Raw genomic sequence first — 72089 nt, 5'->3', positions numbered from 1 at the left:
AACAATATCAGGGCGGCCTTCCCGCCTTCATCCAGTGTCTTCCTAAGCTCCTCGCTAGCAGTGATGAAGGCAATTTCGGTTCCGTGGCCCTCTCTAAACCCGAATTGTGAGTGACCGAGCAAATTATTGGAGGAGATGAAGGCCGAAAGCTGGATGTTAAGCAATTTCTCCAGAACCTTAGAGCAAAACGGGATTCTGGAGATTGGTCGATAATTACTGGGGTCAGCTGGGTCGAGATGAGGTTTTTTCAGCAATGGTAGTACGGATGCTGTCTTCCATGCTTCAGGAAACTTCCCGTGAAGTATAATCTCGGAGAATAGTTCACTTAATTGTTCACTGAGGATTTCTGGAAAAAAGGTGGAAAATTCTTGGGGGACACAGATCAGATGGTGCCCCAGATTTTGCGCCTATTATGGTTTCAGTGATCTGTTCTCTGGTTGGGAGGGAAAAGGAGAAACCAGGTGAACTTGGGGCAGGGTTGCTCCTACGAGGGGGTGGTTCATTGGAGAGATTGGAAAAAGTTCTGTAGACCAGCTCCACCTTATCAGTGAAAGCCTGGCCTAGCACGTTGCAAAAATCTGGGTTGTTATCAGATTTAGTTTTGGCCGGCAGTTTTGCTAATTTTCTGACAGTAGCAAAAAGCTCTTTACTTGAGTTTTTAGAAGCTAAGATTTTCGTGGTGTAATAGTTACTTTTTTCTTCTGTAATTAATTTTTTATAGGTGGCTAGTACCTGTGCGTACTCCTTTTTCAAATCTTTACTATAATTTTGTCTCCATTGTTTTTCTGTTCTCCTACAGAGGTGTTTTTGTTTCCTTAGTTTATCTGAAAACCAAGGCTCGGAAGGTTTATTCCTTCTTGAGACAGTGGTTTTTAGAGGAGCTGTAGTATTGGTTGCATTGGTAATCCAAGAGGTTATATTCTGTACTGCCAGATCGATTTTGCCCAAAAACTCGTTAAGTGTGTGTTGCTGACAAGTTGGTCCCTGTCTTCAACTGAGATGCGGCCTTGATGGTAAATATAATGGCCCTATGGTCTGACCACACCACTGATGAGACCACCAGCATTTTGATGTCAGGGTTGGAGGTGAAAAGGCCGTCTAGTGTATGTCCAGCGACATGAGTACTCTCTTTGACCATTTGTTCCAATCCCAAGCCTGACATGGTGTCGAGAAGTTCAGCGTTCTTAGCGTCCAGAACGTTCTCTAAGTGGTGATTAAAATCGCCTAGTACGGTATAATCTGCATAATTAATGCTAGCTTCTAGATAAGGAGTAAGTTTGTCCACCAGAGGGGCCTGAGCTTTGGGTGGATAGTAGATTAGTAGGCCAGGGTTGGAAGCTTCTGGAAGGTCCCTGGCAGTTCCAGCCTCAACTTTCACTGTGGGGGAAGTGGTAGAGCACCTTGTCACTTCAAACACTAGACGGTCAACCCACCTCAGCCAGGCGGCACAAGCAGACAGAAATGGCGTCCATCTTAAAAGTGACATTTTACTAAGGTGCATTTCTACAATGGTGGAAATCAAGGTGCGTACGCCATTGCACAACATTTATTATTTTCAGTTCAGACACACCATGTCAGTAAAAAGGCTAGGGGAAAAGCGAAAAATTTTAGGACAAAAAGGGTCAAGTCCAACACCACCGAAACTGTGACTACTGACCTGCCATTGCAGCCTTAGTGAGTTGGTGCTAGCACCACTTACAACAGATATAAGTTTCCTTATATCTAAGGTTACTACACTTAAAACCTAGAAGTCACCCCTAGGGGAGGCTCTTCAGTCCTGAGGGCAGGGTGCTTGGTTACAAGTGTGAGGGTATCCCTGCATGAGCAGGGCACCTTTAAAAACCCCAAAGTCGATTCTCCAGGCTTTTTTTGTGCAGTCAGCCATTTAATGCATATAGTGGACATCAAGTCCATTACGAGCTGTCTAACTATATATTGGCTGCAACGAAACCAGTCATGTTTGGAATCGGTGTTGGGGCGGGATTCCAACGTGTTTGATACCAGAGTTGGATGTAGGAACCCATGTTCTGGGGGCTCCCCTAGGGTTCCCCCCTAAATTCCCGGTACCAGCCTTTCAGGGTCTATCAGCAAGCTCGTGCGGCTGCCAACCACAGACATATTTCTGCCCTCCTCCGGCCGCTGAGCTGAGCTTGAGCAGGGGAAGGCAGAACAATAGGTGTTCTGCCATGGGAAGGTGTGACCACCTCCCAGACAGGACTTGGTGTATTGGGCACGGGTGGGGGTGCTTGCCAGCACCACCAGACTGCTTTTAAGGGCACATTTGGTGCCCTCCTTTGCATACTCTAGTTTGAGCCAGTTCAGTGAGCCCTTGGCTCCCGCTCTGGTGCGAAACTGGACAAAAGTCATGGGAGTATCCTCCCCTCTGTCCAGCCCCTCCTCTCAGAGGGATCCTTGAATCATCCCAACTCTTTCCCTTGGGCACTTATGGGCTTACCTGTGAGTGGCTTTTCAGATTCGTCGTGGTGGGACAAGATCAAACTCAAAACCATTTCAACTTCAACCGTCTGGGCACCTTGAGTTTCCCTGGACTTTGCCTTGAACGACTCTGCTCCAAGGAAGAATCCTGCTGCTCCTGGTCTCGCTGCCCTGCAAGTCTTCTTTGTCATCTGGGCCTGTACTTCTTCCTGGTTCCTCTCCAGGCCAGTGGGCATCAAAGACCCCTGAAGGAATCTCCCTTGGAGTTAAGGCGTCACTCCCCTGCATCTGCATGCACGGCAACGAAGCAAACCGGTCTGCTGCTCCTGACGTCCCATGGACTCCGAAAGGCTCGGCAACACAGGTGGTGGTTCTGCTAGTCCCTTGAGTCCTGACCTGTCTGCTCGGAAAATTTGAGGCCAGTATCCCTTGTCTGAACCTCTGGAACAGAACCCCTGTGTACCATGTTGACTTGAGGTTGCCAAGGCTCGTTGACTGTGTCCTCCAGAGATCTTCAGGCTACAAGAAGCTCCAGCGTCCCCTCCTACCAAGATCTTCATCCTCAACGCACCCTCTTCGTCGTGGGCCTGCATCTTTGGTGAGATGCTCGAGGTCCTCTTGCGACTCCTGTGCCTTCAGCCTGTGGGTCCCCTTGAGGGTTGTCTTTGGCTACAGTGGGCTCCCCTGCTTGCTCGGGCCTGCTCTGAGAATCCTGCCCTTGGTGATTCCTGTCTACCTTGCTGGTCCCAACGCTGCACCTTTTTCCTTTTACTACGTTTGTTGCTGCTGCCAAGGCTTGTTGATTCTCCCGCTGTACATTGACTCCCCATGGTTCTGGACTCCCGACGTTGGACAGCTCGTGAATGGCTCCTGGTCTTCCATTACGTCGCCTGGTCCTCACAGCTGCAGCGACAAGGTCACTGTCCTCATTCCTGCATCTTCCGTTATCAGTGGTCATTGGTCTTCCGTGCCTCCTGGTCACTTCCGTGTGGCATAGACACTGTTCCCTTTGCTTGCAGGTTCTTCTCTTCCAGAATCTATCCTTGGATTCCACCGAGCTCTTCCATCTTCATCGCCAGCGACATATTTCCTGAAGTCCTCCATTGTGGTCTATGGCTGTTTCTGACATCACTTTGAACCTATGCCCCTGGCTTCCCTGGTGTAGGTATCCTGGTTCCCGTGCTAGCCACAGGTGGGGTGACTCTCCAACCTTCTGTCTTCCACGTGGTGTTCTCAGGTTACACTGGGAAGGGTCCTTCTTCTTGAAAACTGCAGTCACTACTTTCCCACTGACTTGCATTGAGTACGCTGCTGTGTTTCCACTCTGCAAACAGCCTCCCAGGGGTTCCTTGGTACTTACCTCCGGTGGGTCCTTGGACCAGAAGACTCAGAAGAGCTGGGGATACAAGTCCCAATTTTGGTCGTAGTTCGCATTCCACTTATTTAGTATATGGTTTGGTCTCCCCCTAGAGATTACTGCGTATTGGTGCTTACCTGTTTACAATTGAAATATTGTGTGTTGATACCTCCAGGTAGGAGATATAGCAATGTGTTAGTTCGTGTGTATAATAATAATACTTATTTTTATAACTATACTGTGTGGTTCTTTTTTGTTTAACCTACACTATATGATTAGTTCTGGTAAAACAAGCTGTATAACACTCCTTCGAGTCTAAGCCTGAAGTCTGCTCTCCACAGCTGCCACTTAGAGAGCTTTCTATGGTTGTCTAAGACCACTAAAATCACTATAAGGGTCAATCAATCGGGGAGTTGTAAGCGCGAGCCTCAAGGCACTGGGGGGGGGGGGCACGTAGATCCGTTAAGCCGAAGAGCCAGGTCTTGAGGGTCCCCCTGAAGGTGTTCAGGTTGGGGGTGAGTCGGATTTCTGCTGTTAGCTCGTTCCAGGTTTTGGCTGTGATGTGGGAGAACGATCTTCCGCCTGCTTAGGCTCTGTGGATGCGAGGGGTTTCGGCCAGTGCAAGGTTGGCAGACCGGAGGTTTCTTTTGGGTACGTGGAAGTTTATTCTGTTGAGGTATTTCGGTCCGTTGTTGTGCAGGCATATGTAGGCGTGGGTGAGGATCTTAAAGGTGATTTGTTTCTCCACAGACAGCCGGTGGAGTCTCCGCAGGTGTTGGCTGACGTGTTTGTTGCGGGTGATATCGAGGACGAGTCCGGCTGTGGTATACTGTATGGTCTGAAGTTTGCGTAGAAGGGACTTGTTGATGCCGGCGTAGAGTGCATTTCCATAGTCCAGTGACAGCATTGACTTATCTGTTCATGGTGAGCGATGAGTCGAGTATGATGCTGAGGTTTTTGGTGTGGTCCGAAGGGGGTTGGTAGGCCACCAGATGTCATCCCATGCTGAGGGGGTGGTGACGAGGACTTCTGTCTTATCCGTGTTTTAGGCAGCTGTTGGTCATTCAGACTGCAACGTCTTGCATTCCTTTCTGGAAGTTCAGTTTTGCAGTGGGTGGGTCTCTGGAGAGGGAGAGGATGAGCTGGGTGTTGTTGGTGTAGGAAACGATGGTGAGGCCGTGTTGTCGGACGATGGCTGCGAGGGAGGCCATGTAAATGTTGAAGAGGGTTGGGCTCAGCGATGACCCCTGGGGGACTCCGTAGCAGTGGCGGTGCATCCATTGAGGGCGTTGGGGCGTTGCCCCACTAGCCATGGACGACAGTCACGCTGAGGCAGGATTAAAAATGTAAATATTCATATTCTAATTAAATCTGAGCGTGACTGAGTGAGCACGCACTCACAAACTTCTCTGCGGCAAGTCGACAACCCTAGCTCAATTACCGGGACAAGGCTGATATCGCGGAAGGTGTGGGGGCGGGGCTGTGGCACTGTGGCAGTGATTGACAGCACAGTAGCAGTCTGCAGAAACAGCGCAGCTGCAATCTGCGCATGTCAATGTATGGAGACTCATTTTTTGGACTTGCCCGCGCATGCGCTCATGGTACAGTCACTTCCCCTCCCTCCCCAACAGCGACTCATACGGCGAGGGACCCGGACCCCCGGGGTCTCATAGGGCAGGCACTAACCCTGCTCTCAGCCAATCCTGGCGCAGTGGTGCTGCTAATGCAGTGCCAGGATTGGCTGAGATTCCATCGCGCAGCCTGGTGCATTTCAAACAACTGCACTCGAGTCTCTGAGGCGGCGGTATGGCGCATGATCCGGTCCGGGGTGTGGAGACCGGAGCAAGGTACGTTTTCTTTATTTTATTACCCTTGCCGGCCCCTGCGCAACACTCCTGTCCCCCCCCTCAGCTCTCACCCGCCCGTCCTGCCGGCCGTAACTGCTTGCTTCAGGAGGTGTCGAAATTACATTTGTGCACCAACGTCATGTTACTCTCTACACACTCCATGGGCTGAAACCTTTCTGTTGGCTATTTCGTCGAAATAGCCAACAGAAAGGTTTCAGCCCATGGAGTGTGTAGAGAGTAACACGACGTTGGTGCACAAATGGCCCAGGGGTTCACCCAGTCGCGCCAGCTTCGCCGGCGCTTTGTGCAAAGTGATTTTAAACACCGGCTGGCCTTGGTTTTTAATTCAAAGTGCAAGCAGCTGCTGCCCTTCAGGGGAATTCTGTTATGGTGCTACAGACTTGCTCATAACACAATCATGCAACAACACGCCAGGCAACGCTTTGCGTGCTAGGATTTGTATTTCTTTATTTTATGGGTATTATTTCTAAGATACAAACCGTGGGGCATATTACCAACAACTAGCGATAATTTTTGTCTCTAACTTGTTTAGAGACAAAAATTATCGCCGCACATCGGCGATTTTTATCGCAGATAAACCTTGCTATTAGCAAGGTTTATCGCAAATGCGATAAAAAACGGCCGCAATGCATGAATATCGCTGAAAAGTCAGCGAGATTCATGCATTATCGAGCAAATGCTCTTAGCCATGTTATCCACCTCCCATTGGATAACATGGTGAAGAACTGCTCAGGGCAGGTGTTAGCTTTTGGAGATATTCGCGCTTAGCGCGAATATCTCCAAAAGTTGGTAATAGGAGATAGCGATGTTAGCGACTGTTTCCAGTCGCTAACATCTTGGCACGCCCACTTTGCATGTCATTAGTGATAAATATCACTGACATGCAAAGCGGGGCCCAAGATGGTCGCTATCTCCTATTAGCTGTCACTAACTGGTGTTAGCGACAGCTTGGTAATAGGGAGATAACTTTATCTCCGCTTTCTTGGCTTTTAAAGCCAAAAAAGCGGAGATAAACCCCCTTGATAATATGCCCCCTAGTGCTGTAGGACAACCAAGCGCTACACAAGCATCAGGAAATGACGATAATGTGATGAGACAGGGACATGACAATCAGTAGGTTTCCAAAGTTGCATCATAAATACGTGACCCTGTAAGTCCCAAAACGCAAAGTGATGCTGGCTAAGACGCCATGGGGCCAGATAGCATCTATTTTCAGAGACCTGCGAAGACATTTTTGGAAGCGCTTCTTGCTGTTTGAAGCTATGTGAGCAGAAGGGGTCAGACACAGTTCCTGCAAAGCGTTTCCATCTGAGAGGATGTGGTGTGGGTCACTGGGGATGTGGGCAAGGCGGGTGTTGCATTGCCCATAATGTTCATTCTTAAGGCCGTTCTCCAACTCCAATCAAATGCTTAAACCGGGTGGAAGACTTAATGGTGCTTGTGTTATGTAAACTGATCACACAGAAACAGAAAACAAAACAACGGGGGCTGGAAGGAGTGAAGAATAGGTAGCAACATAATACAAGGGCCAGGGATTGAATTAACAAATCTGCGCTAATCACACTTAGGCCAGGCCTGGGAACCTCACTCAGGCTTCTCTGCACGTCGAGCGGCGTGCGGTGGAAAAGGCTGGCATTGGCTGTCCCGTAGCAATCAGTACTGTTTCGGCCTGGTTGATTTATATGTACAAGAGAAAGTGTCATACGAGTGCTAACAAGATATACATAAAGTTGTGCAATATGTTCTGCGTGACTGAAAAATAAATAGGTGTGAAAAGTAACAGTCTGTACCGCACTACGTAGCAATTAACAGCAAGTGCTAGTTTTAATTTTCTGTATGCAATGCATGACGTTTTAAGTATGACAGTTTACGGTGTAGTGACCATGATTAATTATAAGACCTAAGATCTTTAAACGAAGGGTTTCTTGTCAATGAAAGTTTCCACCTGCCAATGTACATAATCCTGTACTACGGAGTTTCCACCTGCCAATGTACATAATCCTGTACTACGGTTTGCACCTCGAAATCAAAGTGTAAGCAGAACGAGCAGGTTTAGCTTTACTGCTGCTGACGAAGCCCTAGTAAGGAGGAAGTGTTTGTTTCCAATGACTACATTTCCCAGAACGCCTGGCTTTGAAAACAACAGCACACAGAGTTCCAAATACCTCTCCCCATCTTTAGGTCTGCGAAAGTGCTGAAAACTAGTAGCATCTGTGACTTAGTGGACTGCTCTCATGACCACCCCATGGCCGTGCAGCTGCCAGGAACTTAATCATTGAATCCCTTGTGAAACCAATAGTTGTGCAAAATTTTAACGGATAAGGGACACCATTAAATGGCAGACCTAATGGCTTTGCTAGTGCTTGATTTTGTAATGGGCTTATGTTGTTAGGTGCTATATTTTGATGTGGAGACAGAAAACACAACCACACGGGGCCTTCAAGCACAAAGACCACACTGCAACGCATGCAATATACTCTATGTATTAGGACCCCCGCGCAGGCCCAGGAATGGAGTTGTTTAAATGCATGTATGAGTGGATTGATCGTTGTGTGTTTGAATACAAGGAACCCTCTGTAGGTTCTTCCGGCTCACTCGCTCGCTGTGGCGCATTAGGACAATAATTTTACGCCCTACCACTTTCAAATGTCACCAGCCGCCACTGCTCCGCAGGTGATCTCCGTTGGGGCGGAGAGGAAGGGTGTTAGTCTGATCCTTTGGCTTTTTCCGGCGAGGAACGATCAGATCCAGTCGAGGGCGGTCCCTCGTATGCCAGCTTCGTGTAGCCTGGTTACTAGAGTGGGATGAAAGACGGTGTTGAAAGCTGTGGACAGGTCGAGGAGGATGAGGGCTGCTGAGTAGCCTTGGTAGAGGAGGGTGCATATGTCCGTGGCGCGGAGAGAAGGGTGGTTTTGGTGCTGTGGTTGCTCTGGAATCCGGATTGGGATGGGTTGTCTGGATTGGTATATGGTGCACAATTATTTAAGTGAAGCACCTTGCATTAAGCCAGCTTCCTACATTCGCTCCGAAACGTCTGGTGGCGGTGAGCTGCCACGAAACCTGGGCTTCTGTTGTTGTTGTTTAGATTTATCCCAAGATTTCTTAGGAAAAACCGGATAACCTTACATTTCAGGAGGATGTTTGCCCATAGATTGCACAGATGGTCTGGACCCCAAATTATTATGTACCAAAGATGTATAAACATCAGAAATATTTACAGGCAACTCATGCTTGCAGTCAGCTGTGGCTACAGCAGTAGGTCGCTGGTGTATAATCAAGGATGCTGCTTCACTTTTAACATTAGAAAGAATAATTTCGGAGACTATGGGAAAATTGCCCACTACCTTCATCCCCAAATCTAGGGCAGGATCTGCCCCATGTTCTTTCTGTGCATGTTTTAGAACATTTGGAAGAATGCTCATTGAGGGGGTGCCATAACAAAGTGTATACACTGTGGCGAACACCGTCCCCCATGTAGTCAGCCAAGTGGGGGACCAGACTAGTAGGCAAACACATAGTAAAGATCCTCTGCTTTTCTACAGGACCCGTGAGGGGAAAAACAGCATCAAGCTGATCAATTTTTTTGAGCAATCCAAAATGCAAAGTCTTTATGATTGAGGGGTCGTTTACCCATAACGGAGTTCATAATAACTGGGATAATTACAAGGCCTCCACTTTGTGGGGCCTGCACTGGAGGTGCAGGACCTGGTGGAGCCGCCAAACATTCGCGGGCAATTAACTGAATCAAACGTCTATATAAATGGACTACTTGAGCGTACTCAGTTCAAAAGAGAGAGACCCCTTAGAACCAGGGGAATAGGGTACTTATCAACAGTGAAGTAGAGTTATCCCTTGGCAAAATTCATTCATTAAGCCCACATGTTAATTATGAACATTCAACATCAAACAAGATAAAACAACAAGTCAATATATAAAAAACAAGTTACAAATTTATTGTTCTGTTAAAAACAAAAAGAAATCACATATTAAAACATATGGCAATACCATATCACAAGTAATAAAAAAAGGGGGGGGGGGAAAGGGGAAACCTTTTTCCTTTGCAGTATAGGATCAAGCACAACAAAATTTATCAATAAAAAATGGCAGTTTTAAAAAAACAAATTAACAGTACCACATGACTGGTCAGATTATACTAAAACACAACAGAGAGACACATGAAGACAATACAGTTTTGTCATTGGCAATAAAGCACATCAAGTATTTAAATCTCAGACTGCCAATCTTAGGCACATATACTTTTTGTACTGTTCAGAATTGGCACGGTTACTCAATTGTGCAGGTTATATAGCGTCGACGCGTTTCGATGGCTTATTTCATTTTCTTGCCATCTTTTTCAAGACTGTTTTTTTTTTTTTTTAAAGTCTCTCTTTGTCAGCGGCACTGGATGGTTGCCTTAAACTTTGAAAGGTCCTGCGAGCAAACATATCACTGTCAGTATTTATTTTCTATGTTTTTGATTTAGACATTAATTACAAAACAGCCTCATAACATCATTGAATTTTATCCATTTCAAATGTTACACATTTTATTCGTGCCCATTTCGAGGTCTGTAGTGATAACTCCACAGTCGTGATCGTTATTCTTAGAAAACACATACAATTCTATAGCGCCGACATTAATCTTATCATGTCCAGTCGTCTTAGCACCTACATTTGTCCAATATTATCATGTGTGCTTATGCTTTTCATCTTAGGTATGCTCCCTCCCCTCGGGCCTGGTCCTTCCCCATGGGATTTCACTTGTTGGCAGACAACCGGGAGTTTAACATAGTCACCCTTTTTCTAACAACTTATAACCAAAAAGGTGCGATATAACCATAGCAGTTGTTACCTTTTATTTCATATTTAACAAAGGACTTTTCTGGATATCCCGCCTCAGCATGGTGAAATACGGGGCTATTCTGAAAGACAATGAATTATCTTTACACTTTGCTCTTTAAGCAGGCCGATGCCTGTTTATTGCGACTACTAATTTTAGCCCTATTTATTACCTTCGTTACTGCTGTCGGATTTCTTATTGTTTTTTCTTGTCCCAAGGTGGTAAGCTTTTACATCCAGGATACACACGGGATATCTAAAACTAGATTTAGTATTTGTATTTTTATCATGCATCTACAGCTTGATAACTCGTATCATATGAGCTTTTCAAACATTATATTTAGTTTGCACAGTATGTCTTACTAATTCCATGCCCGGGTTTACCTGTTTTTTATTGGTGTTTCCTTATAGTGTATCTGCTTAAAATCACGAACTAGTCACGATTGCTTGGTTTAAAGCCCCCGCTGTTTTATGTCTTTGTTTGTTTCTGAAAGCAAATGACAAGCATTGTATAGTTACAAAGGCTGGTCTTTCTAGATTGATTTTGTATTTTTTCTATAGCGTCTATTGCATCACCCACCTTCCTCCTTAGATTACAGCGTCTTAATGGGGTGGATACTGTGCTGCATCAAGTCTTGTTTTGTCGTATCTATGGGGTTAAAGAATATATGGGGGCTAAAGTTAGTTTGCATACTTGCAAACCTTCTGTGATGGGTAATATTGTTAGTCGCACCCCGGGGGCTACATCGATCTCCCACCTCTTACCTTGCGCGTGTTACCGCCACAGCTTCTCCACCCCGACCAGCGTTTTTCTCTGATTCTTCAAACTGTCCGGCGAAATTTCAAATAACCCGCTCTGTTCACCTCTGTTTTTATATCCCTTCAATTAGTATAATTTTTTACAGCTGGTCTACCTCGCTAGCGGGCGGGTATTGTTATCATTCCGTTTCCGCTTCCTATCTGTCATATGCGTTCCATGCCTCGTTATCGTGTTAGTCACGGAACCACTCCTCTCCCATGCCCGCTATTGTTTGCATGAATTGGCCTCGTTTTGGAATCCTGTCTCATCTCTTTATGTTTTGCATTAAGGAGACATGCTGTATTATTTCTGTAACCGTGACAATATTGCAATATTATCGTCGATGTACTATTAAAAAGTACAGTCGATCTTTTAAGGCTACATGCCGGGTAAATATTTATTTATTTCTTTACGCATGTGAGAGCTGACCTAATATGTATTCTCAGTTCTAGGTAACCATTTCAATAGTACCCTATTGCCGGTATCTCGCAGATATAGATTTATATACCGTCCACTGCTTTAAAAGTTGACCACTTGGATTTGCTCAGTTATTGGCTACTATTTTCATCCAATCTTCTTTTGAATTCAACCCTTTGTCTACTGTATCTAAAAAACACATGTACCATTGTTCTCGTGTTTTTCTTAGGGCATCTACATTCCCTCCTCTTCTACTGACAGTTATTCTTTCTAAAATGCACCATGTGAACTCGTTGCAGCCATGGTTTTCCTTCTGATAATGGTATGATAGGGGTGCATTCTCTTTTTTCTTTTTCTTTTTTTTTTTTTACATCAGCCACAGTGGCATAATGTGGATACAGAGTAAAACCTGCCATAACAGGCCATTTGGCGCTGTCAAGACTTAAGGAGCCCATACGAGCAGACGCAAGAGGATGGGGAAGCGCGCCATTAAACCAAATCTGATGCTCCCAGGCAGTGAGAGGAAGCTCAATGATCGCGTAGGGGTAATAAGCTGCAGGAACATTAGCTACTATATAAGAATGGAAAGTATTATCATTCGCTTCAACACCAGGGAACGTAATCCAGGAGTAAAAAAAACCTTGAAGCGGTATGCAGGATCCGCTTCGACCACAAAAACGTTGAAAGATCCCACATTGGGGGACACTATTCTGTTACAAGTTTTGAATAACCGTAGCTCAACAATGAGCCAGAATCGCAACCGTTTGCCCCATATGGAAACGTAATGGATTTAAACAGCAGCATACAGATGGGTTATAACCTTTTAAAATTCAAGCTTGAAAAATCTGCAGCAAGAGGAAGTATTTACAAATTGAGGAGGTAGAGTCCCCGCACCATGGACATCTCCGGACAGCGGTGCAAGGGTATTGTGGATGAGCACAAGTGCTACTGAGGGGTCCCGCAAATAAATACCAGACCAATTGCTGGTGGTGCCATGTTGCAGCGATCCTGCGGAATCACAGATGCTTTTATGCTTGGAACCTTAAAACCGTAGTCGGCAGGGACTGAGTTATCCTACCACCTTTGTACCCATTAGCCTGGGACCAACTAGCTATAGTGTCTCACTTGCCCTCCTACTCACTCCCAGAGAAACAAGTGCTTAGATACCCCAGAATACAATACTCCTGACCCTCCCAGGAATTGCGGTGACAGGACACACCCTTTCTCTCTCACACTCATACTTGTCCACAACAAGATCTGACAGAGACGTGAGAAAAGATTAAAATATACATTTTAACTATTGTGCTCTAGTATGCAGTATAAGTGCCACAATAAGTAAGAAGATGCCTAACACAATGACGGTCAGCATAGTAAGTAATCCATAAATCCTACTTCACTCTAATCTAAGACAATTTACGCCACTGCAAGTCGCTGTTCTATGCCATTGCACTCTACCCTGCACAACTACACTCTCCACTCTGAAACATTCTACTCTAGGCCACTGCTCTCTACGCCACTAAGCACCCCTCTATGCCACTGCACAGCCAACCATTCTACCACTCTACACCATTGCACTCTATGTCCCTCTGTTCCACTCTGCACTAATGTGCTCTAGGCCACAGCACTCTATGACACTTTACTCTGCAAAACTGCACGCTCCGCTGCTGCATGCTGTGCCACTCTACGCCATTGTGCCCTCTACCACTCCACACCACTCTACGCCACTGCACTCTACTCTGATCCTGCAATTCAACTGCACTCTACCCTATGCCACTGCACTCCACTCTACACCACTTTACAGAATTCCATGCCAATGCACTCATCAATGCTTCATGCAACTCTATGCCCATGCATTCCACACTGCTACACTCTGCATCATTTCACGCCACTCTGATCTATTCTGCACCACTGCAATCTGCATCACTCCCCCTAATATATTCTGCACCCCTTGACTACATGCCACTGCACTCTACATTTTCAGCACTCTACACCTCTGTACTCTACCCTGCACCAGTGCAATCTACCCTGCATCACCCCATGCCACCTCATCTACTGTACGCTGCTGAACTATACTCCTCTCTACACAACTCCCTCTATGCCACCTCATGATGCTCTACACAACTCTGTAAACACCACATCACAGCACTCTACATGACTTCCTCTACACCACTCTGCTCTATGCCACTCCACTCTGCTCTACACACCTCTATGCCACTCCACTCTCCTTTGACAATCTAGGCCACTCCACTCTACGACATTCTACACCACTCTATGCCACTCCGCTCTATGCCACTCACGACAATCTATGCAACTCTATTACGATACTTCCTCCATGACACTCAACTCTACTCCGTCTACAACACAACACACAACTCTACTCCACAACACACAACTCTACTCCACTCTACGACACTGTACTTCTTCCATTACACTCAACTTCATTCTCCCTCTTGGAGTCTGCCGCCTCTAACCAGTGGAGTGGTGTGGCTCACTGGTTAGAGGCGGCAGACCCGTAAGCAGAGAACGGCCCGGGGCCAGGGTTCAATTCCCGACGCGGCAGGGTCGTGGACCAGGGTGAAAACGGACTTGATAATTCTCGCCTCGGTGCCTACTCTAACCAGGGAACACACTCGGCAACTCTAGGCATTAAGCTTGCCTCATCTCTACAACGGCCCCCCACAGACGCCAGGGATGCCTGGTTTCACCCTGGAGATACCCAGAAAGGGACCATCTCACAGGGAAAACCAGGACGGGTTCCCCAGTGGTCTTCAGCGCCAGGATACTCCATGGAGTCGCAGTGCGCTTTACAAGTACACCCACATTTACATTTACACTCTGCTTCCTCCGCGACACTCTGCTTCCTCCACGACACTCTGCTCCCTCCGCGACACTTCACTTCACTTACCTACGGCACTCCATGACACTCTAATTCACTTCTCGCCACGCCACTCTCCTTTACTCCACTAACATTTAGCCATGCTGAACAACAGCCACGCTGGTGTACAACTCGCTACAACATATTGGCAAAACCAATAACTCTGACATAGGCAAGGCCTATTGGCTTTGCCAATGCTTGTCTCCTGCTGATCTACACAAGGACATCGCCTCTCTTGCCCTCTGAACTCCCAGTTGGCTAATTGTGCATATATGTTGTGAATGTGGGTGTTGCTACCAGCAGCCCCTCCCAGAATCTCACAGGATACTCTAATTACCATGTTCACTACTAGTATGTGAAAGGACCTTGGTCCAGAACCTGTTCCCTGATCTCCACATGTTTTTTTTCTCCCTGCCCCTTTCATGTTGCCGATCGGACCAGATCTTTGTACAGGATTAGTTGCTCTGCCGCCCTTGCCTCACTCCTGTGGGGTTGCACTGACCACACTCTTCAGAGCAGATGCTATGGTTGCTTGCACAGTGCCATTTCCGGTGTGTTGCCCCGTGCCAGACCAGGGAGGAGTGCGCAGACTCTGGACTGTCGCTGCTGTTACAATTATTGTTCCTCAGCAGCTAGCTGGTAATCCGTCAGTATATCAATCATGGATGGCTGTGTTACTATTACTGTGGGTTGTGGTCTGTAGCTTCTGTGTGGACTCCTCAGACCTCGCATCAGGGACAGTTCCTTAATGCTCATTTCTAGAGTTCACTGCCTCTTTCTAGTCCTCATTCACCGTGGGTTACGTTGTATTCAGTGGTTAATTTGTAAAAAAACGAAGTGCAACGGACCTCATCAGGAGGCCAAAGCAGCTTGCATTGCCCATTGTCCCCGCCAGCGCAGCTATTGACTGTACCAGCACAACTACTAACCATCTCACTCCTAAAAGTGTGGCAGTACAGACTATTCCAGGCCACTGAAAGCTGTAGGAATGGCAGCAGGTATTTGTAATTTTACATGCATATTAAATAACTGTTGTGCACATTTCAAAAGTAGGAAACAGCGCCCCAAGTGGTCGACTGCCACAACAACCGGAGCCGACTATTAAGGGCTGGTGCACAGCACCTGAAACCACCGGCACAAATTAAGCACTTCCCAAACTAAATTGGCAGTAATCTGCCCGCATGCACAGCCATTTTTTCCCCTCCAGTCGTTGGGGTCAGCAGCATGTTTGCTATGGTTAGATTGGAGCAATCTCTGCCAGAATTACTGCACCAAAACTACCCCCTATTATTTTTCACACACTTTCTAGCCATCCATACCGGAGTATGCTATTGCTTAAGCCAGTGGTTCCCAAACTTTGGACTCCTGATGACCCCCATTTAGTCACCACTGGAAGCCGTGGACCCCCAGCAATTTGTATGATTTAAATTTAAAACATTAAAACAGTGATTTGAACAAAATAAACACACAAATGCACACAAAACAACTACTTGATTTACTAAGGATTTTAGTATTTTCTATTTAAAGAATTTTCTAAAAAGCAAACAATTTAATGGGGAGGGTAGTTCTGTGTCTTCTTTTAAATGGTTGGTTTTATTTTGCAGTACGAGGCACCTGCTACTGCCAGGGCCAGACTGGAAACCCAAAGCAGCCCTGGAAAATGTTTTCAGGCCAGTCCCCATACGGTACACACCAAGTGCAGCAAGTGAGCCTGCCCACTACAAAGGGGGCTCTGGGAGGCTCTCCCCCCAAGAAAATTTAGAAAGCAATGCTGCATTCTACAACACATTTATCATTATATATTGAATTGTATTAGCTTGTAAAAAATAGTAAATATGATGACATTACTATGCACCAGGACACGACAATCTTTGTTGGGGTTCTTCAATGAATCCTTTATCACCCTCAAACAGTGCCTCTCATCTCTCCATAGCCCCTCTCTCACATGTATTTAATTTGTTTTATAGCATCTCTCAGAGTATAGAAAATGTTACATAAGGCAAAGGGGACTACAAGGTGTAGGATTCACATGAATGAAGAAACGATTCACATGTCATTCATACTGGTAGGCATTTTTAAAGAGTGCTTCCTCTGAAGAAGCACAAACTAAGGATTTAGAACATAACACAGTGGTTAGCATTGACTTTAACAATAAAAATGTACGTCCACCCAAATAAACCTTTTTAGCAGCATCAGGATTATGAAAGACGGGGAAAAAACATGTTGCTAAATTGTACCGTGCCGTTTGCAAGCAGCTCTTTGATGACAGTTTATAGATCACTGTGCTAGATTGCAATTGTCACTTATGAACTGCACAGTAACAAAAGAATCTCTGTGACAAAGCAGTAACCCACTGACCTATGCACAGAAAATAGTTTTTTAAAATGCATGGTACACGTTCTTTGCAGTAGCCATATTAGCCCTCTGTGCTACATTAGATAAGTCAAAGATGCCACTGGACAAAACTCTTGACACCTTTATTGTTGCTCAAAAACTGCTAATTAACATATTTGTTCGCAGTGCTTCAACATATGGGCTTTGGCCCTAAATTCTGTACCTGGGTCCGTCTGCTCTATACCAAACCCCTGGCTCACGTGGCTGCCAATGGGCACATCTCAAGGGATTTCCCGCTCGGCCGCGGGACGAGGCAGGGATGTCCGTTGTCCCCCTTACTATTTGCATTGATTTTAGAGCCGTTAGCGATCTGGATTAGATGGGAACCCTCCATCAAAGAATTCCGTTGGTCTAACGTGCGGGAGGATCGCATATCTCTATATGCGGATGATATACTTCTTTATCTAACTTCCCCCAAAAAAATCCATTCTGGAATTGCTAAATGTATGTGAAAAATTCGGAAGAGTGTCAGGTTACAGGATTAATTGGTCCAAATCTGTCCTCGCTGGCCTCCCGCCTGTGCTTCCCGCGAGCTGCCCCTTACGACCTACTACTACGGCGTTCAAATACTTGGGTATATATGTCACGCCGGACCCAGATGAATTCTATACTTTGAATCTGAGGCCACCACTGGACTGTTTCAAACACGACGTGAAGGTGTGGCGGGCTCTCCCCCTTACGCTCCTGGGTAAAATGTTGTCACTCCCACGCTTTCTGTACCTCCTAGAAAATACACCATTTGTGGTTCAGGCATCTTATTTTAAGGCGATAGCTGCGACGGTCTCCGGCCTATTGTGGGATGGAAAACCAGCTCGCATTGCACAAGACAAATTGGTAAAAGACTGGTATGACGGAGGCATAGCACTCCCAAATATCGAACTGTACTATTGGGCGGCCCACCTTAAGCAAATAAATCACTGGCTTCATGCCCCTCAGACTGAGCCGGCATATTTTGCAGACAGACAGTGCTTGGAGTCTAGAGGTCTGATGGGCAATCTCTACAGCCGCCGGACGCCGTCGGACTTAATAGGCCCTACACGTCATACGGTGCCTCTTTGGTATAAAGCACACAGACGCCTTCAATGTTCTGGTGTCATTACCCAAATGACACCATTGTGGGACTCGTGCAGGTTGGGCTCCCTTCGCAACAGTAAGGGGTTCCAGGTTTGGGACAACATAGGCATTTCAGTGGTGGGAGACCTTTGGAAGAAAGGTAAGGTGGTAGACTTCTTCTTACAAACGCAATATGATATGGCACCGATGGAACGATTCAGATACATCCAAATCCAGCATGCGCTGCAAACAGCCATACCGGTGGGTACTGAACTGCAGGAATCCACCCCTCTTGAAGATAGGCTACTGACGGAACATATGACGACTAAAGCAACATCCTTCACATACCGAAAGTTGGTTAACAACCTTCCTGACATGACGTCCAAACTGAAGTTGAACTGGTCTCAAGACGTTGGCACATTTGACGATTCCTAATGGCAGGAGGCCCTTTCCTCCCCTCGGGAAACGGCTATACCCTCCAGGCTCAAACTAGTCCAACTTAAAGTACTACACCAGAACGCCGTTATACAATATAGGGAAGTTGTCTCGTGTATTGTCTGCGTGGGTGTGGGGAAGAGGGGACATTCTACCATACTATATGGAGCTGTGGTCGTGTGGCAATGTACTGGACGGTGGAAATGCGTACCATTTCTCAGACTCTGGCTGTTTCCCTTTTGCCTGATCCCCGGCGCTGTTTACTGAATGTATGGGAGCCTAATGACTTAACACACCGCCAACAGGATTGGGCCATGTTGGGTATGATGGTGGCGAACGCAATATCGCCAAGCTAAGGGGCTCAGATGTGCTGCCTACGCTCAGGAACTGGTGCAGGGACATGGATGATGCAATGGAAGTGGGAAAAGCGGTGTTTGTCCACCGTGGATGCCCTGGGTAATGGGAGAAAATATGGGGTGCCTGGAACAAGTTCAGAGGTTATATATGCGAGCCACCATGACTAGTTGAGGATGAGATCACCTCGGAATCAGGGTTGATACTGTTCTTGTATGAGATACTGTACTGTTGTGTCCGTTTCAGATTGTGTCCTAATATTGGGTGACTGGAATGCTAGATTAGCTTGATTATACCTGCAATGTATATGTTTCATTATGTCGCAAATGTATGCTTTTTTGCCCTACCTGTTCATTTAATAAAAACAACTTAAAAAAACAAACAAAAAAAAACCTGCTAATTATAGAAGGAACTTTACAGTGCTTTTAAAACTGCTGCCTGAGGACCCCCTGGAAATGTGTCACGGACCCTTGGGGGTCCGCGCAGTGCCGTCTCTAGGGCGGTGCGATTGGTGCCACTGCACCGGGCGCTGACTTGGGGTGGGGGTGTAATTTTTGGCGAGTATATTATCATTTTTAAAAGACCTGCTGCTGCGTTCCTGGCATCAATAAAAATGTCAAGATAACTCCGGTGATTAATCGTCTTCCTTGAAAGAGACTGGAGGTTTGTCTAGTGGAAGTTTCGACTCATTTTAAGGTAGCACAGAGGGTTAAAATGCCTGCTGCTAAGGTGTACCATGCAGATCACAAAGTGCACATAATGTAAATAGGTCAGTGAGTTACTGCTTCTGCAAGAGAGATCCTTTTGTTTATAAGTCCAAATCCTTATATAGAACATTGAGCTATTAACTGTCATCAAAGAGCTGCATTCAATCTGCATATGTTAGAGCTACATGTTTTTTTTTGCCAGTCTTTCACTATCCTTATCTCGCCAAAAGGGTTCATTTGGGTAGAAAACAATTCTTAATATTGAAGAAAGAACCCCTAACAATGATGTTATGTTTTATATCCTGAATTGGGCTTTTCCAAAATAAGGACTCAAACTATAATGCCTACCAGTATCGTGGACATGTAACTCCTACACTACGCTTTGTAGTCCTGTCTGATGTAACATTTCCTATACACTGACTTACACACCTATGATTGTCTCTGTGCAATGTGTGTGTGATGTAAAGTGCTCTGGCACCTTACACTGGTATGAGTGGTGCTATAAAACTAAATGTATCTGAGAGACAGTGGTTATGGAGACTAGAGGGTCACTGTTAAAAGATGGTAGTGAGGGAATCCGTTTCAGAGGTGGTCAATGGGGTGCGAGAGGGGGGGCGCCAACAAACATTGACTCACAGAGCGCCACCAGTGTTAAAGCCGGCCCTGGGTCCGCAGACCACAGTTTGGGAAACACTGGCTTAAGCGACCTATAACTAATTTTTACATCAAATTCAGGCTCGCGCAGGCACAAAACATGAGCAGAACTCAACCTCACGCATTGAATGCACACCGTCCATAGAGGCAGCATGACGGACAATCTTTTGTCTGTCAAATTCCCACAGAGTAGCATACTTTACCCGGGGTATGAAGTGGCAGGGCTTTAAGTGGAATGAAAAAACTGGGGGGTCTCAAAGGGGCGTGGCCAATGTAATTAAGGGCATGGCTTTAAAACATGTAAGCTAGAAATCTGTGCTTTGCATTGTGTGCCGCTGACTTGTATTTTGCTGTTTGTCATTGCATCCGAATATGATACAACAAGTAACATCATAACTATAAAAAGTCAAGACTATTGGCTTTGTTAATGGTTGTTAGTTGCAGAAGATAAATAAGCAGCAACTATCGCTTGTATATAATATTGAAAAATCTTCCACTTAAAGCCCTGGTGACACCACGACAATGTTGCTGCTCTTGAGTTTCAAAAAGAGAAGGGAAATCCAGAGAGAAAATGACTCTCTTTAAAGGATTTCCCCTTCCCCTACAAGGCTCACCTGGCATGACGTCATGCTGTAACTTCCCCACTAGTAAGAAGTGAGCAGTGTGAGCACACGCACATCAATGTGCCTTCTGTCACTGCATAGAGACCCGTTTCGAGGCACCCGTTTAATAAACTGCGTGTGCTCAGCACCCGTGAGACCGGTCCACTTAAAGCCCTGGGACGCCGCGCAGTGACAAAACAAGTCAGTGACTTGTTAGTACCGACTCGGGTTCCTGAAGAATGACTGTAAACTTCATTTTGAAGTTCCAGATACCACAGATCTGATTTTATAAATGCAAGTTGTAAGTCAACCACTTTAATTAGGAGCTGCAACAAGAACCTAAAACACCTTCGGTCCTGACGAAAGCCTTTAGATATCACGAGAAGGCTGAAACATGTTGACCCAATAATGCGGTAGACTAGTAACTGGGTCTACAAACGCACCACCTTCATTTTTTATTTTCTCACATCACTGTTCCCCTAATAAATGTTTGTGCTACATAGTGATTTAGGGAATTTTAACTTCACTACACATGAGCACATGCACACCCTCACTTTTTTAAGTCTCTAGACACTACTGGTAAATCAGTTGGTCTACCTCCAGGTGGAGGACAGCATACGTACTATCTAAGAACCCTATGATGATGCTGTAATGTTACACCAAGGCGGAGAAGCAAGATATACCGCCACCGACCTGTGTATGTTTTATGAGGGTTTTTATATGGTCCCAACATCACTAAGACCCTGATTTCACAGGACAAGTGATCCATTCTCCCCCTGATTTTTTTATATAACTACTTAGTGTCGACTGCCAATGGGGAAAATACACACCCAAAGGTTAAAGTGATTCCCCACCAAGCACAATCTTTTTGTTTAAAAAAAAAAAATTATATATATTTTTTAAATATTTTTATTCGACTTTTCATTGCATAACCAAGAACACGCATGTCATCATTTCTTAGCACATCCCATCCCGGAGCCCTCCCACCACCCTCCAACATCCTGGGACCCTTAACATACATATCCGACACCAGCAGTACTAGCACTGTATTGATTCTGCAGCCATATAGGATAAAGTAACAGCCAGCAGTCCATATTCCTTCCACCCTCAAAGCCTCAGCCATCACAATCAAATCAAGGACCTCCATCCAGCCTATGATACCGGCGCCATTTCCCCCACACTAAGCTTTTTGGGGCACCCTCTTGCCTTGTACGTGACCCTCTTGGCAGCCATATACAGGTCCATTCCCCTATGCCACTCTTCCAGCTGTGGGCACTCTGGAGCCCCCCACTTCCTGGCCACATCCCTCTTGGCCACCACCAAGGCCAGTACCGGAAAGATCAGTTGTGGGCTACTCACATCTACTTCATTTGTCATACCCAGGAGGACCAGCTTAGGGTCGGACTGGAGAACTACCTCCGGTACCTCTCCCAATTACCGGAGCACCTCGCCCCAGAAAACCTGTATGTTCGGGCAGGACCAAATGGTATGAAAGAAATCCCCCCTCTCAAAACCACACCTCAGACAGCTGGGGTCCGACGCCCTCCCTATTCTATGTAATCTAGCTCTATCAAAGTATGTTCTATGGAGCACTTTGAACTGTATAAGCCGAAGGCAAGATTTAATTGCCACTTCCCGAGGGTGCATCAAAACCGTCCCCAATCCACCTCATCCATGGTCCCTACCTCTCTCTCCCAGGTTTCCCTAAGCTTCCCCAGCCCGTTAGGCAAATTATTCATTAGGGTCCTATAGGTGAGGGATACCGCCTTATGTGTGATCTGCTCCTGTAGCAAGCGTCCCTCCAACGGAGCATATTCCAGGAGAGGCCCCGTCAGTGCCCTCTCTGCCCTCCAAGCATGTCCTAGCTGCATGTATCGAAAAGACTGCGTGTGGCTAAGTCCATAATACTTTCTCAGTGTGGCAAATGACTGCAACTCCCCACTCCTCAATCACATCTCCCAGTGTCGAGATACCTTTCGCATCCCAGGCCGAAAACCCCTTCAACTTATTCAACTCCTTCAGCCAGGCACACTGCCAAAGAGGAGTTTGTCGCGTCGGTTTACCGTCCCACCCTGTGGCCTTCGTCGCCCTAGCCCAAACCCCCAGGGTGACCCTCGTAGCCGGGAGCAGTCTATCCTTCCCTTTGCCACCATATAAAAGTGTATACAAGTGTGCTTATCCATCGTGTAGCGTTCTAGAGCATATGTAGGGTGAAGGGCCGGGGCATGTATCCATTCGTTTATAGGTGTCAGGTGTTCAGCCCAGTAATATGCTTCTATGTTGGGTAGCGAAATACCCCCATCATACTGGTGCCGCTGTAGGGTAGACATCGCCACCCGAGGCTGCTTCCCCAGTCACAGGAATGCACGTAGTTCCGCCTGTATATCCCGAAAGATCTTTCTCCGGAGAGGGAAATATTCGTTCTGGAGGGCGTATAAGAATCTCGGAAGCGAGATCATCTTAAACATTGCCGCTTGGCCTAGCAGCGTCAGTGGGAGTAGCTTCCACCTCCCCGCATCCTCCGTGAAATTAGTCCATATTCTCTTAATATTTCTGTCGTAGGAGAGGGAGCTATCCTTAGTTATAAAGATCCCTAAATACGTAAAGCCCTCCATAGTCGTCTGGAGTCTCTCTGGGAGGGCTGGACAGCTACCCCCTTCCCTGGGGTCGTAAAGAACTGACTTATGCCAGTTAATCTGGCATCCTGCCAGCGCTCCATATCTGGCCAGTTCCTCAAACAATGCCGGAATTGTGGTGTCCGGGTGTGTAACATACAGAAGGACGTCGTCCGCGTAGAGGGATATTTTCTCGCTTGCATCGCCTGTCTTGTCCACTCGAAATCCCGTTATCAGCTCATTTTAGCGGATCGCACAGGCCATCACTTCTATAGTCAGAGCAAACAATAACGGGGATAGGGGGCATCCCTGTCTTGTGCCCCTTCGGACAGGGAAGAATGACGATAGCGCACCGTTAACCCTAACCCTCGCCCTTGGGTCCGTATAGAGCAGGCTTACCCACTTCCTGAACTTAGGCCCAAACCCAAGTCTAAGCAAAACTCCTTCCAAGAAGGGCCAGTGGACGGAGTCGAACGCCTTTTCTGCATCAAGCGATAAAAAGAGATGGGGGTCTTCCCTATCGCAAACCTCTAGTAACCAATTATGCGTCCGCCTAAGGTTGGACCGAGTCGCCCTGTCAGGAAGAAAGCACGTCTGGTCCAGATGTACTAATCCCGTGATGATTCCCCGAAGGCGAAGAGCCAAAATCGTCGCAAGGAGCTTTACTTCTACGTTCAATAACAAAATAGGTCTATAGGACGCACAGTTTTCCGGTGGTTTACCCTCCTTATAAATGGGGACAATTGTGGCCTGTCGGAGATCCAACTGTAACTCTCCCTCCTCCGTTGCGTCCTCGAACAAACCTTGCAAGTGACGGGCCAGGAGGTTCGCTGTTTTTTTTAAAAATCCCGCCTGGGAAGCCATTGGGGCCCGGGGATTTTCCTACTCTAAGCCTAGACAAAGCTTCCCTGACCACCTCCACCGTGATGTCGGCTTCCAGGTCACACTTAGCCGCATCCTCAAGGCCTGGGAGATCTATGGAGGACATATACTGCAGGGCGTCCTACGTCGTCCCTAGGTCTCTAGCTTCATAGAAGACACCATAGTAAGCCGTGAAAGTTTCAGTTATTTGATCGTCTGTTTGCACCCAGTTCCCTTGGCCATCTTTCACTTTCTCCACCCACCGTGCGTCCCTCTCTTTCCTACTAAGCCAAGCCAACAACCTGCCAGACTGATTTGATATTCGCGTATCGAGGCATGCGCTGCATTACTCTGCTATTTTAAAATAACTTTTAAAATTTCTGTGTTGTACTGCGCGATCGCGCTGATCAATCTAGCGCTAGGTGCATTTTTCGTTCTGCCTGTTCTGGGGGGTCACGCCTAGCTTAGCTCTTACTTGCATTATAAATTGTGTCCCCCTCCCCACTTGAGGGAATTAGACTGCCTTGGGGGCTTCCTGGGCGCTGTGGGAGGTCGCGCTGCGGTGTTTGGAACCGCTATTTTGGGTGAGGGAACCAGGCTGGGCCGAATAGCAGGCACCATCTTGGTTGGGGGCTAGTGGTTGGTCTGCAGGACTCGTGTGCTTACGGCAATTTAAGATGGTGGACACTAAGGCGCGCAGCGTGGGCGCGCAGCGGGTTCGCCGGCGGATCGCCAGAGGATCGCCAGAGGTAAGCCCGTTTGCGCACAGGACGCGCCAGGCGCCGGCAACTCTGCCTGTTTGGAATACCTTGCCCCAATTTACTCTCGTGATGATCTTATACGCCTGAACACCGGTACTTTCTTAAACGGTATGCATAGATCTACTGATAGGCACCCTGATTCCATAACTTGCGGCCTGTTGAATGTGAGATCGCTTATTAAGCACTGTCACGAGATTGCGCTTCTAATAGACACCTATGATCTAGACGCACTCTTCATGACTGAGACCTGGACTACATCGACCTGTGCGGTGGAATTGGGTACAGCCTGACCCCCGGGTTTTAAAATAATACACAACCCTAGAGTAGGGGCTAGAGGAGGCGGCATTGGATTAATCTTCAGAGAGACACTCAACTTCTCTCAGCTTACCATCAAGGCCATTGATGAATGTGAGGTACTTGGCCTCTCCATCAAGGGTACAGGAGGAGTGTTATACACGGGACTGCTATGCTACAGACCCCCAGCGGGGACGATATCAGCTGTGTCTGAGCTTATAGATTTGATCTATGACCTGTCCCACACCCATACCAGGCTGATGGTGCTAGGGGATTTTAATCTTTGGCCTGACGGACCGACAAACTCCGCTTTTTTAGAGCTGGTCCAAGCCTGCCGCAATATTGAGCTTTCATAGCTAGTACTCTCGCAAACCCACTCCAAGGGTCATATCCTTGACCTGATTTTCGCTGATGCAGGTCAAGTGTCTTTGCGGGATGTTATATCTCAAGGTTGGACTGACCACTCTCTTGTCCTTTTCTCCCTTTCTTGTCCTGTTGTCAGGGTGGCTAGGGGTAATGTGGGTGGTGCCAGAATTGGTAGACAATGGTCTAGACTTCTTGCGCTGCCCGCACCCCCTAGCTTGCTGCCGGAAGGCTCTGCATTGGGAGATACGGTGGACAGGAGCTATGAGACGCTTTGCCAACAAATCTCGGCCTCCCTGGACTCTTTGGCGCCGATGCGTAAAATCAGAGCCAGGACCAATCTGGCAATGCCATGGTATTCAGAGGAACTCCGGCAGCTCAAGCTTCAGTGTAGACAAGCTGAGCGTGCTTGGAGAAAACAGTATCTGGAACCATGCAGAGCCCGTTTTAAACAAGCGCTGGCGACCTATAAAGCCCAGATCAAGCTGGCTAAGGCCAGACATTTGGAAGAACTATTGCTGGCCGCGGCAAATAAGTCTCAGACCCTTTTTAAGGTCGTAAAAGATCTGGCTCATCCAGCTTGTACAAAAAACAATATACCTGCCTCCCAAGCTCTCTGCGACTCGTTGGCACAGGCCTTCGAGGATAAGATTGTCACCATCTTAAATAATCTTGCTTTGCCATCTGGTCAGACGGTGCATCATCCAAACTGTGCTAAGATGGTGGAGGAGGGCGCTAAGCTAGCGGAAATGAACATCTAGCCCTTACCATCGTATGAAGACTTTTGTGCATTGGCCGATTGCATATCTTCGGGCTCACCGTCTGACCCGCTTCCACCAAAATTCTGGAAGCTGTGCCGGGAAGAACTTTTTCCACCTCTTTACTCCATCTGCTGCCAGTCCCTCAGCTCGGGACGGGCCCCATACAGGGGGAAAATGGCGGTTGTCTTTCCATTACTAAAGAAGGAAAATTTGGACCCCGCTTGCCCAGCCAACTACAGACCCATCTCTCTGTTGCCATTTCCTATTAAGATTCTTGAGAAATGGGCCACAAAACATCTTTCCAACTTTCTTGAGGTTAACAACTGTTTGGATGTGGCCCAGTTTGGCTTCAGACCAGCGCATGGGACTGAGGTGGCCCTGGTGACCGTTCTTGATGACCTGCGAACGCGGGCCGACCAGGGTCGGGCAGCCTTTTTAGTGCTGCTCGACATGTCGGCCGCGTTCGACACGGTCAGCCATACAATATTGATCAGGAGATTGGCGGAGGCGGGAGTATCCGGGCTGGCCCTTGAATGGCTGATGTCATACCTCGATCATAGACACCAGCAAGTGGCCATCCCACCCTTTAAATCAAACATCAGAAGGGTTGGTCAGGGCGTACCTCAAGGGTCAGCCATTAGCCCCATTCTTTTTAATCTCTACCTCCGCCCCCTGATCATGTTGATTAAATCTTTTGGCATCACGGTTACCAATTACGCTGACGACACCCAGCTCATCTTTTCCCTTGAGGGTAAGGATGGGGTGTCCCCGGAGGCCTTTCATCGCTGTATGAACACCACGGCTGAATGGCTGTGTAAGAACTCCCTGCAGTTCAACAGCGCAAAAACTGAGGTGCTGCATTGCTCCCTGGACCGCATCCCCAGACCACTTCCGCCAGATTTCTGGCCTCCCGATTTTCAGGGCGCTAGCTCGCCCGCAGAGTCGGTCCGTAATTTGGGGGTAGTGTTTAGCACTAACTTGCAGCTTGATGCATCAGTGAATCGAACAGTGGCCACTTGTATGGCGCTGCTCTGCTCGCTGCGTAAGATCTTGCCCCTACTCCCGCCACAGGTAAGACCAGAGGTAGTGCGGAGCATAATCCTAAGTCGCATTGACTATTGCAACGCACTACTCCTGGGAGCTCCGGCTAATTTAGTCGGAAAATTACAGCGGGTGCAGAATTTTGCCGCCAAACTGGCCCTCTCACGCCGCCGCCTGGATTCCTCTACTAAGGCACTGGGACCTCCACTGGTTGCCAGTCTCCCAGAGGATTGATTTTAAAGCATTATGCCTGGTGTTTAGGGCCCTACATGGGCAGGGTCCGCCCCCTTTGCGGGACCTCTTTTCCTGGTACACCCCGCCTAGACTGCTACGTTCAGCCTCTTCTCACCTGGTGGTTGTACCTAAGATCTTGAAGTCCCGGACGGGCGGTCGGTCTTTTAGATTTGCGGCTGCAAGATTGTGGAACTCCCTTCCTTTAGGTTAGAGAGGATTGGAAAATTTTAACTCTTTTAAAAAGACTTTGAAAACTCATCTGTTTCCCAGGGCAATGTAATCGTATCTGCTGTTGTAAAACATCATGTATGTGTAAGTGTCAGGACAGTCTAAGCGCCAGGATGCCCGTTGGGTGACAGAAATCGCGCTATACAAGAATACCTATACATACATACATACATACTTATCTCCAACATCGTATAACCGATGCAGCATCGCCATGGCCTGGGCTTTCGCTTCCCCCGTCACCAGATGTCTGTACCGGCGCTGCACATCTAACAATTGTCGGAGGGTGTCCAGATCTCCCTCTGACTGGTGCAGTTGCACCAGAGCTAGGATCCGTGCTTCCAGCGCACGTGCTTCTTCCTCTGCTTTCCTCCTCTCCCCCGCTACTCTATTTTGGGCCCTGTCTCGCAGCACCGCCTTAAGGGCTTCCCAGAGCATCACTCTGGAGGGAACCGAACCTTCATTTTCTGCGATGTACACCTTCACGTCCACCCTAAGGCCACGTAAAATATCACCATTTTGTAGATCCCATGCCGCTAGACGCCACGTACCATTGCTCGGCTTATCCCGATGCCCCGGGAATTCGGCCAGTAGGGGGGAGTGATCAGATATGCCCCTCGCCAGGTACTCCACCCTGTCAGTAGGCTGCAACATCCCTCTGGCCATAAAAAGGTAGTCAAGGCGAGATTAAACCTTATGGGCCCCCGAAAAGAACGAGAATTCCACAGCCGCCGGGTGTCGCCACCGCCAAACATCTATGAGGCCCAACGTAGTCATCGTCCTCTTGAACAAAGTGCCCGCTGGAGGTCTATCTCTCCCGCCCGTCCTATCTCAGCCAGGGTCCATAACGTCGTTAAAGTCACCTTCCAAAACCTGAACCGTGTCCGAGGTGTTAAGTAGGATATCAGTGATTGCTCTTAATGTACCTGCCTGCAGTTTAGGAGGGGCATAGTCCGAGAGGAACGTTTAGTCCCTCCTCCTCCATCGCCCCCTTACTCCCACGTATGTCCCCTGCGGGTCCACCCAAGTTTGTGAAATGCGGAATGACCGGTGTTTCCTGATCCAGATCGCTACCCCCCCTGGAACCGGAAGTGAAGCCTGCATGCGCCAACGCCCTATATTGTCCTCGAGCAAGGAAGTTACACTTAGTGCCCTGCAGGTGTGTTTCTTGCAGTAGTATCACATCAGCTTTAATTCTCTTACACATAGTTGTGCACTAACCCCCGCTTAATCTTGTTACCCATGCCATTGACATTCTAAGTTAAAACCTTAATCCCTCCTGAGGAGGGGTCCTCCCTCATTGAGTGTGCCATTACCCTATCCTGCATGACTGCGGGAATCATCCAATAAGCGCCACGCAGCGGGCCCACAGGTTCGAAAGTGCCTGAGCGACTTGACATGCAATAAACCGTTCCCCCCCAAAAAAACCTCCCCCATCCCTACAATAACAGCAAACAATTCCCACCCCCCATCCCCGATCCCCCAAACATGGAGCACCTACCCCTCAGTCCCACTCCCCCCACCTCCTCCCCCCTTCAGTCCCACCCCCACCATGTGATCACAGGCAGGACTTTCCAGGAGGAGAGGGTCTGTCACCCACCCTAGATACCCCTCTAGCAAGCCAACCCCAGTGCAACCCTGGGGCGCTGAAACCCCGCCCTTAGCTCTGCGCCGTCACTAGCAACAATGCACTCCAGTAACAAAACCAAAGAGTCAAAACAGGAGAAAACAGGGGGGGGGGGGTGTATGACAACTTGCGTGTTAACCGGCTATGAGCCTGCATCGCCAATGTCCCAAAAGTCCCATCTTCACGAATGTGAGTCCTGGATATCGCCCAGAGAGGCCGTAGCTCCGCCGTCTGTCTTTCTCCATCTCATTAATTGCTAAAACCAGAGGATGCATAGACGGGTCCCTTGTGTCCTCATCACCAGAAGAGTGTCCACCAGTGTCCTCCTCTCCTTCGGATTGCTCATTCTGTGCCAGGCAGCTGAATCTGGAGCCCGACCTGTCGCCCACCACTGGGGAGGACGAGTTCCTCCGTTTCTTCCGAGCTGAGTTGTTTGCTGGATAAGGAGTTGACGGTTGCCTCCTTGTGCCGCGGGACCCCCTGGCTCTCTGCGATCGAGGCAGGCACCACTGGGCACCCTCCGTCAACGTGCCAGGCCCTGACTCCCGCCGGACTTCCCGCTCCCCCCGGATCGGCGCTCCTCAAGCCATTGCCAGGCATCCTCCGGGTGTGTGAAGAAGTGCGTCTTTCCCTGGAACATAACTTTCAATTTCGCTGGGAAGAGGAGCATGTGCTGCAACTGCAGATCTCTTAGCTTTGCCTTCACCTGATCGAACGAGCGGCATTGTTTCTGTACTTACTGGCTGTAGTCCGGGACGATCATGATGGACGCATTCTCCATTCGGATCTCTCCAAGTCTCCTGGACTCTCTCAGGTTCGTGTTTCGATCCGCGAAATCCAAGAAACGCGCTATCACAGGTCTAGGTCGGGCTCCTTCCGGCGGTTTTACCAACAAGGCTCGGTGCACTCTCTCTATAATAAAGCAGCTGGAGACGCGCGCCATAGGGAAGGTCTTTTGAGCCACCTATGTAGAAAGGCCTCCATGTTGTTTCCCTCGATTCCTTCACTAAAGCCCACGAAGCGGAGGTTGTTGCGGCGTGCTCTGTTTTCTGCATCATCCACCTTCCACTGCAGGTGCTTGTGAGAGGCCTGGAGCTCCGCAACATCTTTCCTGAGGCCCTGTATAACATCCTCTGCGTCGCCAAGTCTATTTTCCGCATTGGTCACCCTCTCCGTCAAATTACGGAAGTCCTGACGCAGAAGGGTTACCTCCGCCCCCACCTCACCAATTTTAACTTCAAGGGCCGTTCGTGATGCCTGCATGTCATCCCTAGATGCTTGGATGGCCCCCATCAGCAGAGCCATGTCCGAGCGGGGAGGTTGAGTCTCAGTGTCCGTGTTAGGAGGCCCCGTGGCATACCTGTCCAATGTTCCTTGCCTAAGGGTCCTGGCTGCCACCTCCTTCTTCCCCATCCTGATCGCCCGAGGGCTATTGCCACGTGTGACAAACCTCGCACCACAGCTGTGTCAGACCCCAGCCACCGGGTATTGTGTTCCGCCCGTGTCTCTGCTGTCTTGGGCTCAAGTACCAGGGGTTCAGCCCTCTCCGCACTCACCGATGGTTGCGCTGCACCCCCGGCGCTAGGTGTAGTGCCCCAAGTTATTAAAACATCGGATCGGGCACTTTGGGCGCGTCTCCAGGTCAGTCCGAGTATAGTATGCCACCACTCACCGCCCTCTCAGCCTCCAGGCCGCAGTCCACCTCCAGGGCCTCACCACCAATCGGGCAGCAAACTTCAGTCAGGCACCGCTGTTTTCTGTCCCAGCCAACGGTCCGGTCCCAGTGCCCCGCCAACATCCACGAGGGCTACAGTGCCACAGGGAGCATCGCAGCACCCAGGCCTGCTCCTCCGGCTCAGGCCTCCTTTCCTCTACTGCCTGTCCCAGATATGCTGCAGTCCCCACCGCGGCAGAGGGCTCCCCAGGCTGCCGAGCACCCAGCCACCGATCGAGAGTCTCTGGGGTCCACCTTCCCAGGCTCCGCACCTCGCGCCGAGTTGGCCTCTTCCACCGCAGCCCTTACAGGCGCTCTCCGCCCCTCAAGCCCGGTCTCTGCTTGCCACCACGGCCCCCTTCCCCGCCTCTCCAGGCCGCTGTCCTGCCCCGGGAGCACCCCTTCCTCTCACCGTGGGATCCGGATGCGATGTAGGGCTACAGCCCCTTCCCCTCAGGCTGCCCCACTGACTCACTGCGGGTCCGGGGAAATGCTCTGGCGTCTCTCACGCTCCTCACGGAGCCTCGCAGACCTCTGCCTCTATGCCCCGCCTCCGTTCCGGAGCGCGGATCGCGCCTGGCAGCTCTCCTCTTTGGGCGCCCCTTACTCCATACCGCTGGCGGACCCGATCGCGGGCGGGGGTCTTAGTCCTGGCCACTCGGTCCGTCCGCCGGGGAGACCCACCGCGGATCCGTCTTCAGGGCACCAGCTTTGTCTCACTTGCGGCCGGGCGCCGCCATCTTGATCTCTGTCGCGCCCCGGATCGGGACAATAATCAATCGCCAGGACCTCAGCTAGGGCACCGCACGTCTCCTTCTCCACTCCGTACGTGCCCCAGGTCGTCAGGCCATGCTGGGAGTCAAGGAGCGGAACCATTGGGCACCGTTAGAGTGTCAGATCAGAGTCGGCTCGCCGGAGCTACCGGGAGACTCGACCTAGTCGGCCATGTTGTTGGCCACGCCCCCCACCAAGCACAATGTAGTCATCAATTATGTTGTTTCAGTTGTCATTAATGATTATTTCAATGATGGCATAGAACATTTCATAAGTGATATAATATGTAAGGTCATTAGCAGCACATAGTGATGGCCCAAGGCATAGTTTCTTCAATAAACTATAAGAGGTGAATGTTAGTGGTATTTTGAGCTTACACCTTTATGTTTTTTCACCAAACTATAGCCTCACTTTAATCTTTTTTTGTGTGAATTTTTGCACAGGGCCTTGCTTGTGGCCACACATGGCACTTAACCCCCAGTGAGTGGTGAACCCTTTGCAGCGCATAGACCATTGCCATCCTTGGCATGGGGTTGGGTACCGGGCCCGACCTGTGGCTAGGCTGTTGACCCTTCAACCCCATGGGCATCCAACCGCCACAGGCACCTCACCACCTGTTTCTGTCCAACCCCCATGGAATAAAATACCCAAAGACCCCCTTTTTTTCTTTTCTTCAGTACTTCCACAAATTGTCAAAAAGGCCCTGCTGGGCTCTGGTGTCAATGCTGAATTAAATCCCAGTACCAGAGCAAGTGCCAGAGCCTGGTTCATCAATGCCGGAAGACAATGCACAACGCATAGTGTTTTTTGACTTCAAGTCTGTGACGCTTCAACCTTTGTTCTGACCAAGTCCTGGCCCATTTTAGCTGCAGCTTTTTTAGTAACCCTTTGGATTCCAGCACATTGCCTTTCGTCAATGGAGCGGGAGTTGGGGGAGGGGGGCGGAGTGTCATATCCTCAATACTTTGTATGGCACTCAAAGTGATAATGAAAGATCTGAACCTTGTGCTGAGTATACCCAGCCATATACTGATGACAACTGGTATGATGACCCTCAGGTTGCCAGTGAACTTGATGCTTCATCAGGCACTGGGGTAGTTTCTTCTGTGGGTCCGCAACAAAAGAGTGCCTCCTTTGCAATGGTCATGCGAAGTATGCTCAGGTGATTGACCAATGTCTGCCCACTATAGAAGTCAAGAACAACGTATTGACTGAGGGCCTCCAGCTGGGCAAACTCATTCAGAAGCCTGGTTACCATTTAACAAGGTCCTTACAGACAGCCTTATCAGGACATGGACGAAACCCTGCTCTGGCATTCCAGTCATTCAACAGATTGTGAGGTGCCATTGCTCTGGCCTGGGTGCCCAGGTCTTTTTAATCTTAGCATTCTACTCCAATGAGCCTTGTTGTGTAAGCTTTCACAAGTAAGGTTAACCCAAACTGGTTCCCTACTACACCACAACGTAGGGAATGAAAAAGGATTGAGAAATTGGGGGACAATTTATTTTCTTCCATTAGTCTGGCCCTTCGTCCTGTAAAAGCCAGCTGTCTGCGAAAGGACAAATTCAGGATGCTCGCCTTGACCCAAGACCTGCCTGATCTCGACTCTGGAAACTGGATGGTAGTTTTGGATTTTGGACTTGTAGGATGCTTATTTCCACATCCTTGTTACTGACCACATCCACAGTAGGCCAGGAGCATTTTAAATTTGCTGTGCTCCACTTTGGCCTCAGCAGTGCCCCTCGGTGCTTACAAAAGTGATAGTGGTTGGTTGCTGCACACCACAATCTTCAGAGGTCATGAGTCTGTCTTCCCCCTACCTCGACGACTGACTGCTGAACCTGAGCTCCCCATAGGCAGTTGTCACCCACCTCCAGACTATGGCAAACTTCCTCATGTCTTTGAAATATTGATATGGAACCCCAAAGACACATTCATCTTCTTTGAAGATGCTCCCCTTCATCATAGCCATTCTTGACACTGCAGTTTTGCGCCTCCTCCTGCCTTAGAAGAAAGTCTAACACATTCAGGTAATGATCCTGATGTTTCAGCCTCTCCTGGATCTCAGTGATGAAGATTCTGAGGTTGCTGAAACAGATATCCATCTACATCTTGCTGGTGAAGCACACTAGATAGCTTATGCAGGCTCTGCAGTGGGAATTAAACTCCTAGTGGGTTCAACATCCGGGGGTGTGCTCTAATCGCATCCAGAATTTGGAGGAGACTGCAAAAGATCTAAAGTGGTGGAAGATGGACTATGATTTGGTCAGCGGTGGACCCCTCTTTCTAAACCACACAGATTTGAAAGTAGTGACCGATGCACATCTTCTGGTTTGGGGAAGTACCTTGGGAGAGGTCAAGCTAAGAAGCATCTGTTCTCCTGAGGTGGCATGACTCCACATCAACGTTTTAGACTTTCAGGCCATTCACTTTTGTCATGTAGTTCCTGTAAACCTATATAGAATCTGCGTGTTTAGACAATTTATACTGTAGGATTGAAGTCAGACTGATTCTGGACACCCCTACCCAATATGTCAGTCTGTATACCAGCTAGCACACAGTGCCACTAGAAACTCTTCTTACCAAGGAGAGAATAGTTATTGGCAACTATTGAACAGGACAACCCTGATTTCTCAGGATCGTGGAAACAGTGCCCCTTTTCACTCAGTCACTTGTGCTCACTTTCTCTCAGAGAAATACACAGAATAAATTGTGGGGACGTTTTTTAATAAGCATTTATTGAACTATCATCATTCCAGTGTAAAATATGTGTGCTGAAACAACCATTAGACAGTAACAGATATAAATGATTAAAATAAAAGGATGGTAGATTATTACCATTGTGCTAAAACAATGAATACAGGCAAGTATATAAAATACATGACCGAAAAATCCGTACTCCAACGATGCGTCCCTAACTAGATGTACTTGAATGTACCTAGCATGTATTTGGGTGTAACGCCAAGAATCCCTCTAGGATAAAGTCAACCCTATGACCTGAAGTGAGAGACTGTGGGACCCAGTCTTGGTCTCAAGATGAACACCCTGCAATAGTATCTGCATGCAGAAGCCTCAGTGTCTGGCGGCAGTGTGTCGGCATGGAAGTCATTTTCTCCTCGTAATATCTTAGCAAGAGATGGTGTATATATACGTAAGTGTTTACCCCGTGGGGATATATCTTGCTGTGTCATGTCAGACTGGGATGATGGAAGGAATGATCCTTGTACATAGTTTTCATACAGGAGATGGTATGCCTGCTGTCCTGCTGGGATTCCAAGAATCCTCATGCATAATGAATGAGGCTTAAGCTTTTCGGAGAAAACCCCATGTCATCTTTGGACATTACCTTAAGTGGGCAAAAGGTCAGTACTAAGAACCGTTATGCAGTGTAATGGTAGGGCAAATATAGGTGAAGGGTTAGGTGACTACCTGAGCCTATATTAGGGTACCTACATGGAACATAACACCCACTCCTCATCTGACTGGACGGCATACTAAATATTTTTACCTACGACTAAATGTGGTACGCAACTATTAATAATTCAAAATTAAAAATAATACTTAAAAATGTAAAATTTCGAAGAAATGATAAAAAGGAAAAATAGTGCATGCGATAGAAGTCTGTACTAAATAAGTTCGTATATATAGTCTGAACAATGAGAGACTGAAAGCCATGCAGTTTAGACAAAGCGTCTTGTTTAACATTCCAAATTTAGTTGTTATTGAAAAAGGCAGAATTTTCCCAGCACACGATGAGCCAAATGTTTGTGTCCTGGCTGGGAGACGCAACATCACTGTTGCCTGTAATCGCAGATGAATCTCCATGCAACACCTCGCAGATCAGGTAACTCGAGCACAGATGTCCCTCTGTATTTACCATAGCCGTTGTTGGGATGTACTAGTGTCATCCGAGGCCTGAGCATTTGTTGAGGAGCCTGTATCCTTCCCGACAGGAGCTGAAGTATCCTGTGGTGGCTCAAAGAATGCAGACATGAACATTGGAATACGCTGAGGACACTGCAGAACAGGGGCTGTTATTAGGTCCAGTAAAGCATCAACGTCAGTGGCACAATTGTTGATGGTGTCAGACAGAGGTCCAACACGCATTCTTGTCCGCAGAACAGGCATTGGAGGACAGGCAGAATACAGTTGATCCAGACTGGTCTAAATGACAAGAACAAAGACTTGCTCAGTTCTCGAAGACGAGGCGTGCCCAGAAGGATTACCATATGCGATCACAGTATCGGCACTCCAAGAGCGTGCTTTCCATCTCCTTGGTGACTAGGATGTTCATTACGTAGCAGAAAAGGGGGATTCAGGATACCTGCTATTAGAAATGGGATCAGCGGAAACCCTCCAAAAATGCTTACGAATATAGAGAATATAAAGTTGGGAACAACGCAGAGGTTTGTCTGAATGGCGTTTAACAGTCCTGAGCCTATGGTCTTAAATAGGTGGACAATACCCATCGTATCAGACATGTTAAAGTTACGTTGTACCATTTCTGTGAAACGGAAAGGGCAGTTTGTTCATATCAGTGCCTGTATCTCAGCCGAGGACCTTGCAACCTGATGATCATAAGTTTATTGGGCGAAGGTTAAGGGCACGGTTTGCTGTAAAAGCATGGCTTTCATTCTGTTCAGAGTATCAAACTGTATAAAGGAAACATTCAATGAATCCAATAACGGCGCCTCCCAGATTGTGTGGTTCGGTGTAAACAATACTTGCATACAGCAAGTAACCCTGGAGCTTACAGTGAAAAGATATGCGATGCCCTGGAGCATCCCACAACAACCTTGATCATTCAGCATCAAGTAACTCCCATTCAAAAGTAACTTGAACACCGGATTAATCACGGCAGCAGGGGAACCTTTCAAGTGGCAGGATAGGTTTGCAACTGAACCATTACAGGCCCATGAAGCATAATATCCTGGCATATGAGAGATCCACTTAAGGAACTTACGCACTACTTGGTACAGCTAAGAAACACTTCTGTGTCCCCATTCCTACATTGAAATCTGTATGGCAATTCCAAAGATTCCTTGATGAATTCCATATCCATTGCTTCATTTCTGCCTGCCTGTCATTGTTCTAGGCAATATTAAAACTGGAAAGTTGTGAGCGGTTGTGTTACATGGCCATGGATTAACCATTCCTTGGACGGTGACTCTGCCACAGTAAAAGGTAACTTGTCCAGTTTTTCAATACGCAGCATTGTAAATTTTGCTCCCCTTTGTGCCATTGTAATCTTTTTTTCAGTTGGATTGTACGCTGAAAATAGAAACGTACTGTTGATAAATTGCCAAGGCACATAACCAGCGCACAATGACTGCAGCGTCCAGCTCAATAACATAATAAAACGTAGTTTAGATTGTCCGTGTTGTAGTATGGACAAGTCGTCTTCTAGTATATCAATAGCAGAAGATACAATGTTGCCCAGTGAATAAATCCTGGATGTTAATGTAGTCAGACCATTGTCAACTACATTGAATGCCTTTTCTAGGTTAATTCTATTATTTCACGCAGCTTCTTGTTGAGAGATTTTCCAGATTTCATTATTGACGGAGTGATAGAAATGTTTCTGACATGGCTTTCGGGGACTTAGTAAAGAATCCCTTAGATCCACCTCATCTGAGAGTAAGGATAAGTGCTGTTTCACCTGGGACAGTTTAGAGGTTTTTAGCCAATCGAGGCACAACTTCCCAACACTGTATGATGTCACTACCCCCGGATGTTCTCATTGTACATATTGTGGGTCTGGCCTATGGATACTAAACCCTTCGGTTGTACCCCTGAATCTTGATTGACATCTATTTGTGTCTGTGGGCCAAGCAAACCATCCCTTCCAATTGGGGTCTGTTGTACTGTACTGCATGATGTCATCTATTGTATCCCCTCCACTTGATGTAAAATTAATGTGTGAAGGTGTGGGACACCCTGGTGTGTTCAAATCCGTATTCTTGGTTATACCAAGACAGGAAGTCTGTTGCACAGTTTCATTCAGAAATATCATTTGTTGTGGAATGAAGCATGCTCTAAATAGTGTTTCTACTCCCTGAACTTGCCAATCATTAGAACCCCAGACTGATTTTGTGTCTATTGTGTCTTTCCATAAGTAGAAACCCTGTTCAGACGTTGGGAAATAAAGGAGGCAGAATAAATCTGTTTGGTGTTAGTCAGTTTCTATGCAGGTAAAGGTGCAACCTTATAGTAAAATTAGCGCTGGTCAGAAGTGTTAAACCATGAAAAATATGAACATTTCTGTGCAAAAGTTTTTGAACTAACTTTCGGCGGTGTTGGGCAATGTTCCCGGTGGTGGTATGTGAAAACATTGTCAGGGATACTCGATTTGTGTAAAAAGTGATGGCCATAATGATGGTAATAGTACATAGTATCAAAATCAGACGTGTCTTCTAACATTTCATTGTTTGAAAATGCAGCAGATTTTTCTAAGACAACATTTTATTGATAGTTTCAAACTCCCCAAAGTCAGGAAATGTACTGGAGGTAATAATATAATTTATAGAAATGTTAAATGTGGAATATTCAAAAGTTAAGTGGGACCAAATACATCATAATCAACCTTGTCCCAAACTATACCATCAGGAATTGGAACAGCTGTAATGTTCACGGAAAACAAGTCTCTCTGTTCACGATGAGATGATGTATGAGGTTTCACATTGGATACAGCAGAGCGTTCTGGGAAATAAGTTTACTTCATAAGTAAGCAAAAGACAGTCACTAGGCCAATCCAGAACAGAAAAAATAATATTCCAGATATTATCCAGAACTGGATAGTCTTTTTCAGAAAAGTATATAATTCACAAATTTGTAGCTTAGAGGAAACTGGAGCTGACGGTGTCTCAGGTTCACTGGGATCAAGAGAGAAGGTGTCAAAATCAATAAAGTAGCCAGATGCAGTTCGATTAATCTGTGGTAGCTCAGCAGGTTGTGTTGAACTGGCGGGTGTCTCTTGTTGAGGCATATTGATGTAGACGTCGATGTTTGGCCGAATTGATATTTGTCTTTCATCCGTGTTTTAAAGTTCTGTTTCCAGAGGAACGAGTTTCATTTCATTGTTGGAAACTCTATCACTTCGAATTGGTGACTCTTCGAATGTTATGACTCTTTCTGTCCGTACTTCCTTAATGGTAGCAAGAGGAGAGCATCGGCTACCAAGGAGACCACAGGGCCTTCTATTCAGTATTGGCCACATAGTGTGGTTTGATCAGATCAATGGAGAGAAATCTTTTCTTTTTAGCCGGCAAGAGGCGGAAGAAGTATTGTTCTTGTTCCTTTAACAGCTAGGACAAGTGCAGGCTTTCTGTAGGATGGCCCACATTTTTTTTGTCCTATTTTATTCTCAGACCAGATCCCTGACTTTTGGGATCCAGACAGGTCTTGTCGTGACTGATTCGACTTCCCCAGTGGCGGTGCGTTTCACCTGCACATTGCTTAGTGGTGCTCTGGATTAGTTCAGACCCTGTAAAAGAGCCAAATGTTTATGGATGTCAAATGGTTTTTTATCCGCCATTGTGCCTTTACAATCAAGATCAGGTACCCACATTCTCGTCACAAATAGGACTTTATAAGGAGTGAGACCCCCTAGAGAACTTCTTGGCGTATTGTTGAGGGCACGCTGTACCCCGTATAGGTCAATGACCCAACAACCACCCAAACCTAAAACTCTTCATGTTAAAGACTGCTTTAAGTCCCCGTTTTTCCTGTCCACATCCGAATTTCCCTCTGAATGGTACGGAGAGGAGTACGGCAATGCTACACCCAATCCTTCCATGGCTTCCATGTAAGTCCAAGAGCTAAACGCGGGCCACTGTGAAAATGTAATGTGCCAACTGCTTATGTCCCTATAAAGACTCGCAAATCTTTGATAACAGTTCGAGCGTCAGCTGAGAACTGAGGCCATACCCATAGGAATCTCGAGCATGAATCTACTGCCACCAAGATTTACTTGTAAGCCCCACCCGAATGTAACAGGCCACAGTGGTCCAGATAGACACACGCTAGTGGTCTGTCTGATATTAGTAAAGGTGTCTGCGCTGGACGTGCTATGGTGGAACCCGTCATCTGTTGACAGATGTCAAATTTTAAGACAAAATTCTTCATCTGTTTTGTTATACCAGGCCACCAATAGCGTTGTTTCAATAATGAAACTGTCGCTGTTATCCCTGCGTGTGCAGATCCTAGACCCTCGTGTGCGGCTAGTATTGAACCTAATCTACGATCCATGTTTGGTATTACTCTATCCCCCACTCCAGGAATCTGAGCATACAGAATGTTGTTTGCATATAACTTGTGGGAGTATTTGAGTGGAAAACCTTTTGGTAAGGCTGTGCTGTTTTTGCGTGAAGCAATGACAGCTACCATTATCTGTCCATCTATTCTCGTTTTTGAATGAGTGATTGCAGATACGGAAGCAGTACGTACTGCCCCCTTTGCGGCTTTATCAGACAATGAATTCTCTTCAACGTGAACTCCATCACGTTGATGACTCAGCATGTGTATCACGTGAGCTCTTGGTAGTTCATTTTTCAACTTGGCTACCCGTTCCCAAAGCATTTTATGCTTAATTGTGCCACCTCTTGAGTCTTTAAACCCATTTTGACCCCAATAGTGAAGATATTTGTTGTATGACTGAACACAATAAAAAGAATCGCACATTATGGGCCTCATTATGATTGCGGATAATCCGCATACTCCGGGCCGGCGGAAGCCACCGCCGGCCCGGAGTATGCGGATTATCCGCCGCAGTGCAATAGAAGACCCACCCCCAGATTAGGATGGCGGTGGGAGTGCGGTTGGACCACCAGCGGCGGACGGCAGGTCCGTCCGCCGCTGATCCGCGGGGTGGGGAGGGCTATTTGGTGACGGTGTCTGCAAGACACCGTCAGCCAAATTAGGAATTGCACGGACACATGCTTTTCCGCGGCGGCTTTTCCGCCGTGGAAAAGCTTGTGGACTTTGGCTTTTGGGGGCCCGTTGCGGGCCCCCAGGGTGTCGGGGGTGAGGGGTGCACATGGGGGGTACCTATGGTACCCCCCAACATTTACATGCACAAAGCGGCAGGCACCGCGCGGTGCCTGCCGCTTTGTGCATGGAAATGCAATACATGCATTTTTGACATTGCGGTGGGTGCTGCTTGAAGCAGCACCCGCCGCAATGTTATTCATACAGGATGTGACCGCCAGGGTGGCGGTCACATCGTAATTTGCATGGAGGGACCGCCGCTGCCCCTGCAGACGGTCCCTCCAACTCTGGGATGGCGGACGGACGCAGGTTCGTCCGCCATCCTAATCTGCCCCAAAGTGTGGGGAATTTTTTATCCATATTTATTAGTGCCAGTAATAGGGCTTTTAATTCTGCCAGCAGAGCTGTGCAGTCTCCTAGAGACTGTGTCTTCCTATCGCTGGGATGAAACTTTCCTTCCATCATACAACCTTTTACAATCGCACAAGCAGCGCTGTATTGTTGCTTACTTCTTATGGCTGGCTGAGCAGATCCGTCAGTGTAAAGGATATATTCATACAGAGCTAGATGCATTATTTCATTTGGGGGAGAATATTCTTGTTCATATTGCAGGAATGCTTGTGTTTTTAACCTTGGATCATATCTGTATTGTACATCCGTTGCAGTGAGAGAATGAGTCCATTGTATCCATCTTGGATGTAGGGCTTTAGCATTAGGAACGCTTGCCTTTGTAGCAGCCTCTAAGGCTGGTACCGGAGTTACAGCAATTATTTATTTACCCTGAGCCAGTGCTCTTTCTCTTACTACAGCAGTATAAACATCTGTCAGTATTTTCTCTGTAGAAGCAATGCGCATTTCAGCATTTGTGTACAAATGTCATTTGTAAGCTATGGATACTGTTTCGCCTTCATTGAAGGTTAGGTAAGTGTACCCGGATTGACCAGCTACAACGTGGATCACCAGATTGTGTATGTTTACGAATGTCTGTAAGAGCTTTGAAGCTATCATGTCAGCTTGTAGGGAACGAAGGATATCAGTGTGTTCTTGTATCCAATGCCTAACTGAGAAATCAGGTCTTATTAAGTCGTAGAAAGGTTTTACTCTTTCTGCATAATCCACAATATATTTTCTGCCAAAGGTTAAAAATCCCACTATGGATGGTAAGTTTTTCAAAGATTTAGGAGGTTGGAGCAGCACACGCTTTTCAAAAAAGTGAGCTGCCAGGCTTTTTCCTTCACTTGATAACTCGTATTCCTAAAAATAGGACATTGAGGTGGGCAATTTTTGATTTTTTAAAGTTGAATTTGTAGCCCTCAGAGGCAAACCCCAAAATGATGATGCTCACCCTGGTCAAGTGATCCTGTAAATCATCATCTGTCAGATAAATATCATCTACATACAACAATGCCTCTTCATCCAAATTCTGAAGTAATTCTGTTACCCTAGCGCTGAACAACCCGGGGCTATTCATATACCCTTAGGGGAGTCGTCAAAATTGACGTCATGAACCTAGCGCAGAAAATGCTGTTAGATACCTGCTTTCAGGCGCTATATTTTGGCAGAAGAATCCATTTGAGAGATCCAGTGTTTTGAATTGTTATCTTTAATGCTGCACTGTGTGCATTTTGTACTGCAAATGTTTTTGTGCAAGTGTTCAGACGTTGGAAGTCTAAAACTAGACTATATGAATTATTGGGTTTCATTAGGGGAAACAAAGGATTATTTATTGGAGAGGTGCAAGTTTCAATTATACCCTGGTATCTAAGTTGATCTAAGATCTCCCTGACCTGTTTTTTCACTTCTTGTTTTACTGGGTACTCTCTCTGTGGAGTTGGACTAGTTTTTACTGGGATTACATGGTGTGGTGACTCCGCATCCCACCCAACATGGTTGCGATAAATTGGTAGAGCAAGGGCTACCGCCCACTCCTGCACATATGTATTTTTTAAGTATTTTGGAACATGGTCGGAACATGATGGTAACATTACAGTTTCTCCCTGTGGGTAATCCATAACAGTTTCACACGGCCAATCTTGTTCAGCTAAAAGTATGTCATAGCCATGAGTCAAGTTTTCCCAAAAGAGACCTTTTCTGGGTTTGTCCCCCTTCATTTGGACTGGTATTTCATGTAACCTATGTAGGACACTTACCCTCGTACCAGGTGTTTCACCTTGATGTGCTCATTCAACTCCGCTGACACCAGAAATTCCATCCGGTTCTGGCGAGCTATTGTTACTTCTGCTGCGCTGTCTAGCATAGTCAGAGCCCATTCCCCATTCAGTAGATGAGTCCTCAGAATTCTGAAAGAAACACGTTAGTTATAGATTGCTTACCTTAGAATTACCCTGAGGTGTTAGACTGGATCCGGAAAGTTTTTTCAACAGCACCACCTCTACACGTCAGAAGGTGGCGTCGGTTGGCTCCACGTCATGGTCGCCAGGATGACTTCATGGTACCTACTTAGACGCTACCCTCGCGCGCTGACATCAGTTCTTTCTTTTTTTGCGCCAGCCAGCGCAGATCCGGGAAGAGCGGTACCTCCAGTCACTTTTTTACTTTACTTTTTTCTCGACTTTTGTCGACTTCTTTTTCAAGTCTTCGACTTCTAAGGTGCAGGAGGGATGCCCAGCTTCAAGCCATGTGGTTCCTGTCATCGGATGATGTTGTGACGGATCTGCACTGCATGTGTCTTTTTTGCCTGGAGAGCGACCACGAGCCCAAGTTGTGCTCTGCGCCGTTCGAGGTCCCTGTCGCGAGGGAGGTTGAGGGACCAGTCGCGAAGCCACCATCATTTGGGTTCCAAGTCCTTGAAGTCTTTGACTTCTCCTCATCAATTGACCGACCCGGCGAGGGATGCTGGTAGTGCCACTCCAGCTGCTCCGCATACGGAGCCCGAAGAGTCGACTCCGCTTTTCCCTCCTTTTCTCGGACCCGGAGTGACTCCCGGCCAGCTTTGTATGTTCTATGAGACGATGCACACCATCTTTGGGTGGCCTGAACCCGCCGGCACGCTTTTGGGTCCCGTAGGTCTGGATCCGGATTGGCACCAGTTGACCTCATTATGCCTCCACCGGTGCCGCTTCCTCTGGCACCACTACCGCGTTAGACGCCTGTCGGCTCCCTGGCCGGCGTTGACCCCAGCCTTCATCCCGACGTGGACCCGGAGCCTGCCAGATCCAGCGCCGGGAGGGGTTTTCATGCCTCTGGTCACTCCTGGGGCCCCTTTTCAACCAGAATGGCACCCAGATGCGGAGGAGGAGGACTGGGAGGGGTCAGAGGACCCTCTAGCTCACCAGAACAGTAAACAGGACTGGAGAGAAGAACTGGGGGATGCTAGTTGTTTGGACACCTCGCCTGACCTTGGCATGTTGTCTCCTCCTACCGTGGCTACAGAGTAGGGAGCCTCGTACACAATGGTGTTGCGTTGGAGAGCCGAGGCTCTCAACCTCAAGCTTCCTACGGTGGCGGTCAGGACTAACCTCCTGCCAGAGGTATTTCAACCGGCTGCGAGCTCTTCGGAGCCCTTGCTACCGCTAAATGAGGCCCTCACCGACATCCTTTTGGACACGTGGTTCAGGATGATTGCCTGACGCCACTACCCAGCTCCGGGCGACCCCACTTTCCTTTCCCAACACCCCACCCCGGAGAGCTTGGTGGTCCAAGCCTCCACTTCCAAAAGCGCCTTCCCTACCGCTCCACCAGAAAGGGAATCCAAGAAGCTGGACTATCTTGGAAAGAAAATGTTCTCTTCCGCCAGCTTAGGACTGTGGTCCGTAAACACCGCATGTGCCATTATTCCCACTCGGTGTGGGATACAGTGGCGCAGGTGCTGCCTCAGTGATTGGAGGAGGCCCGGACAGTGCTCTCCCAGGCTGTTGCAGCCGGGAGGGATGCAGCGAAGTTTGCGATATATTGTGGTCTGGACACCGCCGACTCTCTCGGCAGGACCATTTTAACATCTGTAGCACTTCATCGCCACGCCTCGATGAGGTCGACTGGTTTTTCGGGGGATGTCTAGAACACCTTGATGGACATGCCCTTTGTTGGGTGTTGCCTTTTTGGCGAGAAAGCAGACAACGCTCTAGAGCAATAAAGGACTCACGGGCTACGGCCAAGTCCTTGGGCTTCTCCTCTGACACTGCGCAGTCTGCTTTTTGCCCCTTTAATGGCTACGGAAGAGCTGCCATGCTACATCCTGCCCAGAGCCACAGACCAAAGCAAGTTACCCAACCTTCGCGATGCCGTGGACCTGGGAGCAACTGTCAAGTTTCCGGGCCAGCGGGCAGGCCAGTCCACCAACAGCAGCCTCCAAACCCTACTAGTCCGACCTTTCAGGCCCATCAAATGCCAGTGGGCGACTGGATTCGCCATCACCTCCCCACTGGCGCACCACCACGTCGGACAGATGGGTTTTTCAAATAGTCTGAAGGGGCTACTCCCTCCCCTTTGAGACTACCCCTACACCCATGCCACCAAGACATCACCGCATGTCGGAGGATCATCTGGCCCTTCTCCAGCAGGAAGTTACGGCTCTCTTGGCCAAGGTAGCCATTGAGCGTGTTCCTGTCCCAGAAGTAGGTTGTGGTTGTTGCTCCCACTACTTTCTGGTCCCCAAGAAGGACAAAGAACTGCGTCCTATCTTGCATCTCAGGTTTCCTCATTCGCTTTCTTCGGAAGGAGAAGTTCAAGATGTTGACGTTTGCTCAGGTCTTGTCTGCCCTCGACCCGGAAGACTGGATGGTAGCATTGGACTTGCAGGACGCTTATTTTCACATCCCCGTCGTGCCGGCCCACCGGCGTTACCTATGGTTCATGGTAGGCCACAAGCATTTTCAGTTCACTGTGCTACCCTTTGGCTTTACTAAGTATGGGCGAAATTTGCGAATTCGCGGTCCGCGAAATCGCACGAAAGCGAATTCGCGATCCGCAGAATTTGCGAATTCATGCGAATTTGCGGATTTCTTTTTTTTGCGTGTTCGTGGGGTTTTTTGCTTATTCGCGGACTGCTTGCAGGGCACCGACCGGGAGGTTGCCCATGCGGTCGTACATGGACGCGGCCATCTTGTGCGCGTTGCGTATTTCCGTTTCCGGGCGCTATTGGCAACGTCGCATTGTGTGCGGCGTGCTATTACAAGTTCGCACGTGTTTTTGCGTACTCGCGGGGGACATATCGCGCGAACTTACCCACGCGGTCCTCAATGGGCGCGGCCATCTTGTTTTTCATTCATTGCTATGGTTCTGTGCATGCTTTCTAATCCTCCTTTCATCTGTGCAATCCTTTGTTTCTTTGTACTTTTTTTATCTTTTCTACTCTATATATATCCCTCTTTTTTTCTAGATCTATATTTTGTGTTTTTTTCAACTTTTCGTTACTTTTAAAGCTACTTTTTAAAACTTTTTTTTCTTTACTTTTTCCCTATTCTTTCCTTTTTTTTTTCTTTCTGCTGTACAGGACCATGGCAAAGGGAGCCGGGAGGGAGAAGGGGAAGGGTCCCGCACCCGGCTCCCTTGCGGCCGGTTACGAGGGGAGGAAGTGATGGCCAGGGAGACATTCAGCGTGGTGGAGGTGGCCGCAGTGATCTTTTATGTGCAGCGCCACCTCCCCAAGACCGTGGCAGCAGGGGGCAGGATCGCGGCAGGGTATGGCCTCCGGGAGCGTCGCCAGCTGTGGGAAAAGGTGTGCCGGGCCATGCGGAGGTAGTCAGGGGTCCGGCGCACCTACCAGCAAGCGACGCACCGGTGGTCAGACCTCCTTGACCGCGAGTAGGACCTACTCCACCTGCTCGGTGTGGAGATCCCTGGCCTTTGTAAGTAGCTATTTAATAACTACTTTGTTTTCTTCTGCTCTGTGTTATATTGCCAATATATGTTTTTCCCCAAGAGCAAGAATGCTGCCAATTCGATTACATTGCAGGTAAATTAACGTTTAAATAGCTTCTGTGATTGCAGGTGCTCGCCTTCTCAGTGGCGTTGCTACTATGCTTACTTGTTTGCAACTTTGTGCTCATTTGGCCTGAAAATGTATGAGTGTAGTACTTTACAGAACTGCGTAATGCTAGAGAGACTAGAGACTCAAGTCTAGTCCTTCCTTTGTACTCCTGCTGCCACTAAGAAGAAGAGATAGTGATGGATTGATAGGTTCAGGTTGAGTATATTATGACTTGTTATTAGTAGTAGTAGTAGGACATTTTTTAGTGCTCTGCAATAATGATGACGGACTGTGTCTGTCACGTCGCGTGCTGCTGAGTGCTGGCAGTTGTAGTAGAACCTTTTTGTTGTTGGTTTAGTTAGTGATTTACATAACTTTCCAAGTAGACGGTCTGCGAATCCAGCAATACTGTACTAGTATCCTCCTAGTTGACCAGATCAGATAGGTCAATACATGTAGTGCAATTCTTGCTAATTTGTTTCCCTGAGATAATTTAGGATTATATTCAAAGAAATCAAATATTTCCAGAAAACAATCATCCATGTTTGTGTTTATTTCATGATCATCAGCATCTCCCAGGGGCAAGAGGACAGCACCACCCCAGACTCCGGCGGAACAGAGTGGGCAGGAGGGACGGTCCAGTGCAGGCTCTTCTGCTGGCCCCAGTAAGTAGTTCTGTTGTTATTATAATTATACTTCCCTAACTCTATTTTTTACAAAATAGTCTTTGATCTCCTTGTACACTGTTTCTACATTCTTATCCTGCCTCTTTACCATCACTCTCTGTGCTACTACTATTTACTATTATCTATGAGTCGGTCTGTGTAGGTAGCTAAGCTTGCCTAGTCGGCAAACGGTGTTAAACAAAACTCTGATCCAGCAATAGCTCTAGGGGCACTCAGTGCAGTCCTCTGGGTTGCCCTTGCTGTCTATTCCAGTCTTCTTAATGTTAGTGCTTTGACAATTTCCAACAACAAAATGTCAATGTCCACCAAGAATAAGTTAGTAGTTGCTTTTTTGATTTCATAGTAGCACATACCATACCGCTAGTGTTTCAGGGACTATTCTGCACATACAGAAGTATGGACAAGAGAAATAGAACATTGTTGATGATAGGTGCAGTTCGACTTTCCACATACCTCAGTCAGAAGTAACTGTGCGGGACTCAGGAGCCCCCTCCTTGTTGGAACTTCAAGTCCTCCTGGTGGTGATGAGGAGTAGTTGGTTCTGTCTGTAATTATAAAAATGTTGCACGGTAAAGAGCAAGCATTCATCAGTTGTGCCAAAAAGAGTTGCATGTTATGGCTAAGCATAAAAGTTAACACCCTCCCCAAAACCGTGACTTCTTTTCACTCCCAATAATTAAAAATTGTTTAACATTTTCTCTTCCATTACGAGACGAAGTAGGGGGTGGTGTATGGCATCTAAAAATATGACATGTTTTTTCTAGGCGTCACAACATCGGATGCAGCACTTGCCACCACCTGTGCCGGGGTCAGCAGCGCGGAGGGGTCCACTCAAGCGGCGGCGCCACCAGGAGGAGCTGAGGGGGATGGTTCAGCAGCGGCGGACGGTGGTAAGTTATTATTATACTCCTTACTTATTGACATTTTAGAGTAGGCTCGCAAAGGAGTGTATGATGTACTGTACAGTAGAAAGTACACTACTACAAGTACACTGTACTGTTAAGAACAGTTACTGATTTAGAATTACATTTGTTTTTTAGCCAATCACAGAGAAGACAGTCACCCTTGACTTAGCAATAGCATTAGCGGTGGTAGTTCTCGAGTAAGCAATGGCCCCCTCTATTTGACTTCAAATCAGCTGGGAAACTTTTATCGTGAAGCCAAGTCATATCAGATGAACTTGAGGGATGTGATGAACGAAAAGGGAAAGAACTTAGGGTCAATGGAAGGACGAGCGAGTCGTAACATTTATGACTAAAGAATGATACATGTTTTTGAATGCAGGCAGAGGTGGCTGATAGGAAGGAATCAGATGCATGGCTGCTTGAAGCAAGGATGGTTGGAGGAGAAAGAAAAAATGACTGCCTGTGTGGGTCAATCAGAAAATTCATGCGTGGTGTGGATTGCAATATATCATTTGGGTGAAACTCAAATGCAAGTCAAGAAGACGGTGGTTTACCAAATAAAATGAAAAGGGTGTTATTTGGTTGTTGAGAAAAAGTAAAGTTGTTACAGTTGAGACATTAAGAAGAATGATAGACTTTTACTTTGGAAGCCTGGATGGTATCTTCTTCCTCATACATAGCAGAGGTGTAGGTAGAGCAGACGCTCAGTGCATGAAGAATGTTACTTTGTTCGAACAGCATGTCCGTGCCAGAGTAGCAAAGCAGAGGAAATCCAAATACTACAAGTTGTGATTGTTCTGAAACTCTCCCTTGCTTAAAGCAACAGTACAGTAGTTTACTTTGCAAGCACAGCATATATTGTGTATGTATTGTATAGTTGACAATTATATCAAGTCAAGTCCCTTCCTCCGGCAATTATGGTTACCACACTCACACCCTATGTTCATAATTTTCTTTCTGCTGTGTTAATCATGGGTGGACTATCGCTGTTGTTCACTCAATCAATCAGAATAAAGCACCTAAAGTCATGCATCACATAAGCAAAGAGATCATGTGATCGGCTGGAGACATGATCAGAAATGAATAATCTTAATTTTCCTTTTGATGTACTGAAGGCCCAGGGGGGGGCAGTGCGAAATATAAATTATATTTAGCAGTAGCCCTTGATGTAACCGAGTATGGCCAGTGCCACCCCTATACAAAAGTAAGAGTTTCCCTATCCCCACCTGCATACACTGCTTAAAGTAATGCATGCAAGTCTGCGTCATCATGGCTTGTGTCTCTTTTTCTTGGGTGCAAGCTGACTGAGATGGCATTATGCCGGCTACCACAAGTTCACGTACAAGTAATTTCTTTCGCAAAAGTAGAGAAAAAAAGACGAATACAGGTGTACTCTCTGACGATGTATTGAGTCCATAGTGCTGCCTGGTAGTAGAATTCCTGAAACTCCCACTGTTACAGGCCTACAAAGACGGCGGAAAGATACATGCCAAAATGTTATACTGTGCTTGCAAATTGCTAGTGTTAGTGTGAGACAACTTTCTGTTGAATTATTTTGTGTTCTTGTTAAAGAGTATTGGTTACATTACTTTTCTTTCTTTCTTCATATAGATGCTCCCAAAAAGCTCACCAAAGGGGAGATGGCTGTCCGGGCCAGGGCCCGGAAGAAGGAGGCCATTCGAATTGAATATTGCCGGCTGTGGGCTCGGGAAAACGAGGAGGGAACGTCAACAACCTCTTCCAGCACTGCCACTGTGTCCTCCAGCCAGCAGCCTCCATCCCAGCGCCGTGCTCGGACAGCCCCTCGCCGCCGCTCAGCTGCAAGACCATCAGCATCTGGCCCCCTCAGAGCCTGGAAGGCACGCATGTGCCGCCTAAGCCTAAGAGTGGACTACCTGGAGCGCAAGGTGGACGACCTTGAAAAGCAGCTCCGGGACCTCCGCAAGGACCGCCTGCCCAAACACCGCCGGAAGTGACTGTGTCCCTTGCCCCTTTTTTAAAGACTGTGGGGGGGGGAGGGGGAATCGGGAGTTGGGGATTATTTATTTTTGGACTACTTGAAAGGGACAATTGTTTGGGTTAGGGAGGGGTGGGACTACTTTATTTTTGTTAGGGGAAATACATTATTCATTTTACATACTTCAACATAGTGTATGCTTTGATCTTATTTTTTGGGGTGGTGGGCGGGAGTTACGACACGTTTGGTTTTCCTCAAACTTACCAGCATGAACTATCTAAAACATCCAAAAATGTTCAAAAGTGCCACTAACAGAGTTAGTGAATTTAATTGGCCTACTAGTACTTTACTTGTACTACTATCAGTCTCTCCTCCGCATCCTATCTTTCTACCTCCCCAAAATGCTTTTCTTACCTGTGATTCGTGTTTGAGAATAGAGCTAGGCACAGCGCTGGCTGCATGGCAAATGGCGATTACACCATCCCGGACCGAAATTCCGTTGTTGTGGTGTTAGTAGTAGGAGTGGTACCACACTAGCAGTAGCAGCATATGGAAAACAAAGTAAAAAAATGAGACATTGAGTGGCCTGAGAGGAGTATTAAAAGGAACAGTAGCCTAAGCAATGCTGGAGATAAGTATGGGGAAAAAAGAATTGCATGGATGATTATGGCTACAACAAGAACAGTGACACAGCAGTGTAACACAACAAGTCTTCTTGACATGTAGGAGGATGATGTTGACGATGGATCCAATCAATGGTGGGCATGAAATTCAGAATTTATTTTAAAATACTCATTGTTGTTTTTTTACCCAGAATTACAATATCCTAGGATTCATCTTGCTGCCTTAAAATTGAGTTGAGGAGGTTGCTTGCACCTTATCCTCCCCAGCAAGTGTGTGGAATTATTGTTGTAATTTACTCACACCTCACTGAAAACCACACAGCCCGGGGGAAGAGGGTTAGGGTTTGAAACTTGGATAGGAATGGGGTTTGTGGGTAAAGTTTTGTGGAGAGAGGAAAAATAACCAAAGCATGCACAAACAACAAATGAAGATAAACAAATCTTTGGGTACAAAGCTATTCATAAATCTTTTAAGGGACATAAAGGAAGTGCATGCACTACTGCATGCATGAAGTTGTTTGCTAAATGGATAGGTTTTTGTAAAGTAAGTAGTACTTTCTACAATGAAGAAACAACAATGTGACAGTACAGGGCTGCAGTAATTACGCAATTTCACTTGCCTATCTGCCCTCAGAGAGAAGAACCACTTCGTACATTAAATTAGTTTAAAAAATAGCAAAGAAAAAAGTATACAATGGCTGGAGGGATGAATTGAAGCAGAGTGCAAACAAATGCACAGTGTCACACTCACAGTAGTTCACAGCAATAACATTACTTAACAGATAAGTCGAAATGAAGATGGATACTGTAACTGTATGTTGTTGTAGTTGTCCTGTTGAATTTGGGAAGTTGCATGCATCCAGCCATTCCTCTTTCGCGGTACTCCTCCATTCCATTTGACGCTCCGCCGATCAATGTTGGGGACCAGAAAACACCTTGTCCGCTGCCTGCCTGGCGGATGCTAAATTGCGGGTTGCTAAGCCTGAGGTAATCTTTTTTTTCATTGCACAGGGTAAAAGCCGGCCTGTAATTGTTGATGGGAAAACAGGAAGTGATATTAAAACACCACGGAGAAAAAAATATAAGGTACGCTGTGTAGTGCAAAATTAACACTTTCAGTTTCAGAGTCGACAGTATTACAAAACATACAAGCATCATTTCGAAAGTGCGTACTCTGAGTCTCCTTTTCAAGGATAAATAAGTGTGGGCGAAATTTGCAGATCTTTCCCCTCAAGCTATGTGTAAAGTGTAAACAGCGATTTCAGAACCCTAACCCTAACCCTAACTCCCCCTTTTCACCATGGATTTAGTCCAAACCACTTGATTCCGATAGTAGACCTTCCCAGCAATGCCCCAAGACCCGCCAACCCACCCGCAAAAAAGCAGAATCCCCCCAAACAAGCAAAAATTCAAAAACGGGGACTTAGAAAAATTTAGGCCTAATTCCCAAATCACTCCATGCGCGCTCTGCAGCTAGGCCCTAACTCCCCTTTTCCACCATGGATTTTCGCGAAACCACTTGCAACCAAAATTAGGCATGGCCAGCATTGCTCCAAGACTCCCCAAACCCCCCCAAACACCAGGAACCCCCCAAACAGCCCCCCGAAAACAGGCAAATGAGCAAAAACGGAAAAACTTTTTCACCATGGATTTTGTCCAAACCACTTGATTCCGATATTAGACATTCCCAGCAATGCTCCAAGACCCGCCAACCCACCCGCAAAAAAGCAGAATCCCCCCAAACAAGCAAAAATTCAAAAACGGGGACTTAGAAAAATTTAGGCCTATTTTCCCAAATCACTCCATGCGCGCTCTGCAGCTAGGCCCTAACTCCCCTTTTCCACCATGGATTTTCGCGAAACCACTTGCAACCAAAATTAGGCATGGCCAGCATTGCTCCAAGACCCCCCAAACCCCCCCCAAACACCAGGAACCCCCAAACCGCCCCCCGAAAACAGGCAAATGAGCAAAAACGGAAAAACTTTTTCACCATGGATTTTGTCCAAACCACTTGATTCCGATATTAGACGTTCCCAGCAATGCCCCAAGACCCGCCAACCCACCCTCTAAAAAGCAGAACCCCCCCAAACAGGCAAAAATGGAAAATCTCATACTTAGAATATTTTCGGCCTTCCTTCAATTCTGTCCAAATGCGCTCTGCAACTAGGCCATAACTCCCCTTTTCCACCATGGATTTCCTTAAAAACAAATGCAATCAAAATTAGACCTTCCCAGCAGTGCTCCAAGACCCCCCGACCCAGCACCGCAAATCTAGAACACCCCCAAAGAAACCCCCAAAAACCTGCAATACTGGTATATTCAAAACATGGCAAATTGCGCTGTTCACAAAAACACAAAAAACAAACAGCAATTGATTTCAACAGAGACAGACAGCCATTGCTGTCCACTGCATGCCATCTTCTCATTATTCATTACCTGTTCTACTTTTTGTCCGCATCTTCTTCGGAAAGTGAGGGCCCACAGGGCAGCCTCACCTGTCAATTTCAGAAGTAAGTCTGTCAACAATCAGCAAGCATGTAGTCAGTCAGTAATTTCAGTCCCACTTGAGGGGACTCGTCTAAGAAGACAAAGTTTATTTATTCTCCATAATCCATCCATCTGCCTTGAGGAAATGGATAGGGGGAGTCTGGAGGAGGATAGAGGAGCATGATTGAGTTGTGAACTTGTGAACATCAGGAATGCAGACTGCGGCACCTTCAAATCAATAAGGAAAATAAGATGAAGACAGTGCTGATGATGGACTTGTTGTGATTAGGTGATTAGAGTTTTGTTGTGGTAAAAGTTGCAAAACAAAGAAAGACACACAGGAATAAAAGTGAATAAGGACGAAAAAAAAGGAAGTAATTTTCAGTCCTCGGTGTCAGGGAAGTAGAGCTCATCCTCAAAGTCTATGAATTGAGACGGGAGTAGGTCAGGTGACAGAGAAGAACTTCCGTCGGCATCCTCTTCTTCCTGCGTGCATTCACGTATTTTGTAATTGGGTGGTATGAAGTGCTGATTCATCTTCATTATTGTTAACCTCTCAACATTTTTGGGCGAGAGGCGAGGCCTTTTTGAAGTTACAATGGCACCAGCAGCACTGAAAACACGTTCAGAAGACACGCTTGCGAGTGGGCAAGACAAATGATTTAGAGCCAGGTTGGTGATCAGTCGCCATACAGAGCTTTTCCTATACCAATACACCAATGGGTTCTCATTAAGACAGACCTCTGTTGGGTCATCCAGATAGGCCTGCACCACCGACTCAAGGTTCTCCAGGGTTGCTCCACTTTGCGTACCATCTGTGACCTTTGCAGCAGTGGACCGAGCAAACCCTTGCTGAGTCAGCCAATCCGCTTCGGACAATATTTTTTTTGGGCCTGGTGCAGGTAAGGATGATGAAACGGTTGCTGGTGTCGTTAACGGCTGTGAGGGAAAGTGACTCCCTTCGGCCACAGATTCAGAAGTGGAACTTGACGCCGGATGGCCTGCTGATTCAGTTGTACTTGTGCTGCCTCCTTGAAGGTTATTCCGCTCTTTTTCAAACCGAGTGGCTAACACAGCTAGCCAATGTTTGTACTTTGAAACATCTGCTTCATCAAAAGGAATGTATGCTTTGCTAGCCACTGCCTTTTTGTACCGTGGAACCAGAATAGTGGCACAAATGTAATGTTGTTCTGCATGTATGTTTCTGTACTAGGGGATCTCTGTGTATAGTCATAATCTAGTGAATAGTCCCGCCCATGTGCGTGGACCCCGGAGCAATCAAAAATAATCTCTTACAGTGTCGAAAAATGCAGAACTGCACAAACACTTAAGAGAGAATTTAAAGACAGATAATGCAGCCTAAAAAGGCTACACTGTCCAGTACTTCAACTAGAAATTCCACCACAAAAATCCACAAAACAGCAAAGCCTGGACAGATTTCCCTTGCTTTAACAGCAAAATCCCTCAGGAATGATAGAGAGAAGAACCTGGACAGACAAGCCCCATAGGCTGCCATTATGTGGCTCAGAACAGGATACTGTGCCTTTAAGAGAACTTTCCAGAACTTCACAGTATCCCAGAATGACCTGCAGGTCCCAGTTACTTTCAATTCTTTTTTCCGGCTCCTGCAAGCAGGACCCTGGAGCATTGAGCTCTCCCTTTTCAAGGGTTTATTGGTGTTTTTTCACTGTAAATTCGATTTGAGTGCTTTCTAAGTACTTTTAGGCTTTTCTTCTTGGTGTTTTGCACTCTTTTGATGTAAAATATGCCTGCATTATTTGACAAATGCCCGGAGTGCTCCAGGAAGAAGGCAAAGTCAGACCCTCATGAGGTGTATATCCTCTGCCAGCCCTCTTCCCATATTCCAGAGGAGTGTGATATCTGTCAAGGCTTCTCTGGCAGGACCCTGAAGGACAGAATGAAGATAAGGCTTCAGGGCCTCGAGGATAGGAGGCTGAAGGCGCAAGGTGGGTCTGGAAGGGCTTCATCTGCCCATGCTGAGGCCTCTGGGGGGCTCTCCAGGGGCAGGAAGTCCAGCAAACGTCCACATTCTCCGTCTGGGTCAGTAGCACTGACCACGACGTCGAGAGGGAGGTCCACGGCCAGCTCCCGGTCTCCCCAGGGCTCTGGGTCGAGAAAACGTCGCCCGTCGACGTCGAGGGACTTACACAGGCCGCCGTTGAACCCAGTGACGATTTCTTCATCGTCGTCTTCGGCGTCGACGTCGAGTGATCGGCGTCGACGGGCCCGGCGTCGATGCTCGCCGTCGAGGCGACACCGCCGATCGCCGTCGACGGACAGGACATTGTCGTCGTCGTGGGGATCCTCGTCGTCGAGGCCGCCGTCGAAACGGAAGAGGTCGCCGTCGAGGCAGAAGAGATCTCCGGCGAGGAAGAAGTCGCCGTCGAGGCGGTCGAGGTCGCCGTCGAGGCGGACGAGGTCGCCGTCAAGGCGTTCGAAGAGGTCGCCGTCGAGGCGGTCGAGGTCGCCGTCGAGGCACACGAGATCGCCGTCGAGGCATAAAGGATCGTCGTTGAGATGGTCGGGCTCGACGTCGAGGCATGGAGGCCGTTCGACGCCGAAGCATAGAAGACGGTCGACGCCGAAGGGGCGCTCGACGTCGAGGGACCTACGTTCGACACCTGGTCGCCGTTCTTCGGCGTCGAGGGGTCGTGCTGACAGGCCTAAGACTGTGGGGGACTCCCCTCAGTCCGGGAAGGATGGCGGGTCACCGGGATCGGTGCACTCGGAAGTGTATGCCCCGAAGAAGGCTGTTCCGCCTCCGCCTCCGTTGCCAAGAGGTCTCCCTCCGAGGGCTCCAACCCCTCCTCCGTTGCCTCCTCTGCCTCCACTTCCGACAGGCCCTAGGACCCCTGTGCCGAGGTCGGTCTCGTTTACCCAGGCTTCCGACCCCTCCCAAGAAGACTCCTAAGTCTAAGGAACCACCCAGGCCCAAGACGTCCGCCCCGGGGAAACCGGCTGAACGCCCCAGACCTAGGAGGACAAGGTCGCGCTCCAGGCGGAGAGACAGGTCGAGGAGCAGACACAGGTCCTCCACCAGATCTAGACGTCACCACAGGAGGCATAGGTCCAGATCCCGTACAGCATCATCTAGGACCCGTTCCTATTCGCCTACTCTATCGGATTCTCCGGAGACTAGGGTGTCCCCGGTCGACGACATTGGCACGTTCCAGGAGGTGCTCCTGCGGGGGGCTGCGAAGTTGGGTATCACGGTGACGGCTTCTACACCTACGACGTCCGTGATATTCGAGACGCTTCACAAGAAGCACCTGTCTCGCCCTCTTCTGCCGTTGGTCCCAGGACTGGTCGAACTGGCGGAAGCGCTGTTCCTTACACCGGCGGTGGTGAAGGCTGCTCCCTCAAGACTCCTGAAAAAGTACCGAGCTCCTGACTCGGACCCGGCCTTCCTCCGTGTGGACCCGATACCCGACTCGGTGATAGTGACGGCGGCCAGGAAGTTACATTCTACCTCCCCGTCCTCCACAGTACCACCGGATAAAGAGAGCCGCTGGATTGATTCGGCTAGTAGGAAAGCCTGTGGGACTTCTTCCACCACTATGAAAGCCTCCAGCGATTCGGCTTTGCTAGGGCGGTACAACCGTGCGCTATGGGACTCCCTGGAACAGTTTGCGGACCTTGTGCCACGCGACAGAAGGGAGGACTTCCTGGAAATTGTCTCGGAAGGGATGCTGGTTTCCAACCAGGCCATCAGTGCCGCTGCGGACATAGCGCTGTTGGCCGCACATGGCTACTGTCACGGGGTCAACCAGCGCCGCCATGCTTGGCTCAGGCTTACGTCACTCAAGCCTGAGGCGCAACAGCGGGTGGCCAATCTGCCGTTTTCCGGTGCAACACTCTTTGGGAAACAAGCCGACGACGAAATGGCCCGGATGAAGGCCGAGGCTGAAACCCTGACGGCTGTGGGTCTGGAGAAACCCAAGGACAAAAAGCCTTACCGCCAGTTCCAATGGCGGTTCCGCTCGCAGGGGAAAGGAAGAGGACAGTCTTCTGGACAACAGCAGCAGCAACAACAGCAGCAGTTCCGAAGACCCTTCCAAAAACGTCAGAGGGGTAGAGGTGGACAGCAGTCCTCTACCGCGACCAAAGGCCCGGCCGGGTCTCGCCCCTGAGCGGTTACTTCCCCTTCATCCGTTACCCGCTCCGGTGGGGGGAAGCGTTCAATTTTTTCTGGCAGAGTGGAAAAAAATTACTCAGGACAAGTGGGTGCTGAATATTGTTTGCAATGGATACAGTCTTCGGTTCATCAGCCCTCCTCCATCGATTCCTCCGGTCAGCTCGCAGTATTAGCTGCGCGAGCTCCAGGCGGAGGCCGATATCCTGTTAAGGAAAAGGGCGATAGAAGATGTACCTCTGTCTCAAAGGGGAAGAGGTCTGTACTCCCGGTTCTTTCTGGTCCGCAAGAAGGACAGGAACGAGTTCAGTCCCATTCTGGACTTGCGACAGGCAAACAAGTGGATTCGCAGAGAAAAGTTTCGCATGCTGTCGTTGCATCAGATTTATCCTCAGTTGCAACGGGGAGACTGGCTATGTGCCATAGACCTACAGGATGCATACTTCCATGTGCCCATTGCACACAAACACAGGAAGTTCCTGCGATTTCAAGTCGGCACCAATCACTATCAGTACACGGTACTTCCGTTCGGGCTGAAGTCTGCGCCCAGGACGTTCTCGAAGTGCATGGCAGTGGTAGCGGCGCACCTGAGGAAGAACAAGGTGTTTGTCTACCCGTACCTGGACGATTGGTTGATCAAGGCCTCCTCCTTCTCGGAATCTCAAGCACACTTCCAGAAGACGTGCGTTCTGTTGAACAAGCTGGGGTTGCACATCACCATGTCCAAGTCAGTTCCGACTCCGGTCCAGTGCATTCAGTACTTGGGAGCCTCCATCGATACGCTGTCAGCAAGCGTGTCTCCTTCGGAGGAGCGACGATTATCACTCCTTCGGAAGGCTCAGGCTCTCATGTCCACTCCATCTACGACAGTAAGGACGGTGTCTTCTCTACTGGGATCGATGGCCTCTTGTATCTTCCTGACGCCACATGCGCGGCTGCATATGAGACCGCTGCAGGAGTGCTTAGAAGATCAGTGGGACCAGAGGAGAGGTTCTTGGGACGACAAAATGTGACTGTCTCTGCATGCTCTTCAGTCTCTGAAGTGGTGGTGTTCAGCGGAGAATCTCCTCAGAGGGGTTCCCTTCCACAAGGACATTCCCACACAGATTGTCGTGACAGATGCTTCTCTCCAGGGATGGGGAGCGCACTCCGGAGACCTACAGATTCAAGGGACGTGGTCCCCGACGGAGTCCACGTACCACATCAATTTCCTGGAACTCAGAGCTGTTCACTTAGCGCTGAAGGCTTTTCACCCGTCCTTCCGGAACAACTCTCTGCTTGTACAGACGGACAATACGACTACGATGTATTACCTCAACAAGCAGGGGGGCTCGAGATCCCGCACTCTGTCGCAGGAGGCGCAGGCGATCTGGCACTGGCTTCTGGCCCGAGGACTGTCGATAACGGCCACTCATCTGCCAGGTGTGCAGAATGGTCAGGCAGACGAGCTGAGCAGACTGATCAGGAAAACCACAAATGGGTCTTAAACGACGAAGTACTAGGAGAAGTCTTCGCAAGGTGGGGAACTCCAGACGTAGATCTGTTCGCCACCGCCGAAAACAGCAAATGCCGAGACTTCGCCTCCAGGTACTACCAGCCAGGGACGCTGGGGAACGCGTTATGGATCAACTGGTCGAACAGCTTTCTGTACGCTTTTCCACCCATTCCCCTGATCCCGACGGTTCTCATCAAGCTGTCCCAATCCAGGGCGAGGATGATTCTGATTGCCCCGGAATGGCCCAGACAGTGGAGGTTCACAGACCTGCTTCACCGGTCTCTCCTTCCTCACATGAAGCTGCCGTGCAGGCTGGACCTTCTCACGAAGTTAGGGGGGCGAATGGTGCACCCCAACCTCTCGTCTTTGAGTTTGGCGGCATGGCTCCTGAAATAGTGCAATATGGCCATCTGAATCTCCCAGAGGATTGTATGGACATACTGAAGGAGGCTAAGCGGCCTTCCACAAGGACTTCTTATGCTTACAAGTGGAAGAGGTTTTGCATCTGGTGCAAGTCTAAGAACTATGACCCTACGACATGCAAGGAGGATGTCATCCTTCCATATCTGCTACATCTGGCGCAGTCTGGCCTTAATGTCCATTCCATTAAGGTTCATCTGGCTGCTTTGACTGCCTACAGGAAATGCCCTTCACAGACTTCCTTCTTCCAGATCCCTGTGATCAAAGATTTTCTGGAAGGCTTGAAGAAAGTATTCCCTCCTGTCAGGCTTCCTTCGCCTTCATGGGACTTGAATGTGGTGCTGTCCAGGTTGATGAAGGAGCCTTTTGAACCTATTCATAAGGCTTTGTTGCAGCACCTGGCCTGGAAGGCGGCGTTCCTCGTGGCCATTTCATCGGCCCGCAGGGTGAGTGAAATTCAGGCGTTGTGTTGCCAAGAACCTTATACTGTATTTCATGCTGCTAAGGTTGTTATGCGTACTCACCCTAAATTTCTTCCCAAGGTTATTTCTGATTTTCATATCAACCAGACTATAACTTTACCTACGTTCTTTCAGAATCCTTCATCTCCAGCGGAAAGGTCCTTGCATTCCCTGGATGTTAGGAGGGTGCTGAAATTTTATCTGGATAAAACCAAAGATATTCGTAGGTCAGACCAATTGTTCGTCAATTATGGATCAGTCAGGACGGGTCTTGCTACCTCTGAACAGTCCATCTCGAGGTGGATTGTGTCCTGCATACAACTGTGTTACCAACAAGCTATTAAGACCTTAGGGGGAAAACCTAAGGCTCATTCCACCAGGGGCAAGGCCGCCACGACGGCTTTGCTTCGTAACGTGCCAATTGCGGAAATCTGCAAGGCGGCCACTTGGAAGTCGGTCCATACCTTTGCTAAGCATTACTGCCTGGACTCTGATGCCAGGGCAGACGCTCAGGTTGGGCAGGCTTCGCTGCGAAATTTGTTCGCACAAATTGGTGTTATTTCTCGTTTCTCCACCGCCGCTTTGGTGTGGGGATGGGCTTGCCATTCTATTCACTAGATTATGACTATACAGAGAGATCCCCTACTACAGAAGGAGTAGTTTCTGTCCTGTAACTCCAGTTCTATAGTAGGGGTATCTCTGTTATAGTCATAAGCGCCCGCCCTCCTCCCCTGTGGAGAGAGATATTCATGTACGGAATGCTACAGGTCTGGCGTGTTACGCTTTCAAAAAGAACTGAAAGTAACTGGGACCTGCAGGGCATTCTGGGATACTGTGAAGTTCTGGAAAGTTCTCTTAAAGGCACAGTATCCTGTTCTGAGCCACATAATGGCAGCCTATGGGGCTTGTCTGTCCAGGTTCTTCTCTCTATCATTCCTGAGGGATTTTGCTGTTAAAGCAAGTGAAGTCTGTACAGGCTTTGCTGTTTTGTGGATTTTTGTGGTGGAATTTCTAGTTGAAGTACTGGACAGTGTAGCCTTTTTAGGCTGCATTATCTGTCTTTAAATTCTCTCTTACGTGTCTGTGCAGTTCTGCATTTTTCGACACTGTAAGAGATTATTTGTGATTGCTCCGGGGTCCACGCACATGGGCGGGACTATTCACTAGATTATGACTATAACAGAGATACCCCTACCACAGAACTGGAGTTACAGGACAGAAACTACTCCTATTAAGCCTTTCATTGTGAAGTAGGCACCTTAATAACTTCACCATCATCTCTGAACGTTGAAGACACGTCCTTCAGTTGGTGCTCTAGCATGCACAACAATGGGATAGCTTTGCCCAAAGAACAGTCCTCCCTGCTGACTTCACGCCTGAAGATCTTAAAAGGACAAAGGGTGCCGCTCGCAGCAGAACACTGAACATTGGCGTTTTCTTTCCTTCCTTGGTGCTGCTACAAACCCTCTGCTGTTTCCCTGCCACGGTCGCTGGGAGCCTGTGAGGTGGTGGAGTTATCTAAAAACGAGGAGTTCCCTGACTACGAGGATTCATACGGCAGCCCGGGACTGCGAGGACCAGCATTCCACCTACCACCCACAGCTGGTGCCTCTACCCGGGCGTGCCCCACCTCCTCTCACCGCCTCATCACTGCTCACAGCCTCCGCTCGGCGGGAGCTGCTCGCAGCAGAACACTGAACATTGGCATTTTCTTTCCTTGCTTGGTGCTGCTACAAACCCTCTGCTGTTTCCCTGCCACGGTCGCTGGGAGCCTGTGAGCTGGTGGAGTTATCTAAAAACGAGGAGTTTCCTGACTACGAGGATTCATAGCGGCAGCCCGGGACTGCGAGGACCAGCATTCCACCTACCACCCACAGCTGGTGCCTCTTCCCGGGCGTGCCCCACCTCCTCTCACCGCCTCTTCACTGCTCGCGGCCCCCGCTCCGCGGGAGCCGCTCGCAGCAGAACACTGAACATTGGCGTTTTCTTTCCTTCCTTGGTGCTGCTACAAACCCTCTGCTGTTTCCCTGCCACGGTCGCTGGGAGCCTGTGAGCTGGTGGAGTTATCTAAAAACGAGGAGTTCCCTGACTAAGAGGATTCATAGCGGCAGCCCGGGACTGTGAGGACCAGCATTCCACCTACCATCCACAGCTGGTGCCTCTTCCCGGGCGTGCCCCGCCTCCTTTTCTCTACTTAATCGAGTTCCCACCTCGCACCGCGGGACGCGCGCGGGACTCAGCCCGGGGCTAAGCCCGGGTAAAGGGCGGGCCGTTTGAGGCCATTCGAGAACGGTCGTGACCGGGCACCGGGCCACCCCCTTGCCCCTAATTTCTTTATCATCCTGGAGACATCGCCTCTGCTTTGCATCGTGATCCATGGCGACCAGAGAAACAAGGAGCAAGAGCACGCTGGCCGCTGGTCCAGCTAAAGGTACTCTGGACACTTATTTTGCCAAGGCAGGGTCCCTTTTGATTGACGAAATTACGACACTCGAAAGGCGCATATCACAAGAAATAGAATGGGTAAAAAGATCCTCTATGGGTCCTATAGCGCATAAAGGACTCCAGAAAATAGATCGGACCGCACAGCCTTAGAAAATGGGGATAACAGGGTTAGTGGGTCCCCAGTGTTGTCCCATTTAACCAACTCTATCTTGCATAATATAGCTAACGATTTCAGTGTCATTGACGAGTCTAGTCTCTTACCCCTACCCCAGATTCAAGTACAACCCACCCCACTTTCACCAATTGCTATTTTGGCTAACAAGGACGACATCACTGATAGTGTTAGTCGCCCGAGGCAGGGGGAAAGGAAAGGAGCAATACCTAAAAGGAAAAGAGTAGCACAAAATTTGGGGGGCCGCAAGGCCAAAATTGCAAAACATAATTCCATAGCGGAGGGGAACAAACAAGGACCAAGCAAAAAAGGACGTATAACACCAGACAATATCACGTCGTCCTCTATTGCAATTCTATCCCCACAGACAATTCACACGGTAATCCCTCCTTCTTGTGCCAACCCAACAGTCAATGAAGCTACCCTTGCCACTCTCGACGCACTTCTCAGGAGTTTATTAAGCCCCTTAGAAGCACGCCTGTTAAAAATCGAAGCAAGGCTAGTGTCCATAGAAAAAGCAACAGTGCAACTCGCTGATACTTTTAAAACAAATAATAATGCAGTCAGAGGCGGGACTGAGCTTAGGAAAAAGAAGACCATACCAGCACCTATAGTAAAGGATGCTGGATTAGCTACTAAGATATCACAAAACCAGCCGCCCATGATACACACTGCTATATCGCAGGGGACAAACTGTACCACAACACCCACTCACCCGGTAAAGAAAGCTACGGGTTCACAGGGAACACATGCCACCACTAAAAAACTTAGGTCGGTGAACCTCCCGCCAGAGGCAAGCCCATACATAGTTATCCTGGCTGGAGTACCAGAGCTCAAACACGATTCAAAGGAATCTGTATTCGCTCTAAAAAATAAAGTGGCAAATTGGCTAACCATAAACAGACCCCTGCCCTTTGGAATATTGAGCGAGCTTCTCATGGTAAGAAGAGTTCCATGGCTGGGTAACACAAGAAAGTCAATTAAAGGAGATTGTGTCTTAATCAATTTCAAGGATCCTAGGACTGTTACCCACATATTAGCTGGCCACACATCCAGGAGGGTACATCCATTCAATCACTCCCCCTATCCTTTTTTTATCCACCATTGCCCCACGCATGTGAGGAGGAGGGTTTGGACTAAGCATGGGCGTAAAATCCGTTCCGCTCGCGGAATTTGCGGATTTTCGGCAAATTCGCAATCCACGAACTCTCGCGAATTTGCCGTAAATTCGCACGCAGCGGGTTTTTTTTTCTTGGTGATACAATTTTGCGGCAAGCGGCGTTCACTTACCGTCATTCAGCGTTTGCAGAGTTGTTTTTCTCCATATTTTGCGTGTGCTGCGCCATTTTGGATCTTGCTGCGGGATTACGTCATCGCGGCTTGCCACCTTGCACAGCACGCATCGCGAGAGTTCGCAATTGCGAACACGTAGATGCGGCGGGCAGCAACAATCTCGCACTCGCGAAATTGCAAAATTTGCATTTCTGCTCAAGAAATCCACCAGCAAGCAGCATAAACCTTCTGGAAATGATGATTTTTATCAGAATAACTCCTCAGGTTGACATTTGCCTGCACTTTTTTATTGCAAGGAGTCCATTTTTGGGGGGGGGAGGAAGTGCCCCACAGTCTCCAACTTCCTGTTCCTGTCCAGCAGGCTCCTCCCAGTGATTTCTTCATGTGCTGGTCACTTTCATTTGGATCTTGACCTGGAAGGATTACTTTTTGTGGATGCTGCTGGATATTTGGATTTGAGGCCTTTTTGACTTTCTTTGGATCACTTTTGGATTAGAAATCAACTTTCACAAGTAAGTTTGTTTGGGGCATAACAGTTGCTGCAACTACAATTTTGGAACTTTTTCAGAACATTAAATAAAATATATTGTGGGTAGCCACAGTATCCAGTAGGACCAGGGTTAGTTATGGGTGCATGATACAACTGTTTTGTTGAATTTAAACATCATTGAGGGCATGGATGGCCTGGGATTGTGCTGAATTTTGTGTGTTTTTCGAATTTTTTGGGCTGCTGTTGGGGCCTTTTGCCCAGGGGTAGTGAGTGGTGCATGGACTGAGTCTGCCTGTGGGGTCTCTTTAATGTAAACATCCTGGATGGCATTGGATTGTGGTGATTTTTGTGTGTTTTTCGTTTTTTTGGGGTGTACTGTTGATGTGGACTGGCCATGTGGGTGGTGGTGGCCATCTTGAGTGCTTGTACAGGCAGGCCCTCCACGTGTGCTTGGGGTGCAAGGGCCATTTTGAAGACAGGCAGTGTCTGAGGCCTGCACCCATTTTGCCTAGCTTTCATCCATTATGCCCAGGGGTAGTGAGTGGTGCATGGGCCTAGTCTTTCTGTGGGGTGTCTTCTTGAATTTAAACATCATTGAGGGCATGGATGGCCTGGGATTGTGCTGAATTTTGTGGGTTTTTTCGATTTTTTTGGGCTGCTGTTGTGGCCTTTTGCCCAGGGGTAGTGAGTGGTGCATGGACTGAGTCTGCCTGTGGGGTCTCTTTAATGTAAACATCCTGGATGGCATTGGATTGTGGTGATTTTTGTGTGGTTTTCGTTTTTTTGGGGTGTACTGTTGATGTGGACTGGCCATGTGGGTGATGGTGGCCATCTTGAGTGATTGTACAGGCAGGCCCTCCACATGTGCTTGGGGTGCAAGGGGCCATTTTGAAGACAGGCAGTGTCTGAGGCCTGCACCCATTTTGCCTAGCTTTCATCCATTATGCCCAGGGGTAGTGAGTGGTGCACGGGCCTAGTCTTTCTGTGGGGTGTCTTCTTGAATTTAAACATCATTCAGGGCATGGATGGCCTGGGATTGTGCTGATTTTTGTGTGTTTTTCGACTTTTTGGGGTCTATAACTGATGTTCCTCTGTCTTCCATTGCTTTTAGGTGCACAAGAGAACCACCAGTGCCAGGAAGAAGTCCTGCAGCGGTGTGTGTGCAGCATAACGTCTCGCGATGTCGCGTGTGGCCACAGACAAGACAACTCTGCAACTTGTGCAACTGCGGCCTGCTGTGTCTGACCTCTGAAGAAGATGGCCCCAAAAAAAGTTCCCAGTAGCTCCTCTAAAGAAAGTTGGCAGTAAGGCCACCATGAGTGTGGAAGGGTATGCTCAGACATGAGTCCCTTGCTCATTGCACCATCAGGATTCAAGCAAGCCGGGCCGAATATGGCTGTAATGCCAGAAACCGGTCCCCGGAAGCTTGTTTCCTTTCCAGTGAAGAATTGGCTTGGTAGTTTGGTCTGCCCTGTTCCCATGATGCACTGGGCCAGGGACAGACTAATTTGCATATAGCCAGGTTCTGAACTGGGATGGTGCAGTGAGCTAAAAAACGGTGATGGATCAAGCCCTGATCTGTTGACTGGGTAGTAGTGTTCTGATTAACTCAGATACTCTGTCCATCACCACCCCCTTTTTGAAAACAAAAAGTGCGCCTGCAGCAGCAGCGGGGTCTGCTGGGGACCAAGCTGCCGGGAGCAGCACCCCCGCTCCATTGGGCTCAGTGCCACCACCACCACGCCAACTTAGGTCCAAGCCCTTGAGTGCTTTAGAGGCCGCCAGTATAGTTGTTCAATCACCATCGACCAGTGATGTTGGCTCATCGCAAGAAAGTAGCAGCAATGTCCCTCAATCAACACAGGTTGTTGTAACTGATCTGACGAGTGTTCAACAAACACAGCCGCAACAACAACCACCTGTGCAAGTAGTACAAGCCCAAGTACATGTGGAAGGAGAGGCAGCGCAAGGAGATGCGCAAGCAGAGGTGCATGGAGTGGCACAAGTGCCCACAATAGTTGTTCCTCCCGAAGTAGGGGCACATCAGGAAATCGACATTCAAGTCGAGGTATCACATGAGGAAGCCACTCCTCCTGATGATTCATTGTCTTCCAGATACCCAACAAGGAAAAGATCAAGGATGGTGTCTACTTCTTCTTCAAGCCCCCTTCTTTCTGATGATATGGATGAAAATTGGGAACCACCAGTGCTGCCTGAGAGTGAGGCACACCATGATCTGACAAAGGTAGCTAAGCGTAAAAGGAAGGTTCCCGAAAGTCTCAGCGTTATGGAGTGTGATGATGACGCAGAAGAAAAAGTGGCGTATACTCCTGCTGATGAAGACTCTCCTGACGACGACACAGTCATCATAGGCGTCACTCCAGCCTCAGCGGGCATGCAGCAAACAGACATTTTTACCCTATCCCGAAATGCTGCTGAGCGTGATGATGGCGACGTGACAACGGGACCACCACAAATGCAGTTAACTAGTACACCACCACCTACCGCTTCCATATTTTCTCGCCAGAAGGTACCTCCATCCACCTCCACCTCAATTAGTGGTGATGCAAGTGCACAACGTAGTAAAGTTCGTCAACACACATCCTCCACTTCATCTGGCATTAGCAGCATGACCAGCAGTATCGCCTCCTCCGCCCCCCACAGACATTTCAAGTCCGCAGTTTGGGACTTCTTTAGTGTTTGCCCAAAAAGGGAAAACATAGCCATTTGTAGCATTTGTAAGCTTGCAGTTAGTCGTGGTAAGCTTGGTACCAACTATGGTACCGGAGGCCAGAGAGGTCATCTTAAGAGACAGCACCTTGTCCAATGGCTTGCACACCTAAAGGAGATCAAGGAAGCCCGAATAGGAAGTCAACAAACTGTATCCGTTGATGTTTCATCTGATGATGACGAGGAGGAAGAAGCGTCAAACATTTCTTCACCTACACCCAGTACCCCTGTCAGCAGCACACCCCCTAAGAGTGTGGGAGAGAGTGAGACACCAATGCGAAAAATGTCATCATCACCGAGCGTAACTGGGTCGAAGAAGTCATCATCTTCCCGTAAAAAAATGGTCCAGCCCACCATTAGAAGCATGTTGTTTTCAGATGCGCCATTTGAACGCAACCACCCAATGGTGCGTCTGTATAACACTAAGCTGGCTAAAATGCTAGCGCTGGACCTACTCCCTTTTTCTTTTGTGGAAGGGGTTGGTTTTCTTGAATTAGTGGCAACGCTCTGCCCTAAATGGAAGGTTCCTAGCCGGTACTATTTTGCCGGAGTTGCGGTTCCAGCACTACATGCAGATGTGCTGGAGCGATTGGGGCAGCTTTGAAGGAGAGTGCTGTTCACACTATACATCTGACAACAGACATGTGGACCAGTGGCGCAGGCACTGATTCCATGTGCATCACTGGACACTGGGTCTCTTTTTCAGGAGTTACAGCAAAGCTAAGGGCAGGTGTTAACACGGACAACATTTTTAAAGCTGCTCTGAAACATGCAACACTAGCCATGTTTGGCATGGAGACAAGTCATACAGCACAAAACATGTTGCAGGAGTTTAACACAAAGGTCTTGAAATGGCTGTACCCCAAAAAACGCATGATTGGTTATGTTTCCACGGATAATGGCGCCAATGTAGTTAAGGCCATGGATAAGGGTGACTATTTCAGAGTGCCGTGTTTGGCGCACTGTATAAACCTGGTTGTTAAAAAATTCTTGAGTGAAGAAAGTCCAGTGTGCGGGGTACTGACCACCTGCCGAAGAATATGCACACATTTCAGCCATTCTTTTAAGGCCCGGAAGCATCTGAGGGGCCTGCTACATGAACGTCGACTGCCAGTGAAAGCACTCATCCAGGAGGTGGCAACACGTTGGAACTCAACCTTCTACATGCTTGAGCGTCTGTATGAGCAGTTTATGGTACTCGATCAGTATTTCCTTACACTGGGTACAGCTGCGAAGGACCTGAGGTTACATGCGGAGCAATGGGAGCTAGTTAAAAGCCTGACAGACATGCTTCGTCATTTTGAGGTCTTCACGCGTGCAGTCAGCAGGGAGGACTGTAGTTTGGGAAAAGCTATCCCACTGTTGCACATGCTAGAGCACGAACTGAAGGAGGTGTCTTCTACGTTTCAAAAAGATGAAGAAAAGCAAGAAGCTTTTGCTTTGTCGGAGAAATTATTACAGCGCCTACTTTGCGATGAACGTCTTCAAAAGACCCACCATTTTTGTCCTACTAAATGGTGGCCAGATGACTCTCCTGCCCCCCCACAAACTGTGACGTCAGCACGAAATCTTGGTGTTTTATTTGACATTGAATTATCATTTGACCAACATGCGAGGAACATGGCAGGAAGCTGCTTCAGTATAATAAAATCTTTAAAGAAGTTTTTCGACTTCCTGCCCACCGACTCGAGAAAGGCTGTCGTAGTTGCCTTAATCCTCGCTCGCCTAGATTACTGTAATGGCTTGATGGCAGGTATTAAAAAGATCACACTGAAAAAACTTCAAAGCGTGCAACACGCAGCCGCCAGACTTGTTCTTAAACTGCCAAGGTTATCCTCAGCGTCTGCCGCCTTAAAGACCCTTCACTGGCTGCCTCTGCATAAGAGGATACTATTTAAAATTCTGATTGTCGCCTTTCGAGCATTCATTGGTACAGGCCCAAAGTACCTGATCAGGTGCTTTCCCCACTACAACCCTTCCAGAACATTACGATCCGCAGGAGCCAACCTAATAAAATTGGCCAAATTTAACTACAAAACCAAGGAAGGGAAGACCGTAACCTTCCTGGCACCAAAGCTTGGAATTCTATGCCTAAGAACCTTAGACTTCTAACTCAGGAAAACCAGTTCAGGAAACATCTGAAAACCTGGATTTCTAATCTTCCAGATGACTACGTAATGTCCACCATCTAAGACTGCTCTTGTAATTGTATGCACACTGCTTTATTAGCGCCAAGATGCTCCTTTCGGAGCGATAGTGCGCTCTACAAATAAACCATACAAATACAAATACAAATACAAAAGATCAACACAGAACAGCATTACATTTGTGCTACTATTCTGTATCCACGCTACAAAAAGGCACTGGCAGCCAGAGCATTGTTTGCTTTTGGTGACGAAGAAGTTTCAAAGTACAAACGTTGGCTAGGTCTGTCAGCCATGAGGTTTGAAAGAGAACGGTAGGAAATTGAAGGAAAAGGCAGTACATCAGCATCAGAAGGACATCCGGAGCCCAAAGAATCCACTCCTGCACCTGTGGCTGTGGCAGAAGTGACCTCTCAGCCGTTAAAGACACCAGCAACCGGATCATCTGCACCAGACACAACAGTAACATTGTGTGAAGAAGACAATTGGCTAACTAAGCTTGGGTGTGCTTCTGAATATATCCCAGCAAAAAGTAAGCAAAGTGGAGGAACCCTGCAGAACCTTGAGTCGATGGTGCAGGACTATCTGAATGACCCAACAGAGGTCTATATTCATGATGACCCATTGGCGTATTGGCATGGGAAAAGAGAATTGTGGCCAGAGATCACCAACCTGGCTATAAATTACTTGTCTTGCCCACTCGCAAGCGTGTCTTCTGAACGTGTTTTCAGTGCTGCTGGTGGCATTGTAACTTGCAAAAGGACCCGCCTCTCGCCGAAAAATGTGGAGAGGTTAACAATGATCAAGATGAATCAGCACCTCATACCACCAGATTGCAAAGTACGAGAATACACGCCGGAAGAAGACGAGGAAGACACCAACTTAGATGAGGGAATTTCTTCTCTGTTAGGTGACCTACTCCCGCCTGAATTCGCAGAGTATGAGGACGAACTCTGCTTCCATGACTCCGAGCCCTGAAAATGAGCCAATGAATCAATAACTTTCTTTTTCGTCCCTATTCACTTTTATTCCTGTGTGTATGTCTTTCTTTGTTTTGCAAAGTCAATATAAATAAAAAATGTTATCACCTAATCAATCACAACAAGAAGCCCATCAGCAGAACTGTCTTCACTTATTTGCTTATTGATTTGAAGGTGCCGCAGTCTGCATTCCTCAGGTTCACAAGTTCACAAGAACATGGTCCTCTATCCTCCTCCTCCAGACTCCTATTTCCCTCAAAGCAGATGGCTGGATTACACCCAATGAAGAAAGACTCTGCACTTGTGGGGGTGTTCTACTTCTTTGCGGGTGAGTTGATAGCTCTGGGGCCATTGCTGGGAAGGTCCAATACTGGATAAAAGTGGTTTGGAGAAAATCTGAGCAAAAAACGTTTTTGCCTTTTTGCTCACTATCATGTTTTCGGTGGCCTGTTTGGGGGGGTTCCTGGTGTTTGTGGGTGGGTTTTGTGGTCTGGTAGCAACGCTGGCACAGTCTAATTTTGATTGCATTTGTTTTCCAGGACATACATGGTGGAAAAGTAGAGTTATGACCTTGCTGCACAGCGCGTTTGGACAGAATTGAAAGAAGGCCGAAAAATATTCTAAGTATGAGATTTTCCATCTTTGCTTTTTGCCTGTTTGGGGATGTTGTGCTTTTTTGCGGGTGGGTTGGCGGGTCTTGGGGTATTGCTGGGAAGGTGTAATGCCGGATAAAAGTGTTTTGGAGAAAAGCCATGAGGAAAAGCGTTTTTGCATTTTCTGACATTTCGCTCACTACAGCGTTTTTGGGGGCCTGTTTGGGGGGCTTCCTGGTGTTTGTGGGTGGGTTTCGGGGTCTGGGAGCACTGCTGGGTATGGATAGTTTTGATGCCAAGAGGTTTGAAGAAAATCCATGGAGGCAGAGGGGAGTTAGGGCCTAGCTGCAGAGCGCGCGCGGAGTGATTTTGGAAATTTCCCAAAAAATGACAAAGTCCCCATTTTTGTACTTTTGCTTTTTGGCTGTTTGGGGGTCTTCTACTTGTTTTCGTCTGGGTTGACGGCTCTGGGGCCATTGCTGGGAAGCTCTAATACCGGATAAAACTGGTTTGGACAAAATCCATGCGGAAAAAGTTTTTGCATTTTTCCGACATTTCGCTCAATGTAGCGTTTTTGGGGGCTGGTTTGGGGGGCTTCCTGGTGTTTGTGGGTGGGTTTCGGGGTCTGGGAGCACTGTTTTGATAGCAAGAGGTTTGAAGGAAATCCATGGAGGCAGAGGGGAGTTAGGGCCTAGCTGCAGAGCGCGCGCTGAGTGATGTTAGAAATTTTCCTGAAAATTTCTAAGTCCCCACTTTTGTATATTTGCTTTTTGCCTGTTTGGGGGGCTTCTACTTGTTTTCGCCTGGGTTGACGGCTCTGGGGCCATTGCTGGGAAGCTCTAATACCGGATAAAACTGGTTTGGACCAAACCGGAGACGAAATTTTTTGTGTGTTTTTGCTGACTTGCTTGTCTTTGAGGTGCTCTTTGGGGGGGTTCCGGGTGTTTGTGGGTGGGTTTTGGGGTCTGGGAGCACTGCTGGCACAGTCTAGTTTTGATTGCATTTGCTTTTTAGGAAATCCATGGTGGAAAACGGGAGTTATGACCTAGCTGCACAGCGCGTTTGGACAGAAGGCCGAAAAA

This window comes from Lissotriton helveticus, chromosome 3_1 (genome assembly GCF_964261635.1).
Source record: "Lissotriton helveticus chromosome 3_1, aLisHel1.1, whole genome shotgun sequence".
NCBI classification, from domain to species: domain Eukaryota; kingdom Metazoa; phylum Chordata; class Amphibia; order Caudata; family Salamandridae; genus Lissotriton; species Lissotriton helveticus.
This window is presented reverse-complemented; position numbering follows the sequence as displayed.